Below are 72089 nucleotides of genomic sequence, written 5' to 3'. Positions count from 1 at the left end.
TTAAACAGCCCTGATGGACTTCTAGCATAAATAGGCTTTTCAACAAAAGGAAAAAAATCATGTCCAAAGCCAAGGAGGAACAGACAAGTCTAAACAAAGAAATTAGAAAGCTGGTCAAATCTGTCAACTATGAGGCAAAGATATTCTCTCAGGCGAAAGATAACCATAAAGCTTTGTCTAATTATGTTCGTAACCTCAGGGGAAATGCTCAGCAATGTGCAGAGTTAATCAAGAATGGCAACACTTACACCCAGCCTGAAACTATAGTAAGCCTGCGAGCTAACAAGTTCAGCTCAAACTTCTCCCTCCCATCACCTCCTACCACACCCAAATAAATACCAACAACCATTACAAGGGAACAGGTTCTTACTGCATTCACAAAAGCCAAAAGCACAGCCTCCATGGATCCCAACAGCATTCCAGGATGCTTCTTAAATAGCTTAAAACAGAATCTATCAGGGCCAGTAGAAACCCTCTTCAACCACAGCATCTGAATGGGCCTTGTCCCAGAGGAATAGAGGACTGCCTTCCCTCTGCATAAAGGTGGCCCATCAACTGGCCCAGAGAACTACAAAACCATAAGCTTGACCACTTTTATATGCAAGGCTATGGAGAGAATCATAGTGGATCTCATCAATAACAACATAAGAGCTCTCCATAAACTGGACCAGACCCTACTTGGCTTTGACAAATGGAGTTCTTGCCTGTTTAATCTGGTGAACTTCTTTGAGAAAGTCACCAGGGCCATCGATGAGGGAAAAATGGCACACACCACTCATCTAGACCTGACCAAAGCTTTCAACATAATCCCCAACTCAGGGATCATAGATTAACTTACTGAGTTAGGCATAAACCATAACATCATCAGATGGATAGCCAACTGGCTCATTGACAGGACACATGTCGGGAGAGGTGAATCCACTTCTGATAAGAAACCTGTTATTAGTGGTGTCTCACAGGGCTCAGTGTTGGGACCCCTCCTGTTTGCTATATACCTCTCTGAAGTGAAGGCCAATGTTGAGGGCCACTGGCTCATCAAGTTCGCTGACAACTGTAAGTTGGGAGCAATCACTGAATCCCCAAATGATGTTGACATCCTACAAACAGGCCTAAAAATGACAAGCGACTAGTCCCAAAACCATGGTCTGAAACTAAATGCTAAAAAATATATAATCATACCCTTCAGTAAATCAGATATCCCTGCAAATTATAATATTGATAGCACACACCTAAAAGTAGATCGAGTGGTGAGGAACCTAGGAACACAGATAGATTTCAACTTAAAATGTGACTGCCAGGTAGCCACAGCAGTGAGGAAATCCTTCTGTACAGTGCAACTTATAAGTAAAGACATGGCATCAAGATCAAAGGAAGTCATAGTGCCATTGTATTCAGCCCTCATCAGGCCCATATTTGAGTACAATATTCCCTTCTGGATGCACCTAACAAGGCAGTTACAGCAATTGGAGTGGCCCTAGAGGTTTCTCACTAAAAAAATACAAAGTGTAAGACACATGTCTTATGCATACCAACTAAACACTCTATCCCTTTACTCCATCTCATATCGTTTATTGAGAGGGGAATTATGCCTGACCTGCCCTGATGAAAATGTTACATATTAACAAAAAAGAAAATTATACAAGGGTAATGTGTTCCATGGACATACACTTAATTTGTGACTCTCACAGAACTTGCTGGAGAGACAGATTTGTATCACAAAGGCTACCACGTCTATTGAATAAACTTCCCATCTTCATAAAACAAAGGGTGCCACTCATTCTCTTCAAAAAGAATTTGGATAAATGGATGGGGAACTGTAAATTTACTCCTGGGGTACTGTCTATGTCCCTTCTGGAAAGAGTTAGCCTGTAAAATGACTCAGAGCTCCAACACCCAAAGACCCACTACCCTAATATTACCCCATCCCATATCTGAGAAATTATGATATAATATTGTCATATCCTAGTTATTATTGGCTAGGATTGTAAAGGCCATTAGCCTAGTAATCACCTACAAACCTGTGAACCTATAATAAACAAAAAGAAGAAGCACAACTCTCTGCAAGTAATACTAGATAAATCTCAAGTGAAGGCAAAAGTAAATGCAAAGTTATAAACAGCAATAGAAGATTCTACAAACATAAAAGTGTCATTCATGGAATACTCCCTTGCATCTATATAACCATACATTTTACTTTTAAGTAACCACAGACACAGTTTGTTAAGCAAGGCTGAACAAAACATGCATTAAAATGGCCTCAGAGTCAGTAATCAAGCATCCAGGTAACTAAACCGATTAAACTAATATACCTGTGTACCTCCATAAAACACCAGCTAAGTGAGACCAGCTATGTTATATGGGTTGGAGACAGTGGCACTGACAAAAAGGCAGGAGTCAGAGTTTGACGTGGCAGAGTTGAAGATGTTAAGATTTGCACTGGGTGTGACGAGGATGCACAGGATTAGGAATAAGTATATTAGAGGGTCAGCCCAGGTTGGAAGGTTTGGAGACAAAGCCTGACAGGCAAGATTACGTTGGTTTGGACATGTGCTGAGGAGGGATGCAGAGTATATTGGGGAAAAGATGGTAAGGATAAAGTTGCCAAGTAACAGGAAAAGAGGAAGGCCTAAGATAAGGTTTATGGATGTGGTGAGAGAGGACATGCAGGTGGTTGGTGTGACAAAGTAAGATGCAGAGGACAAGAAGAAATGGAAACAGTTGATCTGCTGTGGCGACCCCTAATGTGAGCAGCCGAAAGAAGAAGAAGACCTCCATAAAACAGGAACGAGTGTAAGGTTTACTGTAGTAGTAGGGAGACACTTATCAGCAAATGATCAGATGTGCAAACATAGAGGAGACTGTAGATTACACAACAGAAAAACTATCGCCCACTGAAATGCACTGCACATGTAAGTGACAGATGAAATCTGTTATATCTCTTCACTGAGCTTAGTAATTACATTGAAACATAAATCAGCATAGCTACCAGACACTTCAAAACTATGTCCTCAAGAGTGAAATAGATATGGAACATTTATTATTCATTTATTTATTGCTATTCCCCGTAAAACAAATGCAGAGTTATAGTTAAAAAGAAAAACATAATTTGTCATTATTTTACTTTAAAATGTGCCCATTATGGATATCAGATTTAGTATTTGCATTTTTTGTGATGCCATGGTAGCAGTGGCAGAAAATGGAAGTAATCCATGCACTTTACCTACATCATTGCATTCATTGGTTTTGGTGTGTGCCTGGAATACCCATTTTTAAATCTGTCTTGATGACTCAAATCAGCACTGACAGGTGAAATTACCAAATGAGAACATATCATACAATGCCCTTCTTCAAAAGGTAAGATGTGTATTTATTTATTTATTTTATTTATTTATTTAATTTTTTATTTTAGTGGTACTTTTTCTTCTCCGTCAACTATCAAGCCTCTTCCTACTGGATGACAATTCATTCCTAAGTGTTGCAGTGCCCCTATAATCACTGAGCAAGAGGTGTCTGGGAGGCTATCACAGAGGCAGACATTGGGGTTACTTGTGTACTAACCAGCATCTGAGCTATGAGATTGCTTTTATTATGAATGGCCAAATCCTTCCCTTGGTAGTGGCATGGATACTTGTACTACCACAAGGATCACCTATGCCCTTCTGTCCACACATACATGTTTCACTATATGTGTGTCAACAAAGGCTACTATCACCAGCATAGGCAATCACACCCACATTCTCCCTGCACCACCTCCCAGCATCCTGATCATAGCCTGCTTTAGGCACCAGAGAACCCTGCAGTCTCTGGGGATCCCCTGTTCCTTGGGGGCCCCAACTATAGCAAGTTATCTTATCTTGATATTTTGTAGCATGTATGTCAAATCACCAAAAGCTAATACAGCAATGTTGTATACTTAATAAATCAGGTGGGTAATAACTGTTATTTATATCTCCTTTAAAATTCAAAGATACCTCTGGTAATAGTAACATAACAACAGTGTTTTATCGAGAAACAGGTTTCACAACTCCACTAAATATTTTTAGCTAAACCCTGCTGATAGACATTCTCTAAACTAAAAAAGCATAGCCAGCTTTTACTACCTAGAATACCCATGGCTACAGGAGGCCCCATAAGAATCTTTGACTGTGTGGGGGCCCCACAAAAGCTGCTGCTGATTGGGGAAAAATGAGGAGAAAAAATGTATTTAATTTCCTGATTATGCTCTTTAACTTGAAAAAGGCTGTGATATGACCCTGTTAGAATAAATATGATAATGGACATGAGCAATGTAGGCAGCCCACAGTGACTGATCTCAGTGTAAACCTTGCATTTCAAGAACAGCCTAAGCTTCCGATCTACAGGCATGGTTTTCTCTTTCAGAGAGTTTTGTAAATACTGGCAGAACCCCAGATACTATAACTCTCAACTTCTTTGCTAAAGAATTAAGTGGAATGCCAAAAATAATAGCAGAATAAAGGCTCACAATCAGGAACAAATTTTAAATATGACTCTTATTCACTTACTAAGCTGGGCATAAATCCCTACATCACTCAATGGGTTGCCAACTGGCTTACTGACAGAACCCAGACTGTAAAAGTAGCCGACTCCAAATCCATCTCCACACAAGTGACAAGTGGAGTACCTCAGGGTTCAGTCCTGGGACCACTCTTGTTTGGCATTTACTTCTCTGAAGTACAGGCCAACACTAAGGGACTCTGGCTAACAAAGTTTGCAGATGACTGCAAACTGGGAGCCATTATTGAATCTCCAAATGATGTGGATACTCTACAAAAGGGCCTTACAGAAACAGATGCCTGGTGTCAGAGCCATGGGCTCAAGCTTAATACCAAGAAATGTATAGTTATCCCCTTTGGAAAAAAACATGTACCCATGAATTACCACATAGGTGGCAGGTCACTAAACATCGAAAGTGTGATGAGACACTTAGGGACACAGGTGGACAGTGGTCTCACTTTCGATAACCACATCACCACAATAGTCAGGAAATCCTTCTTTGTGGCACACCTCATCATTAAGGGCTTTTCATCCAGAAAAAAGGAGGTCATTGTCCCACTGTACTCATCCCTCATTACACCCATTATGGAGTATAATGCCCCGTTTGGTATGTACCTCTCAAGACATCTGCAATAGCTGGAAAGGCCACAGAAATACCTCACTAAAAAAATCACAGGCCTAAAGCAGATGACATATGCTGACCATCTAAAAAAACTCCAGCTATTCTTTGTGGCATATCGTCTACTCAGAGGTGATCTCTGCTTAACATACAAGGCCATGTCAAACCCTGAGCTGTTGGACATGCTCCACTTAAAGAAATCCCAATCCCTCAGAGCCACACGCTCCAGGGATCTAAACCTTGTCATCACAATGAATAAAACATGCTGGAGGGATAGGTTCCTGACCCAGAGACTCCCCATACTCTGGAATAGACTGCCCATACATGTCAAGCAGAGCACCTCACTGGCCCTCTTCAAAAGGAACCTTGATGATTGGATGGGAGATAGGAAATTCACCCCAAGGATCATGTCAGTCACCCTGCTAGACAGGGGTCCAGAGAAATAAATATTGTGGGAAGAAATATTCAGGGAATTGTTATGGCTAGGCTTGCATAGGCCCTAGGGCCGATAGCCTAGTACCAACCTATGAACCTATGAACTTAAAAAGGGTAACAGAATAACACTATTTTGCATCTATGTGCATTTTTTGGACAATAAAATGTATAAAACACTGATATCTGGATTTATTGACTGTTTGTAATCCTGAATGATTTACCAACAAATCAATTTTTTTACAAAGGACAGAGAAAAAGTATGAACAAAATCAGGGAATGTCTGTGAAATCAGGGACAGTGACAGGTATGCATTACTCCTCAATGAGGTAAGTAAACCTGACTTACCCCTGCTGCTATTGTTTGACTACAGCTACACAACAGTCACTGATTTTGTGTGGCATTACCAGTGTTACACAATGTATTGATATTTGTTGAAATAAGTACAAAACTAGTATTGCTGTGGGTTATGCGTGTGTGTGTGTGTGTGTGTGTGTGTGTGTGTGTGTGTGTGTGTGTGTGTGTGTGTGTGTGTGTGTGTGTGTGTGTGTGTGTGTGTGTGTGTGTGTGTGGGTGTGTGAGCATGTGTGTGTGTGTGTGTGGTTGTATGTGTGTGTGTGTGTGTGTGTGTGTGTGTGTGTGTGTGTGTGTGTGTGTGTGTGTGTGTGTGTGTGTGTGTGTATGTGTGTTTAAAAATATAACTGATTTTTTATCTGTGCACACACCTAATAATGCCACACATGCATTATTCTTCTATGTATCAGTAAATCAATGCATCTAGCAAGTAATTATATTTCAAAATTAAGGTATAGAATATATCAAAGAACAATGAGACATTTAGATCTTGTAAAAGTCTGGTGGTCCCCACTCCCCAGACTGCATAATTGAATACAGGGGGCTCACTTAATCATCCTTGACAGTGTGGGAGCCCCACAAAAGTTGTTGCTGGTTGGGGAAAACTGAAAAAAAAAATCTATCAATTTTTCTGATTAAGCTCTTTAACCTGATCAGGGCTGTGATATGATCCTGTTAGGATAAAGCTCATAATGGCCTCTGCTTTTAACTGTACCCATTCTAAAATCAGTCCTGCTCAGATGTGTTTGTGTACAGAAAGCTGCTGTAGGTTATGGGGGGTGCTGTGGATTGTGTGGCTATTACTTCTTTAATTTTCATCATGGTCAAACCTTAGAGTTGCGCACAGGAGGTCATTATAGCTTGTGTTTGTTCTGAGGACTGTGTGGTTATTGTTTCTTTTACTTGACTCACAGACCTCAGAGGTGTACGAAGAAGGTTACTGTAGCTTGTGTAGGGGCAGTGTACTGTCTAGGAGCAACAAAGTAGAATACATTACTGGAATCATTAGTTTCTGTCACTTTCCTCACAATCACACACCAGGCGCGTTTACAGGTGTCTGCCTTTGGGGGTTAGGGGTGAGTTGTGAGGAGAAATGTTATATATATATATATATATATATATATATATATATATATATATATATATATATATATATATATATATATATATGTCAGCAGTCACATGAAATACATGATTGTGGCAATTTGAACCTCTGCTTTCATCCCAATCTAACACCAGAGGGATTCATAGGCAGTCACTGTCTTTTTGGGGGGTGTTTGGGAGGCAAGCAGTATTCCCAGATAGGATCTGTGTCTCCTCACAACAATTGGCTTTTTAGTTTATTGTGAGTTACCGTTTTGTCAGTTTTGAACATTAAGCCTTAGGCACAACTTATGTCTTCCTTGACAGAAAAAAATAAGACAGAAAATCTTTTCTCAGTCATGATTTTGGTTAGACATCCATTGGATTAAAAGGTTGGGAAAATGCTCTAAAAATGCATCTCAGAGCATCTATAACCCCTATGGCATCTGGGGGTCCCAGCTTGTTTGAGTTATTTTGTAAATGGTTAATACTGTGCTGACTTGGCCAGGAAAGTTGTGTTGAAAGGATGCAAGGAAAACTAAAGCTGGATAGCAACAATGAATTTCTTTCCTTAATCATAATTTCTGTTCAAGCCATCACTGCATGAAAAAGTTGTGAAAAAGAAAAAAAAATGTACTTCAGAGCATATAGAAAGTTATGGCTTCTGGAAAAGCTGAACAGTAAGGCAAAATGTGAGAAAAGGAAGAAACATGTAATATGCATGGTAAGGGTAGCCCAAGATGGGGAGAACAGAGGGGAGGACTGGAGAATGTGCATGTGTTTAGGTGGGGTGAGGGGGCTGAAACAGTAGGCAGTGCCTAGGGCACCATTTCAACTAAGTCCACACCAGTACACAGAGTTGTTGTAATGTATTACTGTTGCAACTAAATAACAGTAACTTTAAATGTCACTTTGTGAGATGGGCCATTGTAGTGTGGCACATAGGTCTGTTGTAATGTAAGAGCATTTCAACTACAGTTCAGTCTGTGCATACTATTCCTAAAACTTTACAGCATGAACTAAAAGATTCTTTAGGAGGGTTGACAGTTGCAGGGTGATACTTAAACTAGAAGTGCCTAGGGGAGGCCACAGCTTGATATTTGCTGGGGGCCCCCAAAATGCTAACATCTGCCCTGATCCTGATATGCCCCTGCCCTCCTGCTGAGGCTATACTAGCACAGCAGTGGTGAGAGCTGCTCTGGACCACTGTTCTGTCTCCCCTCCTTGATGGACATGCCCATCTTCCCTACATGCACTTTTGAACTCTGCAGTCACTAATTGAACTTAGATCATCTGGGTCATAGTCAGGACTTAATATTTCTATGCCACTGACCCAGAGAAAATGTATTTTTAAATTATGTAATTATATGTTATCAATACACCATGGCAGAGTCCTATTTTTTCATAAACATATATTTAGTCAAAAAAAGGAAGGCGGCTAAAATTATAATGACATAGTCCTATACTGTAATTCAGCCGTATATGTACAGAACCTGTCATGCATAGTGCTATATTTCTAGACACCAGATACTTGGGAGACCTGGACTGCTCCATGTTAATTTGTCACTTTTATTGCCCAGAGTCAGTGTAAGTAGCACAACAGGTAGTGCACTCTCCTTTTAGTGCAGAAGGCTGTGGGTTCTATTCCCAAACCAGGTAGATTGATTGCTGATTCTGAAGAGCAGAATAAGAGGAATGCTGCACTCCTGAGTGTGCCATACTTCGGATGAGATGTTAAAACTGGGGCCCTGTCTGCTTGAGTTGGTGGTAGCTCAGGTGCTTGCAAAAGATCCCACAGCACCAATCCAAAAGAGTAGGAGAAGTTCCCAGATGCCCTAACCAAATTTCTCCTAGTAGTATTCCATTCAAGGTCCACCTGATAAGAGGCTACTAGTCTAGCTGGACTATCCCAGTCAACAAAGGATAAATAAAAAGTAAATACAATTTTTCATTTCAGTTACATGGTGTCATATAGCACAACATGTGCATCTTGCCTGGTGCATAGTCAATTCAACAATGGGTAGTCGCTTCAATACTGCCCATGCATTCATGGTAAATCTCCTTTAAGTTTTACACAGGCATGACTGCACTGATCATCACAGTGATCTGATACTAAAACATCTCCTTCCTTTGGTGGAAAGAATGGAATTCTCTTTTGCAGTAGCATATTGTACACATTTGCGCATTAAAACATTTGCATGAACATATTTTCCTTCCGAAAACGTACAACATCATTTGATGTTATTGTACAACAATTTACATTTTACACCAACACAGACCATATCTAGGCTGTTACACTCTCTAACATACTTAATTCTTGCAGTCATTTCATTATTTATCAGTTCTGGAGCCATCACAGGGCTTGGTACTACAGTGGAAACCTTGTTTCATGCCTTCGTGAACATGTGGGGCTTGCAGTTTGTGACTAGTCACTATCAGTTAATGTGTTTCTATCTGGCAATGTGTGTATTTTAAGCAATATGACATTTTTGGGTAAGTCACTTTTAAGCAATCTGTCTGGGGGTAAACATGACTAGTCCAGTTATTAGGCTCGGAAGATGCTGTCTCAAAACTGCTCACATCTTCTTATTCAGCTGGTCATAGCATTTGCTTATTCTGTTGTAAGGACTATTTATTTGGCTCAGAGATCTCAGGGATAGCATGGATGTGTCTTTCTTTTCGCTTTGCTGCACACTGATGTTTGGACTACATATAAGTTTGGATCTGAGAATTAGGCAACAGTCACATCTGTTGCCTCCCATCTTTTTCCCCACCTAGCTTGAGGCAGATTTCCTGCTGTTGGTTAAAATCACAGAATGATGCAAATGTTTTCTGTTGTAAAAGCATTTGTATACAGAGTTGGTCCCTTGATCATTTTGTTCCAGAGTTTCACATGGTATAAAGACAGTCTTAGGCAACAACTTTATCTCAAGTACTGGAATGGTGGTTCAGATCTGCCTACACAACATTAAATGTGTTGGACTCACATTGGTTGAACTATATAGTATTGCTGTGCACAATATTAGAGCTACATGTGCATCAGGCTAGTTAAGACTATCTTAGCTGTTTGTATTATTCTCTCAGAAGCTTTATTTGGTTGTAGATCATGTGGACTTAATATTGTATGAAGAAAACCCACATCCTTTTCCAAACTGTTAAAAATCAGAGGACACAAACTGAGTTCCATTGCCCCTTCTTGAAAATTTTGCATTAAACCAGGATGTAACGTGTTGACTAGTTACTAAGTGTAGGTTGACTATCGCAATGTCTCTTGAATGCCAATACACAATTACTAGGTAATGTTTCCTATTATGTCCTCATAAGACTGCTGCACATCTTTGTCATGGACCTTTCGGCAATAAAAACACAATCAGAAACTCTCTTTTGAGTAGGTCAATGTTCATTACAAAATTGACACATAAATACAAGTGTAGTAACATCAGCAGTGATACTTAGTCACAAACATTTTTGTTCTCTCAATGCACTTGGTCAACCCTTGATGCCCTTTGCGGATCTATCTCAAGACTTCTACTCTTTAAACAGTTAGCACCACAATCTGGTTTTCTATGTTCAGTGTTTGACTACACCTCAAAAGCCCACACAGGGGAAATACTTGTGTTCTTAATACAACAGATTTGTGAAAATTATTATATAGACTGAGAAACTTTCATCTGTTTGGAAAAAGAAGCATCTGAGGAAGTGCAAAAATATAAACAACAAAACCTAGAGATTTTTGAAAAATATAAAAAAGAAATATGGACATGGGAAAGAAAGAGAGATGTGATATGGTGCAATATTTATGCAAAGTTCAATGCCAAATTAATCAATACAAAAAAGAGGCAGCCCCAACGATATGTGAAGAGAAATATAGGCAAAGGTATCCAGATATGGAACATTTCACAATAAAGAAAATAATATCATAAAAAGAGAATGTAGAAAAGAAGATTAGTAAAGTAGAAGTTAAAAAAATAAGAAGTTGAAGTTATGGAATGCCTGCGAAGTGAAGGATTCAGTGTAGCAGGTCTAACAGGTTACATCATAGCATGATGGATCGAGTCCCCAAAGTAAGGAGAAACAGGAAGATCAGGAGACATCTGAAGAAGAAATATGGACAGAGGAAAGAAAAAGAGATTTAATATGGTGTAATATTTATGTAAAGGAGAAAGCAGAACTAATCAATACAAAAAGAGCAGCACCAAAGATATTTAACGAGAAATACAGGCAAAGGAATCTGGACATGGAAAACTTTACAATACAAAAAATAAGAAGACAAAGAGGAAAAGTAGAAAAGGAGATTAGTAATGGAGAAGTTAAAGAAATAGAAACTGAGGTTATGGATTACCTGCAAAGTGAGGGATTTAGTGTAGAAAATCTAATTCAGAAAGCACCACAACAGACTAGAGCAACGGATATCCAAATTAAGGGGAAACCAGTGGAACAGGAAGCAACCTGTCATTTGCCATATGAAGATATTTTGGAGCCTTCCACAGGAAACTAGCATAAATGTTCACTTGAAGCTGGACAGCAAGGGAAGGAACACGAAACTGTGGCAACTCTGGAGCAGTCAATGTTGAGGAGTGCTAGGCCAGTGAGTCCCCATATGACAGAGCAACAGATGACACAGGATGAAATTGAAAAGAATGTGTCACAGGAAGATGCTATAGAACTTTCTACGGAATGCCCACAGAAAACAAAGAATAAAAAATGTGTCTCAGTTCAGAAGAAAATGAGCTAGGTGAAGAGTTGCTTGATTTAATAGAGATAGATAAATATATTAAGATCAATGAAAGAAATAGACTGAAGGTCAATAAAACCCCAAAAGTCAGAAGTCTGATAAAACAAATGAACACAGTAATTAGGACTGTCCATAGAGATCCATGCAATATAACAGAAGTAAAACAGGATATATTACTGTGCAGCTAAATTAATAACTGATAAAATTCTACCACAAGAACACAGGATAGTAAGAGAAAGGAAGGGGAGAAATTGAATACTGTCATTATAAAGCAGTTAAGACAAGAAGTGTCACTGTTAGAAGAATATAGAAGTGGGAACAGATCAACAAAAATACTACAGAAAGACAGACATGATAAAAGCAATGTGCAACATTATAATGGATCAGGATCTATCATGCACTATCACAAATAATAAACTAAAAATATCAGTACAGGCAGAAAAACTTAGAAGATACACAGATAAATATAAAGGAAAAGTACAAAATAAGCAATTTATTGATGACCCAAAAGGTTTTATAGAGAATTGGAAAACAAAGTAAAAGGAATTGAAAGATTACCCAAAAAAGAAGATACATTTTGGAGAGGTTATTTATAAAGTTCCTGTGGAACATAAAAAAGTCGCTAAATGGATAGAAGTAAAAGAAGCTGCGAGATGTTCAAAGATACAATATATTAAATGGGATGAAGTAACAGCCAGAGAGATTGAAACAAAATTAAGAAAAGCCTATAACTGGAAAACACCAGGCCCAGGTGCAGTACCTAACTTCTGGTTAAAAGCATTAACATATTTGTACTAAGATTTGAAGACATGAACAGACACCTACCTGGCTAATTACAGGAACAAAATGCTTCTACTTAAGAGTGAACCTGCAAGCTACCATAAAAATTATAGACCAATAACTTACCTTCCACCTATGTATAAAGTATACATAGGAATTGATGCAGACAGAGTTTATAGTCATTTAGAAGAAAACTCAATCATGGCAATAAAACAAAAGGGCAATAAAAGAAGGTCATATGGAACAAAGGATCATCTGTTGCTAAATAAAGTATTAATGGAGAACTATAAAAGGTGAAGAATCTAAGTATGGCATGGATTGACTACAAAAAAGCATTTAATAGTACCCCATGTTCATGGATAGAAGAGTGCTTAAAAATGTATAAGATACATCCTACACTGATTAACTACATTACAGTGACCATGAAACAGTGGCACACCACTTTGCAATTAAGCCATTATAAAGGACAAATTATTATTCCAGCAATAGAAATCTAAAGGGGGATATTCCAGGGTGACTCCCTGTCACATCTGTTATTCTGTCTTGCCCTTAACCCATTAAGCTGTCTACTTAACAGATTAGGCCATGTCTATAATTTGGCTCCTCTAAAACAACAAAGTGTAAAGACTTCTCATCTTCTCTTTGTCGATGATTTAAAACTGTATAGCTCATCAGATGAGAAACTGAAAGTACAACTGCAAGTAGTCAAACCTTTTTCAGATGATATAAGAATGTATTTTGGTTTTAATAGGTGTGCAAAAGCAACCTTTAAAGCAGAAAAACTGCAGCACCAAGAAAACATCAGTTTGGGATAAGAATGTGCCATAAAAGAACTGAGCAAGAGCGTGTGTATAAAGATTTGGGAATTGATGAAGGATCAACAATAAAACATGAACAAATGTGAATAAAACTTAGTAAAGAATATTTTAGAAGAGTTAAATTAATCCTGAAACAGTGTTGACATCTAGGAACAAAATTTAAGCTATAAACCAATATGTTCTTCTTGTCCAGACTTACAAAGAATTTACTGAAATGTGCTGCATAGATTAGATAGGAAAACAGGAAGGATGCTTCATACATCACCAAATGATTTATAAATATCAGTGCATACCAAGATTATATATTCCCAGTTCAAAAGGAGGTACAGGCCTCCTTGAAATTAATTACATATATAGATCTGTAATTGTGAGACTGCACACATATTTGATGACCTCACAAGACCCAAATATAGTGAAAGTTTTGAAACATGAGGACAATAAATCTAAGATGACTTCCCTGCTTAGTCTAACAGAGGCATATCAATGTCAAGCAGGAATGGAAATCAAACCAGATGTAGATGAAAATCTGGTGGCAACTGAATATGCCAAAAAAGCAAACTAAAGAATATAAGGTGATGGATCAGATGAGAAGGCAAGAAATGTGGAAATGCATAAATATAGTTGCAAGTATAGAAAACTTCTGGAAGAACCTCATGTTGACCAGGATCAAATGCAGGAATGGTTAAGGAAAGGCAAATTTAAACCAAAAGACAAAAGGTTAATATTGGCGGTCCAAATAGTGGGGTACACATACATTGGTTTACAAAGTTCATTGGACATGTGGGAGAAACAGACAAATGTAGGTTTTGTAAAAAGGAATTGGAAACAGTTGCACACCTCGTTGCTGCATGTGACATACTAATGGCAGAAGGACTGTATAGTGAAAGGCATAATAATGTGTCATGACTATTGCACTGGGGATTGTGCAAACATTATGGTACTGAACTGGTTGAAAAACACTGGAAACATGAGCCACACATCATCATAGAAAAGTATGAAGTCTACATTACATGGGATCACCCATTACAAACAGTTTAAAAGATAGATGCGAGAAAACCAGATATAGTGGTCCATGAAAAGAAGACAAAAGTAGCATTGATCATTGAAATCTCTACACCCAATGACTACAGTGTCTTGCGTACAGAGAGACAAAAAGTCATAAAATATCAGGATTTGCAGGCAGAAATGACAGCAATGTAGAAGAAAGATACCTAGACAGTTCCAATAGTAGTAGGAGCAATGGGTCTTATAGAAAATAATCTACATTCATATTTAGTTATGTTACCAATACATGTAACTCTATATGAATTGCAGGAGTCATTACTGGGTACATTATGAGTGCTGTGAAGAGCACTTTTGGCTGACATCAAAGATTGAAACAATACTAATTTCATGAACTTTAATTGTACTTTGACATAGGAATGGGGTCCACTACCATCATGGTAATAGAAACCCAAAAGATTTGGAGAAATTAAAAAAGGGCAAATTAAGTGCCTGTCATAAGGTAAACAAATCTAAAAGATACATCTAAAGCCCACTTGAAATGCTCTGTACTTCATAAACCTCTGGCATACAATGGTAGGTTATTCCATATTTCAGATCTAAAATAAAAATAAGTACACAGAGGACACACGAGCATACCTCTCAACCTCTTAGAGCAACAAATCTGGAAAAGCCACAAATAATGGAGAACAAAAGTCCAAAAATAGGGTCACTTTTAAATATTGTTCTTACAAACTTAGAAAATTGATAGACTAACAGGTTTTGCATTAGCATTATTTTTGAGGGATATGAGGTCTGAAACTCAAATGTCTCCCATTATTTCATCACTTTAGTTCTCAGTGATTTGCCAGAAAACCACAGTTTTATGAGAAACAGGCCAAAAATATGAGACAAAAATAGGGACCTTCTGAGAAAAGAGGTGTCATTTAGTTCTAAGAAGCTCATGATTTCTAGTATAAGCAGAGTGATTCAAAAAGCAGCTACTCAGCGTAGTAGATAGTGAATCATTAAACAATTGTAACTCAAAATAAAGTCACCCCATATTTAAGCAATAACCGATGACGTGGTGTGGTATATTGAAGATTTACCCACGGTTGATGTGGTGTAATCATGAGGGCGAAGTCCGAGTGTGACTAAATACAGCCAACTGTGGGTAAATTTCAATAAACCACAACTGCAGAGTCGGTTATTGCTATTATACAATGACATTATTTAAGAAAAAAAATACTTACTTTTCTTAAATAATGTCTTTGTATAATGGCGCATTACTGTTCTTTCTCAGCTGGTGGTATACTGTTGTGTTGTTCTGATGTACTGCGCATGCGTATGGGACTTGCATTCCCATGCAAACCCAGTACATCAATGCTTTGAAAAAGAAGCAACAGAGAAAAGAAAGTCTCTGTTGCTCCGTTTTTGTTTTCTTTTTTTTTTTTTTTATTATTAAAAAAAAAAAGTTTGGGCTACTTTAGGGGTAGGAGAGAGACAGAATGGAGGAAAATCATGTACATGTTTTTAGTTTTAAATAACATACCTGATTTTCTTTGTATTTCCTCCATGCTGTCTCTCAGGTATGTCCGGAGTACGGACTATAGTTTTGTTTTTTTTTTTTTGTTTTTTTTGTTAAAAAAAAAAAAGTTTTGGAATATACAAACGGAAAGAAGTCCAGGTGACTGCACCTTTTTCCATTGGTATATTGTGAGATTTACAATGGGCAATTGGGTTGGGCTGGCCAATCAGCGTGCATTCAGCATGCACGTTTTTGAATACTGATGGCCAGTCATTGTATAATAACACATAACCAACAGAACAGAGTGTTGGATGTTTTAGTCTTTTCTTATAAAAGTAGTTCCCAAATCCAGTGATCGTTCTAGTAAGGGATTTCTGCATCTGATCAAGTCTCAGGACTTGAAAAGGATTATGTACACAGAAGGATTCATAGCTTTCGTTGATGGGTCTTACTGCAGATATGCATAGTGATAACAAAATTGTAACATCACGACTTAAAAAACAGCATCTAATGTCACTTAGGATACACTCTCACCTTCTTATTACACTCATTATGAGGTCATTAAAGTTTGAGTTCACCATAACACCCAAGCCCTTTACCCAGTTAGCTTCAGATAGTTTCTGAGAATTTAAAACATACAAACACCTGTAGTTGTTTTTACCAAACTGCTTAATTCAGCAGTTATTGGCATTAAACTGCATACCCTTAGAGTTGGACCATTGAATCAATAAATTTAGATGTCTTTGCAATAGTCTCTGATCTTGAACTTTGGAAATAATACCACTGACCTTAATGTCATCAATGAATTTACTCAACCAAATCATGTCTTGCTCGAGGAAAACAGGTCATAAAGATACCAAACAGAATAGGCCTAATAACCACAGACTTCTTCCCTCTCAACCAATTAACCACCCTACTGATACAACAGTTGTTTTTAAGATCATAAATTACATGCAGGATAACATTTTGAGATACAGAGTCAAAAGCTTTCACAAACTTCAAGTAAACTACAAAAAGACGAAGGCCAAGTGAGCTGAAAATGTCTTGATAACAGCTTAACAAATTAGACAACAGCATCCAGCTAAAAAACATACTGCAAAATATCAAGAACTAGTCCAGATTCCTGGATTATGGGGCAAATGGAATAATCAAAACATTTGCATAGTGTACAAGTCAGACTGATAGGCGTGTAATCATCCACCAAATATCTTGATTGAATTTTTACGGTACAGCTATGATTTCTTTCCAAATATCAGGGATATAACCATGCTTCAGAGACTCCTAATATAAAACTGATATGCTATCAACTGTATTCAGGAAAAAGCTGTTAAGGCCATCTTGTCCATGTGCTGAACTCTGCTAGATCTTAGGTCTTTCTTGATATTACCCTCTCTGATAATAGGACAAGTACTCATTGCCCCACTATTAGTCTAGGATAAAACAGTCCTTGTGCATTTCATCCTACTAAAGAAATTGCCAGCAGAACATTTGCAGTTCACCTGGATCAGAGATAAAGTATCCACTATACATTAGAGACAGCATCTTTCCTGTAATATTTAAAATGTGTAAATATTGATCTTGGTATAACAACAGACCTTCATGTACTGACAAGTGAATGACCAAGAAAAAGTATATAGATAGTGAATTGTCTGTGTCCATTTACTTTACAACCTATCACAAACATAGCTAATCTATAACCTGCAAGTTACCATCCTGCTTGGTTGCTTCCCTGAGTATGTCCATCCTATGGGAAGTCACTGGCATACCTCTCAACCTCCTAGAGCAAGAAATATAGAGAAAGCCATAAGTAATGGGGGGACAATGACCCAAAAATGGGGATAATCTTAAAATATTGGTCTTATAAACTTAGAAAGCAAATAGAATAACAGGTTTTGCAATAGCATGAATTTTCTGAAGGATATGAAGTCTGAAACTCAAACATCTGCCATTATTTTCTGAATTAAATTTTCAATTATTTGTCAATGAGTTGTTAGAATACCACAATTTTATGAAAAATGGACTATTTTATTTATTGGATTAAAAAATCTGGACATTCTGCAACAATCTGTACAGTTGAGAGGTATAGACTGGTCTGCTAGACATTTGGTTTCTACTTACGTGCTCACATCTTTTTAAGTACCTGACTGGATTCTTTCATTCATTGCATATCGGAACAGGCATCTGCCATTATCAATTGTTTCCCCTAGAACACAGACTACTTTACAGTGAATTATCTGCATCTCATCAAAAGCCATTGATATCTAGAAGATACTTTGTCCAATTCATATGAATTTATCAGTGGTGCCAACGGCTTCTATCTGTTTGCAGCTGCAGACTGTCCAAGTGCAACAGGCAGCTTGAAAAGTGCTTACATGCATGCACATCTGCTGCCCTTTTGGTCCTTGTTAATGTTCTCAATGAGAGAGCTGCAGGCTACATTTTGCTGTCAAAAAGCTGCTCCAACACTATAGCTTCTGGCATCTACACTCACAATGGTTAGTTTAATGACACTGTAGTAGGCAAGAATTGGTGTAGACAGTAACACAGACATGACCTTTTTGAAAGTCTCTTCTTCAGTATCATCCCATGTCCATGCTACATCTATCTATTTGGCAGTTCTGTTAACATATGAAGCACCATTGACAGCCCTGCCATGAACTGCCATTCCAAATATTTGTCAGAGTCCCGTGACATTATCTGGACTTGGTAAGTCAGTCACAATGTTTGATTTACTTGATTCTGGTCTGATGCAATCTCTACTAGCTCAGTGTCCAAATACTGAATTTTAGTCTTGCCAAAACAACCCTTTCCTTTTTTGAACTTGAGCCTTGACTCATTAGTACTCTGAAGTACTGCCTCTATCCTCTTATCATGTGACTTGTTATCAGGGCCGAACACTACAACTTTATAGATTACGAATGCTGTGCCCTCATGGTCTTTCAGGAATATAATCATTTTACCCTGAAAATGTTCAGATACTGAAGTAATGTGAAATGGTAACCATCTGAAACAATACATTTCCACTAGAGTAATGAATGTGCCAAACTTTATATTACTTGAGTCAAAGGGATTTGCCAAAACCCACTTGATGCATCTAACACAGAGAACATCCTTGCTCCGGTTAGCTTGGGTGTTAATCTTCCAAGGAGGGCAGGATAAACCTTTCCCTCTTAACTAAATCATTAACATTTCGGATAACACAAATTCTCACTTTGCCATTTTTCTTTTTTACTGACACCTTTGAAACGTCTATAGTTTCTATAATTCTTTCAATGACCCAGAGGGACTTTATTAGAATTAATTCAGCCATTTTGTAAGAGAGGATGTGAAACTATACTCTTTGTGGTAGAGTGAGTGCAGAAAAAACTCTACCAAGTTTTAAACAAATCTTTTTTAGCTGTCATTTAAAGAATTTTACATCCCCAAACACATCAGTGTAGACCCAATTTGCATGTAGTGCCTCTATTCAGTGTATTATTCACATAAGGACTCAACAATGCATAGATCTAAAACTCATATATGTGCCCTTTCCACTTGTCTGTGAATGCTGCAAATACTGTGACAGGTTACATTTCTCCAAATGCTTAGGTTTTTTACATATCTTGATGGAAATGGACTCCATTCCTAAATCAGGGCATACTTAAAGCTCATGCAATCAGTACTGCCTCATTCTGTGATGTTAGTCAAAAGTGTTCTTCTCAGCATCCTCAGTGTGTTCAGAGTTGCCTTCTTCTGTAGATCATTTGGGGTTGCAAGTATTGGTCGTGTCTATATCAGCATTTCAAAAATTGAATAGTTCGAATCACTAAATGTCGAACTGACATGACTGAACTATCCAATTTTCGAATGCTGATTAAAAAAAAACAAAAAAACATAAAATGAACTAACTGGTGTAGGCAGGGGGGCAAGCCGCCCTGCACCCCCCACACACCTCGCTACTTAAATATATCAACTCCGAGACCGCACTACATTGAGGTAAATGGAAATCTCCCCTTACGGAGATTTCCGTTTACCCTTTCAACGTTCTGCACTTTTAGCATTCTCAATGCGACAATATCAAATTCTATATTGTCAGCGTTCGCGATGCTGATAGGGACCCGTATTGGTCTTGTGCAAATATATTTCTTTCATCTAATTTCTTTCTTAATCTTTCTAAATATACAATCTCTGGAAATTTTGGGTCTCTTGCATAATAGTAACAATACATAATTTCTTCCTCATCCTAAAACATCCACTTCATCATCTCTGTGCCTCTTTTTTTGACTTGTCAGTTTTTGTGGTTTTGTGTACTACTTATTCCTTCTACCACAGGGGTGCCACCCTCCCACTGAACCTGGTCTAACCCTGTTGTAGGACGGTTTCCATATTCTAAGGATTCGACACAGCCTTTATTCCAGTCCTGCCATCAGTGCATACAACATGATTTGTCACTTTTTTAATTCCTTGACTTCCTTTCTCTGTGATATATAAAACACAGTTTATAGATCAGTGTATTGCTGGTGAGATTTTGTAAAAAAAGGGTCCACCACATGAAGGTACTCACCAAATATTGTGACTGAATAACCTGATCCATGTTCCCACACTTACAGACAATTTACATTCAAACAATTTCATTAGTCAGGTTCAGAACTTAATTTTTGTTATCAACACAGTCTGTATGCAGGTCAACCATTTTGTCAATGCTGACACGTTATTGCAGCAAAGCTAAACCACAAAATCAACTCACATTGAAACAGATAATCCAGAATTTTTGAACTAGATGTTTTACCTATTATACGATGGTTCGTGTCCTATATGATGTCACATCCTACAGCAAAAGTAAACAACTTATCACTATGTAGTGAAGTACAGCACAAGGAAAACAAATGTAAACATTTAATGCAACATTTATTGTAACCAGTGACATCTGATGAACAATGTCACTATCACTATGAAACACGTGTAGACGTCTACAGGAGTGAGTGTTAATGCTGTAGAGCTCAGTGTCAGGCCATACATATACATGTACACCTGAAGTGTCTCCAGTCATGCTCTCTTGGCATCACAGCCACCTCTGCTGCATTCCAGGTTACTACTGTATTGAAAACATTACAGGTGAATGGATGAATATGACTGTGTTGTGCATAGGAGAAGACACAACATTGCCTTTTATATACTATGAACAGCACTCCACTTCTGAGCTATAAAAACAGCAAAAAGTGATATCAGTATAAATCTTCCTTTCATTACAGATCAAACATACCCCTGACATCTTAACACTACACATTCAAGGAGACACATACTTTGATCCACTGATCTGATATAAATAACAGTTTCAATATGAGATATCATAAATTTTAAACTTGAAAAAATCACAATTGCATTTAATGACAGGCTCAATAAGGGATGAATAAAGTGGACCATAAATTCACTGAACCTTGGGGAAATACCACAAAAGATAAGTTGTACAAGGTAGAAGGATTGTGTAACCACCGCAGAATATAGTGGTCAAAGGAGAGTGTATTATCTACAAGAATACCCTAATGATTTTGTCAGATTTAAGTGGAATGTTATTTATATGGTAAGGATGGTGCAGTGGTGCAGGGATAGCATTGTTGCCTCACAGCAAGAGGCTCTCCAGTTTGATTCTCAGCTGGGGTGCCTTCTGTGCGGAGTTTGCATGTCCTCCCTGCATTTGTATGGGTTTCCTCCGAGTGCTCTGGTTTTCTCCCATGTTTTAAAGACATGCATCTAGGGCATTTCTCCCTGGGCCTCCGCTGAAAATTGGCTTTGTTCCAAGTCGGACTCTCTCAGTAGACAAATGTTAAATAAATAAATAAAATAAAATAAAATAAATATGGTAAGCAGAAGTAATACCAAATTTACCAAAGGAAGGTATACTGCATTTCCTGGCACTGTGTATCAGCCATGGAATGCCCTCTTCTGGACCAGTAATCAAGAAGCCTCAATCCTCACTATGGACACTGGTGATGGATGTTCACTTGGAAAAAAAGATACATAGACAAAGTATTTCCAGATGCAGCTCTCTGCACCAATCACAATTTCCCATAAGAGCACACAGGGAACAAAATCCCATCTTGAGGCTGGGTTTCCCTGTCTCTCACCAGGCCCCAAATAAGACTCACCACTTACACAGCTGTACAGTTGAGTTCTCAGCTGAGTGTTCCAAGCTAAGTCATCCACCACCCTCTCTGTGAAACCAGTTCTCTGTGTCCCTGCTCTAAGTAGCTGACAAACACACTCTTTGAGATTTGATTTTCACACATACACACACACACACACACAAACCTGGGAAAGGATGGCACAAATATACCAGCTATGCCCCCTCTGCCCAGACTGTAAAGTAGATATGCCAACAGAACACTCCAAAGCCAGCTATTCTAATTCCTTTACAAGGATATCCAGTTTATACTGATTAAATAGGTTCATAGGTTCATAGGTTAGTACTAGGCTAACTGCTGTTGTGAGCCATTTTAGGCCTAGCCAGTTATCCCCTATGAGATTCAAACCCTGTATCTTGTGTTTGTAAGGCAAACACCTTAACTATTAGGCCACCCTCCCAACCCTTTAAAACTAATACTAATACAAATGGTAGTGTTTGACCAGTGCAGAAGCAACCGCAGTGTCAACATATAAATATAGGTACTCTCAAAGGTTAAAATATTCTCTAAAAGACTAGCCACAATGAAAAGTTTAAGTATATTTAATAATAAATAATAAAAGAACATGAACATACTGCATATCTATTTACAATAAACACTAGGTGCTGCGGTAGCATTGTCACCTCACAGTAAGACGTCCTGTTCAATTCTCAGCTAGAGTGTCTTCTGTGTGGAGACATGCATGAATGGGCGTACCTTCATTGAAGGTTGTGCGTCAGGGCTGGCAACTCGGCACATAAAAATCTACTGCCAATCATTAGTGGAACGGAGTTCCGCTGTGGCGACCCCTAACCGGGAAAAGCCGAAAGACACAACAACAACAACAACAACAACAACCAGAGCTATAATCACAGGAAATATTAAAAAATAACACAGATGGATAGATTCACAAAGATACAGATAAATAGCACTTAACTAATCTCACTATATTTTCCTGACTGATCTAAAGAATTACTATTCACTGGTTACTTACTAAAGCAAAGCAAGATGAAGTGAGTAAGTGATCCTTATTTGCCAGGTTTCAAAAACAAACTGCTCTGAGTCTTATGTCTCATCTAGTATTAAAACATCATTTCAGTGCTGAATTACAGAATGACATCACATACATCTGGTCATCTGACTCTGGTTCCCACACTGCCTCCTTTACTAGAAACTAAACCAAAATCTAGCACATACAGTATATGTCATAATACATACAAATAGAGCTTTGTTAGATGTGTTATAGCATCTGGAAGTTATAAAACCATTTCAAGAACTTACACCTTTCCATGGTAGCAATTAGTTCATGCCTAAGAACAATATAATAGGATTCCTAGTCCTGGTTTTCACAAACATTTTGTCTCTGGCTGCAATCATAACTGTAAGATGCAATCTTTATGGCCTAAACCAGGTAATTTAATTTCAGACTATTTTTCAAAGTTAGCTGGACTGAGACTAACTCTTCTTTTCCAGTATCCTCTGTTAGAATATATTCATTTCAATTGCTACAATACAGTCTGACATACAGGTGTATTTCTTTTCTGTCCAGCAAGACCTACTGTTGGTACATATTTAGCACAAGCAGTTTCACAAATACATTTTCAACACAAGCACCTGTACAAATCAGTTTGATATACAAATGACATATAATTCTTTATAAAGTTCTATCTAGCTATGCTGGCATATGTTATACATCCACTGCCCTACTTCTCCTAGCATAGCTAGCAATACCTCACATCATCACAAGCCCACAATTAAATTAACAAGCTTTTGTTTGGTCTAGCTCTTTCTGGAGAATTTGAGTATCAGAATAAGGTTTAATAACTGCTCTCAGTTTGCAGACATCACCAAAATCAAACTTGTTAACCATAGGCTGTTGTTTCAGAGAGGCATTTGCCTATCCAGTGAACTGTGTATGGATAAATGTTGAGCTGGGAGAGTTTATCAATAATTCCAGCATGGGAGAAAGTATCAAGGTTCTTAGGAAGTTCCAGGTAGGCAGGGTGGACTGTATGTTTTATTGATGGCCTCAGCAACCCTTTCAAAGCGCTAAGCAAAGCTGAGCAGACATTATTTACCTTTTGCAAAGCCAAATTGATGTAACTAATGGAGAGACTCAGGCCAAAGAGTTAGTGAAGGGAGATTTGCTAAATGGGATTTAGTGCCTCTCAGCAAACATCCAGGAATATTGTCAGTACCCATGGAACTGATGTTTTTAACTTTGGAAAGTGCAAAAAGAACTTGGTTCAAAGTGATTCCGTTGGTGAGGTGTGACATAGAATGTCTGGATGATTGATGGGGTGAAGTTGGAAGAGAAAGAAGTCTGTCCTCAATAATATTAGCAATGTGCCTGGGGTCAAAGAAGGAAGTATAATTGGAGAAAATTTCAGTATAGAATTATTGGTTACTTTCAGGCTTCCTAAAATAGATGAAGAAGACCTTATGTTTGCAACTTAAGTTCATAGTTTGCCTTGCATTTCCTAATGGTAAGCTGGATCTTCTTACTTTCCTTTCTAAATCCCTTTTATAATATGAAGTGGACATCATTTAGAGATGGCCAGGAGCTTTTTCTTTTCCTTACAGAGCTAATTGATGTGGTAGTTCCACCATATGTGTTTAATTTTCAATTTGCCATTAGTACATCGGACAGGTAAAGATGCTTCAATAGCTCTATACAAGAGGGAATGCAATTCAGAGGAGACAGCAGCTTCGGGTACAATACTTGCTGGTAGAGTTAAAATCAGTAAATAGTGAGCAATTGGTTTTGGAGTAAACCCTAAATGTACAAGTGATATTAGGGTTGCAAGCAAGTTTTCAGGGAACAGTTTACAGCAAGATGTTCTCATTTGACTAAGGGGGCAACTAGTGAAAAGGTATAACAGGGAAATTTTGTGAGGAAAAGCTTGAGAAGGTTAGCACATCTGGTGGGCAGAGGGATAGTTTGATCAAGTGTTATAGCATTTAAGAAGGCAGACATCTCTGGACATATTTGTTATTGGTAATATAGATACAAAAGAATCAAGTGCTTGAGAACGCTGGATCCATGGACTCCTAAGATGCCAAAGAACCACCAACAAAAATCGAACCACTAACAATTTGGCTATACAAGTGCTACACTCTTCCTCGGTTTCGGAATCCATTCTTACTTCAGCTTTGCTTTAACGTCATGTGTGCTAACGTTTTTGTTTGTTAACAGCTCAAGAATGTTATTAGCTAGTATTCTGTGATCTCAGAATTGCTTAAATGTGCGAATGACTATAGAGGACATACGATTTGAACAATGAACTGCATACACGTATTTGAAATGAAATTTGAATGAACTGTGTGAATTATTTTATGTATGGAAATTTTGGGTGCACTTGTCACTTTAAATATATCTTGAATTGGCGCCAAATGCAGTAATTAAACTGCAAAAGTTTTGCATTGAGTTATTCTGATGAAGCCCACATCCTTGTGGGTGAAAGCGCTTAACAAGGAGTATTAAAAAGAATATTTTAAAGCCAACTTAGTGGTTGGTGTGCATTTGTATAGCCAAATTGTTAGTGGTTTGGTTTTCATTGGTGGTTCTTTGGCGTCTCGGGAGTCCGTGGATCCAGCGTTTTCAAGCACTTGTTTTTTTATTGGTAATATATGTTTGGCAGTTTATGTGTGGATAGATGAAGTTACCCATAAGAAAGGTATTTGATTCAGTAGTTAACCTTTATAACTGGTTAAGGTGCTTTGCTCTAAAGGGGTCACAGACAGGGTTCTACAAATGGCTGTAATATGATAATTAAATTTATTGAGTATAACTAGGACTTTAGCCATTTCCATTCTTTTTCCATGCAGAATCTGGCGATTGGCAATGGGGTTACAAATAAATATAGATACTCTCCCACAGTTACTGACTGCCCTGAAAGCATGACATGATGTATACTCTGGAATAGAGTGCATACTGTCACTACACTAGAACCAGGTTTCTCTAAGTACACAAATGCTGATGAATTTGAGAGTAAGGAAGGCTTCAAGTTGAGATATTTTGCTGCTTAACCTCTTGGCATTCAGCAGTGTTACCTTACCTTGACATTAGTCAGATTGGAATTTGCTTTTTTGTGATGTCTGTCAGGTAAACTCTCACTAAAAAAGGCCCTATGGGGGTAACAACCATTTTAGACAGTATGCGAAAAATAAAGGGTGAATGGTGCAAGTCTTCCTTAGCAAAGGGTTTGTTGGGGGGGGGGGTTGTTGACTACTTCAGCCTATGCAGACACACACTGGATTCTGTTTAGAATGACACCAAATTTACTAGCCAAATAGGAAGCCAGTTATTTTATATTTAAATTTAGGCAACTTTCCGGATGGAAGTAGAATGCTGCTCAAGGCCAGGACCTTGCTTTCATCAGAGACATGAGCAGACAGCCTGACAGTGGTTCTCTGATCTCTCTCAAAGTTGAATACCTAAAATCATTCAACCCCACATAGGCAACTACAAGGTCATGATCATATATGGGGTGGTTCAAGATCAAAGAGCCCTAGTGACAGCCTTAATCCTAGCACCAAAGAAGCAGCTATCATGCTATCCTTCGCCAGCTTGGTAAGTGTATTTGTATATCTTACTATGATTAGGATATTTCTGGGATGTGCTGCAAGATTATGGGATCTTAAGGGTCCACTCTTGCAGCACAGGTGATTCAGTAGCAGTAGACATGGGTGTCAATGTGGTGTTACTGTTTTTGCTACATGGCTGAGGTAAGCTTGTAGGATGTCTAGGAGGACTAGAAGGCTTAGGCAGAGATTTCATTCCTGTTTCAGTATATGTAGGAGTGATATTGTGAAGTTACAGTGGTGGTGCTGCGGTAGCATTGTCGCCTCACAGTAAGACGTTGTCCTGTTTGATTCTCATCTAGAGCGTCTTCTGTGTGGAGACATGCATGAATGGGCGTACCTTTGTTAAAGGTTGTGCTTCAGGGCCGCCAACTCAGCACATAAAAATCTACTACCAATCATTAGTGGACCGGAGTTCCGCTGTGGTGACCCCTAAATGGGAAAAGCCGAAAGACACAACAACCAGCGTAGTGCTGCGGTGCTGTTTACCTGTAGGGATGGAGACATTAGTCTTGGATTTTATTAAGTAAGTACATATCTCGCAGGTGGAACCAGAATGTATTAGAAGATGTTAAAGATGTCAGTTTTAAACAAAAATGAGGCAATTGCTGTTTTGCCTCAGAAAGTCAAGCAAGAATATGCTTGCCTTCATTTAAGCCAGCTCATTAGAACTCTTTTTTTTTCCTGTACTTACAGCCTCATATAATCTTGCCACACAACATAGAGTACTGTACATATTTGCAAAACTTTTTCAGTCATAATCCTTGAAAAAAGGAATACTGTTCTTTTCCATTTTCAAGTCCCCAGTACCTGAAAACTTACAAAAAGGAAATGATACTGAGCATTTCAGAGAAAAGCTTACTGCACAAGCTTCACTATAGTGAGCTAGGTAATGAACTGGTTAATTACTGAAAGGAATGCAGCTGTCTTACAGGCGTAGGGAGGTCATATAACTATATGACACACAGTTTGTATTATAATTGACTTTTAGTTGCTAGTTTTCCTGAATTTTGAAGGAAAGTAGTCCATTAGGATCAGCTTATTTGCTCAGTTAATAGCAGATTAAATGAAAAAAATATAACAAACTCAGTCACTGAATTATTACAGTTATGTGAGAATGGGAGGCAATGTAAAAAGGAATACCTTGTCCATATAGTTATTTGAACTGTTTTCTCTGCCCTAAGATTAGCACTGCATTCCCCATTTCTGGAGCCAGCTAAATATCTGCTCAGTCACAGTTCCTCCTACTATTTCTGGGGCAGAGGGCACATCAACCCCCCCCCCCCAGTGTCAGCTGCAGTTTTTAGATGAAGTGTAACTTGTTTGTCTGATATGTTAACTTATTTTAGAACACTGCACAAGTATGAAAACTTTGCAATAGCCTTTGACAACTTAGTTTTGGTCACTTGACTGACAAATATCCTATTTAATTCATCTGACCCAGGTTAGTTGATCAAGTGGTACATCAACATTATATGACGTTGCAGTTTGTTGTGTTAGAGAGGAGGGGTTGCAGGCACTCACATCCTTTATGGGGCTGTGGGGAGGGAGATTGTTCCCATATTGATAAAATGTGAATTATGTGTCAGGCAGTTGGCAAGTCATGGCCAAATCGACTTTGATAGAAGGAGATGTAATCAAATCAACCAGTCACAATGGTGCTGAGGAATTATACCTTCAGATAAAGAGCATCATTAGTTCAGTTTTGTAATTGTCTGACTATTATTATCATAACTTCATACTGTTATAACTTCATATTGTTGTATAATTATGCCAGGTTTTATGCACACTATCCTATACATGGCAGCATGCTTTTTGAAAAGTAGTATATGAATACATACTTGATTTATTGACTTATTTAATTATACAACCAGAATGATCACCAGTAGACTATAATGGCAGCAAAACCCGGCCAGTTTAGATGATCGCCATTTCATTTGCAATATATCTTAATAGCATAGGAAGAAACTGAAGCAGCTGGTGAAAACCCATGTGGCTAGATGCAAACAGCTTTGCAAAAAAAAGAGAAACATGTTTATATCAGAACATCAAGTGTTGTTGTCGAATGACATCTGGTACATTATACCTAGAAAGACAAGAGATTAATGTGATAAGAGATTTTTTTTTCTTGTGCAGGACTTAAAAATTATCTAGATTTATAACATGTTGAACTTTTGTGATAAGTACGACACTTGAACTCGTGGACTATAATTTTTAGTTTCTGCTTGTTTGTTTTCTACTTTTATGAACTAAAACATTCATTTTAGTTAAAAACAATAGTATATGAGTAAGTCAGGCAGGTTACGGGGGGAGCATTCCTCTTTCTGGGGAAAGCTTCAGATGATTTTAGGTTCTATATTGGTGGACATCAAGTAACACTTTATATCAATACAGCCAAGTAAGTGATACTCCCAAGCTGTACAAACGTTATCTTGGTTTATCAAGAAAAATTCAGTGAAAAGGACAAATATTTTAGGAAGCCCGCTGGACATCTGCAAGGCCACATTAAGGCATAATCTCCATTTTGGAGAAAAATATTGTGTGAGCACAGTGCACAGTACCTGCTTTGTATTGTTTACTGACAGGGTCTAATTATCAAGGATTTTATTTCTGGTTCAGTACTGCTTTGTAATGGAGAATGTATCTCTTAAGATAATGTTTAAAAGTGCAATGGTATACTGCAGAGAGGTCTTAGCTAACAAGATTTAAATTGTAGTGTCTAAAAGAGTAGGAGGCAGAAACTGGATTGGGATCTGTGTCTAAATTTCCTACAATATGTATATGTATGTATATATATATATATATATATATATATATATATATATATATATATATATATATATATAGGTTCCTAACCTTTAATCAAGATTTTTTGTCAAACTCCTAGAAAGCCAGTACAGCTGATTAAAATTCAGCTTCTTCTGAGATTGAGGAACAGCGGGGAATTTGCCCTTTCCCCATTACAGTGCGATCTTGGAGTTGGGATATAACATTAGCGGGGGATGCAGGAGGAGCTTACCCACCCAACATCCCCCATTCCCACAGAGAAGATGTATTTTTTTTATTTTGTTTTTGATAGTAGGAGGTTTGATTTGTTGAAATGTCATAAAGCCCCATATATATATAATTTGTAATTAGTTAATACTGCATGCAGTAACTCAAATAGATCCATACAAACCTTCCCATATACAGACTGAAAAAGGGCTATTTCTTTATCTTCAGTGCTCCAAACACATAACTGCAAACCACTTTTATGCTCCTAAGAATGAACTGAATATGACTAGGACAAAACTGAGTGTTAAGAAAACATTGCATACTAAAAGGTATACAGCTTAACTGGGGGACAGTGATTGAAGCAGGAGTGATATTAGACTAGATTAACATAAGGTGTGGGACTAATGGTCTTCTTCTAGTCTATAGGGCAAGAATATAACCATATGCTGTAAAGACCATGTCTTTATTGGCTGAGATGGTGGATGATTAATTACAAAGGAATATGCACATAGACCATTCCAGGGAGAGCTACACATGGGTGGCGGGATCACAGTACTGTTCCATCTTGTGTTACATTTTATTGAACAAACACCTATTATATTAAGCAAAATGAAAGATAACAATGGTATCACCAAGGCAGTATAAAATTCATAATAAACAAACAGATCTAATATTCATCAAATGAATTATCTGTTATTAACTTTTATCAAGAATAAATTGTCTAGTGGCCCCAGCTCTATGATATTGAGGGATAAAGCCCTGACTATGAATATGAACCAGATGGCCTGAATTTGATTGTTGTCTTCTTATGTGCTGAAGGAGCTGCCAACGCCTCACATCTTGGGGTGCGGTGGCTGTTACTTGCTATTAAGGTGACACCTAGTGGAACACTAAGTGTTGTGCCCTCAGAGCATGGACCATCCAAGGGCACCCTTCTTCTGTACAGGTGCACTGACAAGGAAAGTCAGAATGTACTGGCACATTTCCCACAACAAGGCAGCACTTAAAAAGAGCTCAGAACAGCTGCTGCAAGGAGGGGGAGGCCCCAACAAATAGAGAGGGACACACATTGGTCTTGAAAGCTAGCCAGCTCTCTATCACCTGATTCTCCCTTTTTAATTTCTCCAAGTCTTTTGGGTTTCTAAAACCATGATGGGAATGGACCCCCATCTCTATGTTAAAGTATGAATAGAATTCATGAAACTAGTATTGTTTCAAACTTTGATGTTAGCCAAAAGTGCTCTTTGCAGCACTGGCAATGTGCCCAGAAGTGACTCCTTCTGCAGTTCATAGGGAGTTACATATATTGGTAACATATCTAAATAAGACTGTAAATTCTTTTTTTGAGACCCATTGCTCCTACTACTATTGAAACTGTCTGGGTATCCTTCTTCCACATGGCCCTTATTTCTGCCTGCAAATTCTGGTATTTTATGACTTTGTGTCTCTCTGTACATAAGACAATGTAATCACTGGGTATAGCAATTTCAATAGTCAATGCTACTTTTGACTTCTTTTCATGAACTACTATATGTGGTTTTCTGGCATCTATTTTTTTAACTGTTTGTAATGGGGATCCCATTTGATATAAACGTCATCGTTTTCTATAATGCTTTGTGGCTCATGTTTCTAATGCATCTCAACTACTTCAATATTATAATATTTGCACAACCCTCGTGCATCAGTCTTGCCACATTATTATGCCTTTCAGTATACAGGCCTTCTGCCATTAGTGTATTACACCCAGCGAAAAGATGCACTAATGTTTCCATTTCTCTTTTACAAAACCTGCATTTCCCTGTTTCAACAACATGTTCAATGAACTTTGTAAACCAATGTGTATGCAGTCCACTATCCTGGCCTGTGAATATTAACCTTTTGTCTTCTGATTTAAATTCACCTCTCCTTAACCATTCTCGCATTAGATCCTGATCAACATGAGGTTGTTACAGAAGTTTACTGTACTTGCAATTATACTTATGTATTTTCTACATTTCTTACCTTCTCATCTGATCCTTCACCTTAAATTCTTTCTTTTTTTGGCACATTCGGTTGCTGCCTGATTTTTATCTACTTCTAGTTTGATTTCCATTCCTGCTTGACAGCAATATACTTCTGCTAAACTCAGCAGGGAAGTCATCTTAGACTTGTTCTCCTCATGTTTTAAAACTTTCACTACATTTGGATCCTGTGAGGTCAGCAGGTATGTATCCAGTCCTACAATTCCAGATCTATATATAATCAATTTCTAGGAGACCCATACCTCCTTCAGAATAGGGAAGATATAATCTTGGTATACACTGATTTTTATAAATAATTTGATAAGCATGAAGCATTTTTCTTGTTTTTCTGCCCAATTGATCCAATACCTTTTAGGTCTAGTCAACCACCCCAAAACTGTAAGTTAGAACAGAAAGGACAACTTGGTTTATATCTTGGACTTTGTTCCTACATGTCAGGGCTGTTTTCAGTACTAATTTTAGTAATATAAAATATTCTTTACTAAGTTTTATTCACATTTGTTCATGTTTTATTGTTGATCCTTCATCATTTCCCAAGTATGTATACACTTCCTCCTGCTGAAGTTATTTTATATCACATTCCTGTCCCAGACTGATATTTTCTTGGTACTGCAGCTTTCCAGCTTTAAATGCTACTTTTGCACATTTATCAAAACCAAATGACATTCTTATATCATCTGAGAAATTCTGACCATGTCCAGTTCTGCTTTCAGCGCCTCATATGATGAACTATACTGTTTTAAATCATCTACAAAAATATGAGAAGTCTTTATATTTTCCTGTTTTCTGGAAGCCATATTGTAGCCATGACCATATCTGTTAAGTAGATAGCTTAATGGGTTAAGGGCAAGACAAAAGAGCAGTGGTGACAAAGAGTCACCCTGGAATATCCCCTTTGAATTTTTATCCCTGGGTTAATAGTTTGTCCTTCATGGCTTAGCTGCAAAGTGGTTTCCCCCTGTTTCATGGTCACTCTCATGTAATCGATCAATGTAGAGTGTATCTTAAACATTTGTATGCACTCTTTTTTCCATGAACGTGGGATGCTGTCAAATGCTTTTTTATAGTCCATCAGTGCCATACTTGGATTCTTCCCCTTTTTTACAATTCTCCATTATGACTTTATTTAACATATGATACAATTCTCCATTATGACTTTATTTAACATATTATACAATTCTCCATTATGACTTTATTTAACATATGATACAATTCTCCATTATGACTTTATTTAACATATGATACAATTCTCCATTATGACTTTATTTAACATATGATACAATTCTCCATTATGACTTTATTTAACATATGATACAATTCTCCATTATGACTTTATTTAACATATGATACAATTCTCCATTATGACTTTATTTAACATATGATACAATTCTCCATTATGACTTTATTTAACATATGATACAATTCTCCATTATGACTTTATTTAACATATGATACAATTCTCCATTATGACTTTATTTAACATATGATACAATTCTCCATTATGACTTTATTTAACATATTATACAATTCTCCATTATGACTTTATTTAACATATGATACAATTCTCCATTATGACTTTATTTAACATATGATACAATTCTCCATTATGACTTTATTTAACATATGATACAATTCTCCATTATGACTTTATTTAACATATGATACAATTCTCCATTATGACTTTATTTAACATATGATACAATTCTCCATTATGACTTTATTTAACATATGATACAATTCTCCATTATGACTTTATTTAACATATGATACAATTCTCCATTATGACTTTATTTAACATATGATACAATTCTCCATTATGACTTTATTTAACATATTATACAATTCTCCATTATGACTTTATTTAACATATGATACAATTCTCCATTATGACTTTATTTAACATATGATACAATTCTCCATTATGACTTTATTTAACATATGATACAATTCTCCATTATGACTTTATTTAACATATGATACAATTCTCCATTATGACTTTATTTAACATATGATACAATTCTCCATTATGACTTTATTTAACATATGATACAATTCTCCATTATGACTTTATTTAACATATGATACAATTCTCCATTATGACTTTATTTAACATATGATACAATTCTCCATTATGACTTTATTTAACATATGATACAATTCTCCATTATGACTTTATTTAACATATGATACAATTCTCCATTATGACTTTATTTAACATATGATACAATTCTCCATGTAACTTTCTTTTCTTACCTTTTTTTCTATTGCCATGATTGAGCTTTCTTCTAAATTATTATCAGCTTATTTGGTATCCATTCCAGTGTATAGTTTATACATCATGAGAATACAAATTATTGGTCTATATTTTTTTAGGATATCTTTGCAGGTTCACTCTTAAGGAGAATTATTATTTTTCCTGTTGTTAACCTGTTGGCATCTGTTATAAATTGTTCTTATTCACAGCTAAATCTTCATGTAAAGATGTTAATACCATTAGCCAGAAGTTAGGTGCTGGATCTGGGCTTGGGATTTTCCAGTTAGGAGTTTTTCTTAGTTTTGTTTCAGTTTTTCTGGACATTTTTTCATCCCATTTCATATCCTGTACATTTGAACTTCTTATTTTTCTTTTACTTCTTCTATCCATTCAGCATCTTTGTTATGTTCCACAGGATCTTCATAGATACTTCTCCAAAATGTGTCTATTTCTTCTTTATTTGGAGTATTTCTATTCATTTTGCCTTGTTTCCCAATTCTCTATAATTGTTTTGGGGTCATCGATAAATTGCTTATTTTTTTACTTTTCTTTGATATTTATCTGTGAATCTTCTAAGTTTTTCTCCCTGTACTGATATCATTAGTTTATTGTTTGCAACAGTGTAAGATCCTGGTTTGTTCTGATACTGAGTGTTACTTTTATCATGTTTTTCTTTCTGAGTATTTTTGTTGTTCTGTAAACTTTTCTGTATTCTTCTAACAGTGACATTTCTTGTCTGAATTGCTTCATAGGTTTCTCTATTCAATAATCTATGATGGCATTTGATTTCATCCCTTCCTTTCTTGTATTGCCCTGTGCTTTTGTGTTAACACCTTATCTGTTATTAATTTAGCTACACAATAATATATCCTATTTACTTATGTTATATCACATGAATTTCTATGAGCAATCTTGATTATTATGTTTGTTTATTTAATTAGACATCTAATGTTTTGAGTCTTATTGAATTTCTATAGTCTATTTCTTTCATTGGTCTTAATATGTCTATCCATCTCTATTAAATCAAGCAACTTTTCCCTTAGATCATTTTCTTCTGACCTAAGTGCACATTCTTGTCCTCTGTTTCCTGCAGGTATTTTGCAGAAAATTTGAAAGCATCTTCCTGTGCCACGTTCTCTTCAGTTTCCTCCTGTGTCATTCATTGCTCTTTCATATGGGAACTCACTGGCCTATCACTCCACAACATTGATTACGTAAGAATTGCCACAGTTTCCTATTCCTTCCCTTGCTGTGCAACTCCAGCTGAACTTTTGTACTCGGTTGCTACTGAAGGCTCCAAAGTATCTTCATATGGCAAATGATACGATCCTTCCTGCTCCACTGGTTTCTCCTTAATTTCTCATTGTTCTATCATGCTGTAATGTTATCAGAGTTAAATTTTCTACATTAAATCCTTCACTTCACAGGTAATCCACAACTTTACTTTCTATTTCTTTAATGTCTACGTTACTAATCCTCTTTTTCTACTCCCCCCTTTGTTTTCGTAATGCAAAAAAATAATTTTCAATATCTGGATGCCTTTGCCTGGATTTCTCTTCAGATATATTTGGTGCTGCTTCTTTTGTATTGATTAGTTTTGTTTTCAACTTTTCATAAATATTGCACCGTATTAATTCTCTTTTTCTTTCCCATGTCCATATCTCGTCTTCAGATGTCTCCCATTCCTATTGTATCTCCTTACTCGGGGGACTCATTGTTCCATCATGCTGTGACATAACCTATGTTAGACTTTCTACACTAAATCCTTCAATTTGCAGGTATTCCATAAATTTGGCTTCAATTTTTTTTAACTTCTACTTTATTAATTTTCTGTTCTACATTTCCCCTTTGTGATCTTATTTTTTTTGTATTTTGAAATTTTCCATATATGGCTGCCTTTGCTTGTATTTCTCTTTGAATATCTTTGGAGCCTCCTTTTTGGTCTTGATTAATTTGGCTTTCTCCTGTGCATAAATATTGCACCATATCAGATCTCTCTTTCTTTCCCATGTCCATATTTCTTTTTTGTACGTTTCAAAAATCTCTAGATTTTGTTCTTTATATTTCTGCACTTCCTCAGTCATTTCTTTTTTCCAAGCAGCCCAAGGTTTCATCTAATGTTTTTCATGAATCTGTTGTATTAATGAACACAAATTTGCATTTGAAGGTTTTGACAGTTTTTCTAGTGCAACTATTTTTTCTTTCCTCTAATATCGCTCTTAATCTTTTTCTATATCTTCTGTCTCAAAATGCTGGACTTCATGAATACTGGTAACATAATTTCTTTCTTATCCTTAATAGTCCACTTTAACATCTTTATGGCTCTTTTTCGGCCTGTCAGTTTTTGTGGACTACTACTTTCTTCTACAACAGCGGGGCCACATCATTGGTCCTGAAAACTAGCGGGCTCACTGTCACCTGATTCTCCCCATATCAGGAACTAGCTGGCTACTTAGGCACCCCAGTCAGGAACAAAGGGTCAAGGACTTTTATCTAACCTCAGGATTCATGCCCTGATCCCTAACAGAATAAATAAGTCAGATGGATAAAGGTAGTGGAGCAAATGATCACTATGTCTAGCACAGGAAAGAATAAATAAATGTTCAAGCTAGAGTATCTGAAAACATGCAGTTTGGTGATGCACAATAAGTAATGAGCATGCTCGTGCATTAAAAGTTAAAATGCAGTTTAAGACTAATTATAAATGTATAATGTGTAAATGATAACAATTAAGAATTACAAGACTTCAGGAATAGGACTGTGGATAGCAACGGTTTTGTAAACTTGCCAAAAGATGAGGCAAAATGCAAAAAGGAATGCAAAAGCTGATTAGACAAATTAATGTAAAATGTTTATTTGTATAATATCAGATAGAGAGGCATTTTATAAAGTAAGAGATTGTTTTTATTGCAAGAAAGAATGCTTTCTTTATAACAAATCAGTATGAAGTACAAAAGAAAGAGAGTATTTCAAGAGAAATAAATACCTCTACCAGACTGCTCATGTACAGCAATTGGTTATATATTTATTTTTATTTTTATTTTTTGTAGATTGCAGGTAATCCTTTCTGTCTTAAATGTTTGCAAAAGTAATTTCTTCTGTTTCGACAGATTATCTGAAGTATGATTTTTCTATATTCTTATAAATGTTTGCCATATTGAGGACTATGCTGTAGATGTTGTGCTAAGGCAAACTGATTTTAGGGGGAACTGGAGTACTATATAATATTATTTTCTTGATTAGTATGACTCTGCCATTCCAAGTAACTTTTGTAACACAGTGGCCAGGGGATTTGGAGAGAACACCACTAGGAATAAAAGCTCCATCCAAAAAGGACAGTGTCTACAATGCAGGAAAATGTGATTCAGAGCCATGTTAGCTGCAATGAGGAAAGACCTCACTATCGGCTAATCTCCCTTAACTACCATGGTGCAAATTAGCACTTTCCTGTAATAGTCAGCACTGGTGCACCATGCATCAGTTTGGCACCAGCACCCTTCTCATTCACTCTCACACACACACACACACACACACACACACACACACACACACACACACACACACACACACACATCTACCCTATCTATCCCCTAACTAACCCCACTACAGTGATCTCCCAGAAAGACACGAGAACGCATGCGCACATCCACGCACACACACTCACTCAACTTACATCACTCATACCTTTACAAACACTCACACATGAAGCTACACTCTGACACCCCCCCTAATACTACCTGTCCACTAAACTCCCCAGCACTTACTTCTAACACAATTTGGTAAACAGACTTTTGTCCACATTCATTAACATGGCCTGCCAAGGTAAATTAAACAGATAACTGCATAAATGCCTTACTGCGGGTATTCTGGGGGAAAGCACATGGCTAATTGGCATAGGCTGTTCCTTCAGAATGTCACATTAGCATTTGCAACAGTACAAAGAAACATAAATACAGAAACTGAATTAAAAATGCAGAGCTTAAGTTAACATAGTCTCAAGTTTTATAAACAGGCAGCCCTTCTTTTCAATTCAGTGGAAACAGAGATGTTATCATTCAATCCTGGAAAATGTGTTGCTTCCAGTTTAAGTTGCCAGACCATTCCATGGTGTAACAACCTGTTTAGCCAGTCTCCAGAAAAGGTGCATGCTTGTACTTGCTCTTAAACAAAAAATGTAAATGTTCTACTACCCAAACTCCATCCCTCCTTTAAGATCATATTCCTCTTGCCTAACTGTACTGCAGAAGCATCCCAAGCCTATTCCTTTAGTCCCTTTCTTTTAATCCCATAGTCCCTTCCTCTCTCATATTCCATTCATTCAGATTTCCCCATACAACTGATAGCTTCCATCTGCCAAATCTTTCTCAAGCTTGCATTTGCCTTACTAACCTACTGCACTAGGCCTCCCTTCTCTGTTTTCAATATACTCTTGCATTTTGCTAGATTTTCTACTTCCAGTAATCAATGCTAAATTAGATTAACTCTGTTATTCCAAATGTTTTTTCCTTTCTTCACCTACATCTCCCCCACCAACAAGGGAGCCCGCAGGATTTTTTGCAGGGGGGTGCATACCCAGAGCCCCACCCACATAGCTCTCCCCGCCCCCTGCCAACACAGCCCCGCCCAAGTCCACCCACCTCAAGCCCCGCCCACACATCCATTCAAGTGTCCCATTACTTGGCTATTTCTCCCCATTTGCCATAGACACTGTTCAAATCTCTGTGTACATACTGTTTTATGCTTTAGTTCTACAATGATTACAGGCAGTTGGATTTAATTTACAACTTTTATTTCAAACATTATAGCCCAAATACTGATAGACATTTACTAAACCTAAACAAAGCAATAGTCTTACAACGAAAACAGACTTGGCATTAAAGCTTCTCTACTTTTGAAACTCATATTCAATGAAACAGCATTGAAACCCACATTCAAAGAAAATGCATCTGGCCAGTGGCAGGTTATTTACCTTTGAACTGTTTTCAAGCAATAGGCTCCTTGCACACTGTTAGGGCCATGCAAAAGTTATTAGATTTACCTGATTGTATTAATTATAATATATAATATATAACTGAATTATATCCCTTGTATTATACAGCAACACTTGTTTGAGTGTGTTTTAAATTTATAGTTTTGAACATTTTTTCCAGTAAGCAATGAAACAAAACATACAAACCATTAATAAACAGTACACCCAAATGCAGCACAGCAAGCCAACAGAGCTCGGAAACAGCGTCAGCCAAAAGTAAATAAAGTCAATCACCATAAAACGCTGTCCCCTAACGGCACTAAAACACAGTCTTAATAAACTTCAAAAGAATCATGGATAGCAATCTCCAATAATCCAATGGCGTTAATAAATACGTAGAAAAGGATTCCAATAGTATTTCTAAGCTCGTAGATAAAAAATGCTTTTATTCACAATATAACAAAAGTAAGCGCTTTCACCCGTAGGCTTCTTCAGACTTCTATAAACAGCAAAACATATTAATTGTTTAAATAGCCCTCCAATGGCTATGATTGGTAAAATACTTTTAAAATTAAAATGTAATTTAAAGTGCTACTACTCCATTAAAAATACAATAAACATTATAATAGACCCTATACAAAAATCAAAGTTTGTATAAAATCATTACATCTAACATATATCTAAAATAATTAAACCGAAGTTATAAAACTTCTTACCATGAAACAAAGTTAATACATCATTATTACATACATTATAAAATTAGGGTCATATAGAGGAGCATATAAATAATGCAAAACAAATTGTAGTTATTCAGACAGTATAATGCAGCATGTGCTAAAAAACTAAGAATTAGATCTCTACAAGCACACATCAAATATATCCATTGTTATAAATAAGCACTATACTGGTTATTTATTCATTTAGGTCTAAAAATCCTTCTACTTTTTAAAAAAGGTTTAATCTGAACCTTGTCATTCAGACCTGGTTGTTCGTCCGCCCTCAATCTAACTATCCATCTTGTTTCACATTCCAAAGTTTGATTGATTATGTCACCTCCTCTATAGTTACATTCTAAAATTTGTATAATACAAAAATTAAAAGTATGGTTAGAGCCTACTTCTTTGCAGTGTTTAGCTAAGGCGTTGAACTCTGATCCCAACCTAATGTGATAGTTGTGCTCTCTGATGCGTTCTCTTACTGTTCTATTGGTTTTCCCAATATAGAACGCAGAGCACATAACACACCTTGCCAAATAAACAACATTTTTACTATCACAGCTAGTATCTGTGTTAAAATAAAACGTACGTCCAGTGACCGGATGTATAAAAACCGTGTCATTATTAATATAGGTGCATTGGTTACATTTGCCGCAAGGCATAGTGTTCCTATCTGGTCTAATGGTTCTTTTCCTATAACTTACATTTTAAGGTCTACATAATAACCTCCTAAGATTGGGTTTGTTTTTAAGAGTTATCTTTGGTTCAGGTCCTACTATTTTGCCTATTTCGCTATCAGACAACAGAATATCCCAGTGTTTAGCCATCAGGTTTCTCATCTCCTGGGTGTCCTTAGTAAAGAACATAGACGCTCTCAACTCCATTTTATTTAATATTTTTCCATCATCTATTTGAATAGCTTGTTCCGAAAAATAAGGTCTTGCTCTAGTGTTCCTTAAACCATCTACTTCCATAATCACTTTCTCAATCATTTTATCGTTATAACCCCTCTCTATAAATCTCTTTCTCAATTCCTCTGCTTCCCTCCTATATCCATCTTCCATAGGATTAAGTCTGGACACTCTCATAAACTGTTCTTTCAGTATATTATTAAATATGTGATGGGGATGCATACTATGTCTGTGGAGTAGTGTGTTCCTATAACATGACTTCCTATGAATTGAGGTATTTAGGAGTCCATTGTCCAACTTAAATACATCAACATCCAGATATGATATTCTGTTATTTGAATAGTTGAGAGTAAATTTTAAAAACTCAGTGGAAGTGTCCATGTAGTCCACAAAACTTTTAAGTGTATTTACATCCCCTAACCAGATCAGAAAGAGGTCATCCACGAATCTTCGATATATGCCTACAAATTTGCTATACAGGTCAGACTTGTACAGGAACTTATCTTCCCAGGCTGCCATTACAAGGTTGGCGTAGCTATTTGCAAAGGATGTGCCCATAGCTACGCCATCCCTTTGGAGGTACACATCTTCCCCAAAAACAAACACATTATTAGATAGTATTGTTTGCAAATATAATGTAAGTAAATCTATCTTGTCAGCTGAGAAATTTGAATGCATGCGCAAATATTTTTGTATATAATGAATACCTGTGTCATTGGGTATTACCGTAAATAAACTGACAACATCCAAAGTAACCAGGTAGTATTGCTTTTCTTCATCCAACTGACTAATGTATGCATACAAATCTACCAAAAATTGTTTACTGTCTCTGAGTATATTACTATTCGTATCTACTAAGGGCCTTAGAAGAGTCTCCGTGTAAATTGAGAGTGGTTCTGTCACCCATCCCTGACCAGCTACAATCGGTCTCATTGCGGGCATTGTTCGAGATTTATGAATTTTTGGTAATCCCTGGATAACGGGTATTACCGGATTATTAACCTTAAAATATTCATATAACTCCTTAGTAATACAGGATGACATGATAAGGTCATCAAGCATGTAATACACCTCAAACACTTTATCTTTCACGACCTTCAAGTCTATCTTAAGATAGAATTTATCATCACTTAAAAGTTGTTTCATACTTTCATTATAATCAGGTAAATCCATGAGTACAATAGGGCCTCCTTTATCGGCTGGTCTGATGACTAACTTACTATCATTTCTCAACTCATTTAATGCTCTTCTTTGATTATAATTCAAGTTCTGTCCATGTTTTGCATTCTTTTTACTCTGAAAATAGTTGTATATTTCATTTTCTAGAACTCTACCAAAAACATCAACTACTGGGTGTAATTGTGGTGTGTAGGTACTATTTGGACGAAAACGAGGTCCCTGCATCGTTTCATTGCTCACAAACCATTAATGACAAACTGCCCAATTGAGAACATTTCAACCATAAAAAGCCACTCATTACAATCCACCAATATCAGTCAATACACACAATCTCTGCCGAAGTAAAAGTAATCTGAATAATTCCACATTAAAGATATCTGAAACTAATGAAGAGGTTGTTGCTAGAAAACAACTGTATATTTCAGTGTTTCATCTACAAATTCAGTGCCTGCTGCCGTCAAAGAATAAATTGCCTATGTTAAATTAAAAAAATGGTAAGCTGGTATATTGCAATAGAAAATGGATGGCAAGCCGAAAAACAGATTCATAGTTATTAGGCATCTCATCCAAAGGAGGACATCCTCAGGACTGCAGCATACAAATGTACATGCTGTAGGAATAAAACCTCAAGCCTCTACATTAAGATGCACATATTCTACTTGTGGTGCTACTAACTACTATAGCTTTAAAACTTTATACCACAATAGAGATACCATTTGCTAAACAAAACAGCTGCACATTGTAAATAGACTTGGCATGAGCAGCAGTAAACTTTGCTTCCCTTAAAACTCACAGTTCCTTGAAAATGCATTTGAAAATAAATTCCACCTGCTAACTCTAACTTGGGCATTTCACTGTGTGTCTCTCTCTCTCTCTCTCACACACAAACATGCCACACCCCTCAAGGCCTCAACCTTAGTGCAAGAAATCTGGACAGTCTAAAATAAATAGGGACAGATTATAAGTATGGCTGTCATAAACTTAGAAAATTGCAAGAGTAACAGGATTTGTGTTAGTATGCATTTTTCTAAATGATATGACGTCTAAAACTGAAATGTCTCATTATTTAGCAACTTCAATCCTTTTTAGGAGGAATATGGGGCAAAAATCTGGACATTCTGCAAAAACCTGGACAGCTGAGGGGTATGCTACCTCCCTCTTACACACACACACACACACACACACACACACACACACACACACACACACACACACACACACACACACACACCAAATAATTCTGGTCAGGCTTGAATTAGTTCTGGGAAGGTTGCACTGAACGGCACCATGCTTGATCTGAAGTGGGTGAAATCCTGGTAGCCAGTGATAATAACTGATCTGCAGCTCAGCAATGTGGAGCATTAATGCATTTTTTGCAGAGCATTGTTTCATCACTACCTATTGTGTTTGCACATAAGCTGTAGTTATTTCAAACATTTGTCTTTTTTGATTACTACAGAGTACATTTACCCACCAGAGCTATTGTGTTTTGACTTCAGTGTGGAGCTTACCTAGTTGTTGCAGGGCTTGGCTTTTAAGTAAGGTAGCAATGCTTATTTACCATATACCATTAAAGTCACCCAACTACAAGTGTACTAACACACAGACACTGCTATAAGGCACTGGTCTTCAATAAAATGTAATGAACTTCTGAAAATACTGTAATCCTGTCCTTTTATTACAAATACTGTCATATGCATTTCAATACCCAAGGCTTATACATTATCTAGTTATGCAAATATTCTCTGCATGGCAACAACGAAAAGGCTTTCAATGCTGGTAATTCTTTAACAGTATGCTTACTAAAGCTTACTTGCATCTTACAATCTCTGGCAAGCTTACCTGATGTTCATTAAACCATGGCTACTTAAACAGAGCAACAGGGCACAGTGACAGCATGCAGTTCCTGAATAATAAGAAGCATAAATCAACAGTATAAAAATCTGATAGAAAACCAGAGCATTCTGCAAAATCAAGGACAGATGAAAAGCCACGGTCGTATTTGTGATCTACCTTGGATGAGGGAATACTCTGGTTAGAAAGTTCAGACCTATTACACACTAAACAAGAAAGCAAAGGGCAAGGTGCCAGTAGAGATAAGCACTTTTCAAAAGATACATAACAACCACTAAACGTATAATGCAGCTGAATGCACAAAGAAAAAGGAGAATAAGCTTTGTTTTGCACAGACCATTACCTGGGACGGGTGATCTGGGAGGGTTGTTCATGTGCAAGTCAATCAACTCTTAATAAATAACACACACGAAAACAAAGAAAAAAAGAAAAACAAATCATTGTTCATTTAAAATAAACCTATAAATTACCTATCCCTTCTGGATACTTTATAAATGATTCCAGCATGAATACCTATGCCATCTAGTTCCTATGCTGAGATCTTCCTGCAATAAAATAGGGCCGTCAGCTGATGCAATCCATCCAAGTCACAGTTAAGTCAGCTAGGTCGATTGTAGACTAGGTATCTTTTGGAATATACTTTCATGGCCCCTTAATGGAACCTATTTCCTCCAGCTAGATTTCTGTATGAAAGAAAGAGAACTGTTCTACTGTGTCACCCTAGATGACTCCATATTTTATATTAGCAGGTCATATTTGTTTGAACTTGGAACTGGATTATGAAGACGACTGATTTCACTGATTCTCTGTTCTGTCCTGCATTACCCTCATTCTCATCTCATCTTATCCTTGTCTCTCTTTCGTACAGGTGATTTCACAAGAGATCAGTTTGAGTTCAGTCTTATTTTTTTTAGCTGAGGAAGCATTGAAAATGCCTGTATAACTGCTCCAGCATAAGAGTGACTGGAGCTTAGCTTTTGCTTTGTGAAAAATTGTTATATTTCCCTGGGGTGTGGAAAGTAATTTGGGTTTTGTCTTTATTAAAAAAGGTGGCTGGATACTTAAGTTGCACTTCAAAAACCAGTTTGTTGCCCATGGCATAAAAAGGGTAACAGTTCTTTGCATTTTGGGTACATTTAAATGCTATAGTCCAGAGCAACACAAATCAGGTAACCCTTAGTCATGAGATTCTTTCAAAACTCTGAGAAGTCTAAGAATTGTATTAGGTTTGTTATTTCCTTTGAACTGGAAGACAGTCTCATGACTCCACTTCATTACAAAGGGACTGCATCTGTTCAACAATATGGCAAGTATTCTTTGATGAAATGAACCAGATCCTGTTCTGTGTTTTCTGATAGTCCAATAAACTGCATATAATTGCAGCAGGTACAGGTCTCTAGGTCTTCCACTTTCAACTCCATCATTGCTTGGGAATGCAGGACCTGTACATATTGGAAATGCTTTGATGTCAGTACACACTGCTCTGATATCTCCTCACACTGCTGGTGAAGCACCTCTTGTATTGTGGAGAGCTGTGATTCATGGATTGTTGTGACAGTCTGAATTTGCTGGATGTTGCCACCTCTCCCTCAATAAGTTTGGAAAGTGCTTCAGTTGAGCCCCTCAAGGCACTCAGTTCAATTGTACTATTGGATGGTTCAGATGCCATACTGGGGAGTAAGTCTTCCCTATACAGAGATGCCATTCAGAACACAGGTTACAACAGAAGCCTAAACTAGGGACCAGCCACAAATTTAATCAGGCTGTGTAGAAGTGGGTGCTCATAGGATCAAAGCAATATAGTTGATGGACTCAGTGTTGCTGCTTAGTGCATTTCTGATGATACAAAATCCCCCTCTGCATGAGCTGATCACAATCACACTTCCTTCTCCATGCACATGCCCTCATATGTTCTGCCAAAACCTTGTGCCATCTTCAACATATAACCCGGGAATATTTTACCTCCATTTAATCCTACGTTAATAGCTGTGAGTTCCTACTAAATCCAAAAAAACAACAAAGCTACTCCTATTCCTCCCCAGAACACAAAACCTGAATAGGGCTGTTACAGTCCTAAATAACATGAAAATAAAAATGTTCTTGGACATAGAACTATTTGGGTCATTATAGACTGCAGTTTGAAATTTAACCTGCATAAATATAAGTCCATCAAAAAGTCCCACTAAAAATTCAGAATACTCAAAAACAGTCCATCACAGACAACTAAAAAAAAAAAAAAAAAAAAAAAACAGCATCTACTGTTTGCTTACGATCCCTCCTTTTTCTCTCTCCAATCTTGACAAATCTATAGACCACACATACATCTAAACTGGAACAATCCTACAATGAAGTGTTAGGTTTGCAAGAAGTCTGCCTTATAGGTCACACCACTGGATTAACCTAAAACAACTAAACTGGATTGAAAAGCCATATTACCTCACCTTCAGTAAGATAATGTCCCACTAAATACTACACAATACACAAAACTGTCTAACCTGACAGGAATCAAACAACATTATGAGCAATCAAGACGATTATGTTCACTTGCCAAACTTCGTAATGTTCACAAGCCCAATAACTCAGTAGGAGATGACCTATACTCAAATTACATCAATAAAACATGGAACTCAATCCCACTCTTATTGAGGTTAACTAATTACTCCCTCACCTTCGAAGCTGACCTTACAAACCTTTTCCTTAACCTGTCTCTTGTATTCCACATTTTTCTACCCTTAATTACTTCTCTATCTTTGACACTTAGCTCCTTCTCAGTTCATCTGTAGCACTAGCAGGAAATAACACAAATGTAATACTATCTGTTCCTCTACCATTATTTTTGTAAGTACAGCATGTAATCACAACTAAATATACTACTTCCTCTGTGCTTACTCTACTATACACTCACAAACCTACCTAACCACATGTAATACTGCCATCTAATCAATTCAACTTTCATTTTTAATCTCTCTCCACCTCAACAGTTCTTGACATATCTATCACTATGATTCTTCAACAATTATTTTTGTGTTTATTTATAAATATTCAATAGCTTGTTTCTATTTACTGTAGTTTTGTACATATATAAATTACCATAGTATTTCTGTTATATTTGTGGAATCTCTGGAGCTTTTTTCTGGGGCTCCCTGCTGAAAAGGGCTAAACAAATGTTGATAGATAACTGAATAAGTAAATAAATAAATGACTAACATTAATGCTATAAGAATTTGCTACCTTACTAAATTTCAATTGGTTAGGGATATTCTGTAGTTATGCCTTGTTACCTACCATCCTAAACTCAAAGTATGTGTGTGGATTATATTTGGAAAGGTAAATATTCCAAGGTTTCTGAAAAGATTTCTTCTGCTCCTATATATATAAAAAAACTGAGTTGTTATTTGAAAATATCTTATAGTTGAAAATTTGGGGGAAATGATAAGGTCTGAGATCTAGTAAGTGTGGAAAAACTGATGTGGCAGAAATCATTTGAAGGACCCAAGATGGGAATATGGCATAGGCTTTTGGCCTGAAATAAATACAAGCTTGCATTTTCCACAATCCTCTGGGAGAACTGATAGTAGGTTTTCCATGCTGTATGGAGTTTCTTTAATCTGGGCAGAGCTTCTTTGAATCATATGAGGAATGTACTGAACAAGCACCAGATATACAACTCCTTTTTAGGTAATATCTGCAGTTCAGGCACATTTTTCCTAAAAGTTGATTGCTAGCCCCCACCACCCCATATCATCCTAAAGCTAAGCATCAAATTGCCCATTAAGTAGGCTCTGGAGGGTAAAGCTCTTTGACTTTTTGTTCTTTTGGTCTTTTTTAAGCTAATTTTGATTAAGCTTGGATAAAATAGGATAAAATTTGTATGTTGGAACACTATGGAAATGATTCCTGCAGTTACAAAAGAATGTGAACAGACTGTTACTTCATGGTTGCCTGTCTGTTGCTTTTGTCAAAAATATTGCCCCTACACATTCTAAACTTATATATCGATTGCTTTCAGGCAAGGATCAAGGAGAAAAACTCTACATACTCAGGCAGATGATGATGATGCAATGTACCCAAACTCCATTTTTATGCATGCCATGTCGAACTGCCCATTGTGAAACATACTTATGGCAAAGGTACTGTTTGAGCAGAATGGGTAATTAAGGTTAACCTTCTCTATTTCAGAGGTTGTTTTGGGGTTACTTGCCTGGGGTGCTGTACTATGGAACAAGGACAAACAGCTACAACTGCGTTTAAAGTTATTTATTTTCTTCTTTGTTGCTGTTATATCCTGGTATTGGAAATCTGAACCACTGAATTTTAACACATATTTATAAACTTATAAAAATGGTCTTTGGACTGCTCTATAATTTTCAGTCCTACTTCAAAGGCTTTGCAGAACTTTCGAATATTTTTCTATTGTTGGATTCACACTTTTGGATATTGCTAAGTACACCTTATTTCAGGTTATTATTGTGTTCTATACCTGCTTACTCTTAAGAGATTAAAAAGAACTTCAGTTATACTAAGTTTCTTAGAGGTTATGGAGAGTTGACCTTTGCCTGATCTATGGGGCAATGTCTCTTTTCTTTCTGTTTAAAAATCTGTGCTTGGAATAAGCGCACCGGAGAAGCAAATATCTCACTGAAGAACTTAATACTAAAAATTAATATCAATAAAAAGTGGAACAGACGCTTTACACAGTGCCTTACAAAATTATGTCATAAGGTTCCTTATGCAAACAAATATCAGTAGTTAGCATACTTTAAAATAATTTTGATATGTATGTTAGAAAGAGTAAATATCAACTAGGGGTTATGGGATTAAATATTGTTGAACGCCAGTAGGTCATAAATGTTACAGTCAAATCAATGAACTCCACCATGGGTCGAGGCCTGCCCACAAAGACAAGCACCCTCACATCCAATCGAGCACAAACACCAGCCCCATTCAGCCTGAGAAACACCACCACCAACATGAGCAGGGTGAATCATGAAAAGATATGCATTCAGACCTGTCCGAGCTCTCTCAAAGCATCAACCTTTTCCCTCCAAATGTTCCCAAATCACTCCTTTGTCCCAATCGACTGGGACTGACCATGGAGCACCCTATGAGTGTGGACCTACAAAGTCATCATAGGGGGTCTTATTTTTTTTTTTTTTTTAATAAGGGTGGACCACCATCACAAACTCAGCCCCAAGCCAATACTTAGTACACCAGTGTAGCATGCAAAGGCCTGCCTATAGAACCCAATTAGTTACCAATATCTGTATACAATCAACTTGATGTCAATCCCGTTCTGAAAAACAGCCCCAAACCACTAAACTCAACCAGACATGAAGCACCTGGTCTGCCCAAACAGTGATAAATGTGCCCATGAATACAAAAACTACACACACACACACACACACACACACACACACACACACACACACACACACGCGAGCACGCACGCACACACTGTCCCATCTTCCGTCCAACTACTCACTCTGAAAATGTCCCATTTTCCGTCCATTTCAGTTTCCGCACGCTCCTAAGTATCCATCCATCGCGCTTGTGAACCCGAAACCATCCGTGTCCCGCCTCCATCTTCAGTGAAGTCCGTCTCATTTCCCACTTGCGAACCCGAAACCGTCCGTGTCAGTTCCCTCTCGCAAACTTGAAAATATGTGCACTGCACGATGAGCGATGATGTCAGCACGCCCGCGACTGGACTGACTTCTTAAAGAAGAACGCGCCCCCAAAAAAAAAAAACTTTTTTAAGCTAGTCAGCCGATTCCAGGGGAGTGCAAGTGCACCCCCTTGCACCTGCCTGTGGGCACCCTTGCCCACCAACCCTTCTCTAACGTCAGTATTAATTCTATTACTCTGAGATTCCTTTATTCTTTCCTTTATTCACACCGCTCTTACTTCATCTAGCTTTTTAATTCTAAATGATTTTAGTTAGTCTTCCCTTGTACCATATTCACTTAAACCCTTGAAATGTACCACCAATACCTGCTAGGATAATATAATTAGAAAATGTAACAGTTAAACTTATAAAATAAGAAAACTCTGTTTTCATATCCCTGTTTCCCTGTTCCCCACTCTCTGCATCTTTAAATTCTGAGATCACAATGTCATTTTAAGGTGAAACAACAAAGTGCCTATACATAGCAGTGTTTTTACAGGGCAAGAAATCTCCCTTGCACATCACTATATTCTGTGATTTTAAGTGTATTAACTTTGAGATCACACAACAATGGAGTAAAAGAAAACTTTTTACCCTACCGTTTGAGAAAGTCACAGATACCGAAGTGCACCAACCCAAAACTTAGTTGATGAAATGTGTTTTGATCCAGTGCATGGAATCCATTTTTTAACTTCTCATGAACTTTTAGTGTTTAAAGTGTATTGGTCATGTTCTGAAGCAAGATTAAGAAGCAAATCTTTGAAGTTGCATATAATTCCACTATCTTACACCTAAGCAATGTATGCAGCTTTTGATGGAAAAAGTATGTTGTTTGTACACTTTATTTTGTTAATAAGGATGGCCAACTGATTTTTTTTCTTAAACCTGAAAAGCCCTGCCATGACATCATGAAACACTGAATCCACAATGCCTCCCTACCTAAAGAAATGTATAAGCTACAGTATTTCCATGCTAAATGCATCACTAGTAGTTTCTTACTTCCTCAAAAGACACATTACCAATTAGTTCTTGCAAGTAGTTCACTTCATGTTCAAAATTAACATGATGTTGTAAAAGAGAAACCACAATTAAAATGTTGCTCCACTAAAGAAGTAAGTCTGGTTCCATACCCATAATGCATTTCACTTATAAGTAAATAATTTCCCAAATACCTCCCATGACATCATTTTGTGGGTAGGGTTACTGAGAAAAGCTGAGTGAGCTGTGAAAGTAAATACGTCATGTGACATGCCATAATCTTCACTGCTTGCAAAATCACTTGCTACTTTAATGAGCAGTGTTATGAGAAATGAAATTAACAATAAAAGAAGGATGCTTCTTAAAGTGGACAAATCACTTTAAACTACCCAACTTAGATTGTGAAGATGTAACCATTGAATTCCAGGAATGAGGGCCTACATATTCTATAAATGCCCAAACAAAAATAAATTCTGTGCAAATGTTCAAGATGAGTTGGATTCAGAAAGGTTACCCCTAGGTGTATGCCTGGTGTACAACTTGTGGTAACCATTTCCGATTCAGTGACAGCCCTACCATTGTGCTGCAACACAAAGATATCCAGCACCATGTGGCCTAATAGATAAGGTGTCTGACTTCATCTCTGGAAATTGTAGGTTAAAGTCCTGCTGTGGTTGTTCAAAAGCAAGTTAGCAGTTTTGGGGCTAACCACGTTTGCAGTTATTTGAAAATTTAGTGCCATCATAAACTCACCAGAAGGCACCAATGTCCTCCAAGAAACCCTGCCTGAACAAAGAGCTGTTGTCAACACCATGGATTAAAACTAAATGCCAAGAAGTGTCTAATCATATCCTTTGGTAAGCATGATGCCCTTTGTAACTATCACATTGAAAGCTCACCCCTGAAAATTAATTCTGTAGTAAGAGATCCGGGAACCTATGTCAAGAATGTATCTCTCAACCTGTTACAGCAAGAAATCTGGACAAAGCCATAAATAAAAGTGGGACAAAGACCACAAAATAGAAACACTTTTTAAATGTTTTACATTAGCATGAATTTTCTAAAGGGTATGGAGTCTGAAACTCAAATGTCTGTCTTTATTGTCTAACTTCAATCTTTAGTGATTTGCCACTAATTTGCAAGAAAACCACACATTTATGAAAAATGGAGCAAGGATATGAGACATATATAGGCACACACACACACACACACACACACATATATATATATATATATATATATATATATATATATATATATATACACATATATATATATATATATATATATATATATATATATGGTTCCCTATCAGAAGCCTGAAACACTATAAGCCTGAAAATCAAAATCCTGAAAACTATAGACTGAAAATTCAAAATCCTGAAAGCCCAAAATCGTGAAACTCAAAATCCTGAAAACACAAATAATGCTAATATGTCACTATAAAGACACTAATATCTACCAACTGACCCTGACCCTAACCCTAACCCTAAGGTCCATCACTATCGCACACTCACCTGACCCGCCTAACCCTAACTCACTTAAACCCCCTAACCCCAATATTTGCTATTGCATACATGCCTAACCTGCCTAACCTAACTCACTTAAACCGCTAACCCTAACATAAAACCAACACACTTACCTGAACCAACGAATGACCAAACACCACAGGGCTAACAATAGCAAAGCCACAATGACGTCAGTATGTCCATTTTGTGTTTTCAGGATTTTGAGTTTCAGGATTTTGGGCTTTCAGGATTTTGAATTTTCAGTCATTAGTTTTCAGGATTTTGATTTTCAGGCTTATAGTGTTTCAGGCTTCTGATAGGGAACCATATATATATCTTGTACACACACACACACACACACACACACACACACACACACACACACACACACACACACACACATATATATATATATATATATATATATATATATATATATATATATATATATATATATATATATATATATATATATATATATATAGATTTACTATCATTTGTGCGAACTACATTTTGTCGGCACATATGCTGCTGAAAATCAGAATGTCGTGCATAAAATGAAAAGTGTATGGGATAGTCAAAGAGACTTATGCGAATGCAGTAGTGCATTCGCATAAGTGTGTTTGACTATATGTACGGAGATCATGGTACAGTGGGGATTAGAAATTCATCCATATCACCACTGTAGTGTGATCTTGGAGTTGGAATATATTAGTAGCAGGGGATGTGCGGGGCAAAATGTGATATGTCGCATAGGAGTTTGATTTACATCAGCTCCTATATGGCTATTATGTAATGTTTTCGGTGACAATCTCGACTCAAACGTGTCAATCACTTGGGTCGACATTGTGTAGGAGTGGAGAGTTCGGTTTCGGTGTTTATTTTCGTTATTGCGAATGGCAAATGTTTTACCTTTTGCAGTAATAATAGTAAACCACACACACACACACATATATATGTATATATATATATATATATATATATATATATATATATGAGTGTGTGTGTTTGTGTGTGTGTGTGTGTGTGTGTGTGTGTGTGTGTGTGTGCGCGTGTGTTTGTACTTGCATATATCTAGTTACCATACTTTTTTCAGAGTGTCCAGTTCATTCACTACCATTCCCGGCATCAGAAGTGGTTAAATGCAAGATTTTTCAGGTGCACAAAGAGTCAAATTATGCAATAACAAATGTTAGGTAAGTGACAGTGAATAGTAATTCATAAACCTTCATATAAGTTTTGGTATTGTGGTTGAGTGTGTGTGTGTGTGTGTGTGTGTGTGTGTGTGTGTGTGTGTGTGTGTGTGTGTGTGTGTGTGTGTGTGTGTGTGTGTGTGTGTGTCTGTGTGTCTGTGTTCATGCATAAGTGTTTGTATGTTAGACAGCCATAGATGGCTCATCTAGTGACTGGTGCTGCCCCTTGATCTCATGCCACCTCACTAAAAATGGTCGCTTCTCCGATGTCTCCAATAATGCCCTCACATCAAAATGAAGAGAAAAACAAAAAAGGAAAAAAAAAAGCCATTTTCAGTATTCACCATAATGTCCTCTAACACCTTGTGCCCATGTGGACTGCCCCATTCACCCCACATGTAATATGCTTCTTTGTATGGGACACGGAAGATGGAAACTTTAGTGGTGTGCTTGTATATTGCTATGTGATTAGTGCGCCTGTGTGTATTGCTTAGTGGTACTATTAGAAAAAGGGAGTTTAGTAACTTTAGTAACCTAATATATATAACTAGGACGATTGCAGGAGTTGCGTTAAGGTTAGGGTTAGCGCACATGATTAAGGTGGTACAGAAATGTTATATGTGCTAACACTAACCTTAACTCTATTCCTACCCCAGTATCATTATCCAGAGAGAGTATATCTGCAAGTTAGTGGTCTTTTTACCTTTTTACTTTTGTTAGTTTTGTTACTGGTCTCAAAAGGATACTGTTGGTTTCCTTTTGTAACTGGTGTGGTTTCAGGCATTGGTGTTTTCAATCATTTGTGCTGTTGACATGCTTGACATACTTGCAGTAATATTTTGTGTAGCATTGTAAGTATGTTTGACTACTAGTAATAGACATACACATACACACACACACACACAGACATATATATATATATATATATATATATATATATATAGATAGATGGATATATCTATCGCTCTCTCTCTCTCTCTATATATATATATATATATATATATATATATATATGTATACATATATATATAAATATATATATATATATATATATATATATATATAAATATATATATATATATATATATATATATATATATATATATATATATATATATATATATATATATATATATATGGGATCCGTGCAGATGTTCGAAGTTTCACTTCTTCGAACCCACTTCCCCAAGTCCACTTGTTCGAAGTAGTGAAACTTTGAACATTGACTTCGGCAGTCACACTACAGGGCAGAATGGGAATATTCCCTTTTCCCCGCTGTAGTGTGATCTCAGAGTTGGTATATTTAAGTAGGGGGGTGTGAGGGGCACAGCCCCCCCTGCAAAAACATGTTTTAGTGTTTTTTTGTTTTGTTTTTTTAGGGGGTCTGCCTGAGAACTAGACTTCAGCAAAAGTGCACTTTCTTTGAAGTGAACTTTCACTGAAGTGTGGGTCTCCTGCTCTATTTCGAAGAAGTGTTCTTTCGATGAAGAGCAGTAGACCCATATATATATATATATATATATATATATATATATATACATACATATATATATATATATATATATATATATATATTATATATATATATATATATATATATATATATATATATATATAGATATATATATAAATATATATAATATGGGTCTACTTCAGTAGACTGAAATTCCCTTTACCCGAAATTCATATCACCAAGATGAAAAGGCCGACGACCACATAATACTGATGGCTTAGAACACAGACTTTCCATTCCAGGTAAGTAACTGCTTGGCCACACTGTTGAATTTTGCCACTTACCCCCACAGTAGTGTAATCTAGTTAGGGGGGTGGGGGATGCATCCCCTACATAGGGGGGTGTGGGGAGCTTGCAAAGCCCCCCACATCGATGGGTTTGCTTTCCTTCGGTTTTACTTTTTTTCAAGATGGCCAGGCAGTTACTTACCTGGAGTAGAAAGTTGGTATTCTGGGAGATCGGTGTTGTGCAGTCATAGGCCTTTTCGTCTTGGTGATATGAATTTCGGGTAACTGGAATTTCGCTCTACCGAAGTAGACCCATATATATATATATATATATATATATATATATATATATATATATATATATATATAGATAGATAGATATAGATATATATAGATAGATATCGATAGATATAACTATAGATATTATACACATACACACACATGTATATTATATACATATGCATGTATACACAATGTTTGCATATATCTGTATCTATATCTATATCTATATCTACATAGATATATAGATACATTGATAGGTTGTTGGATTTTTATAAGAAACCCCCCTGTGGACAGTTGTTCATTCTAAGACATCAAGAGAAAACATCATACATCAAGCAGGGTATAGGATTTTTTTCTGATGCTCCTAACACTCCCATTGGTTGGAAAATGATGTAGTGCAGTGCCCATTGTCCTAAAGTGTGAGCATGCATGTGCATATACTAGAAGTGCCAACTAAAGTCTGTTCACACTCATTGGCAGGCTTGCACTCCCTCTGTCCCAGTTTGCAGGAGCTGCAATGCATGGTGGTGTCATTAGTGCAGGACTCCACTAATAGCATTACTTGGAAAGGCTGAGATCTTTTCATTCATTCACTCCGTCACTCCCCAGCTGCACCCATACCTCTCAAATGTCTCTATTTTGGAAGAAAGTTCTTATTTTCAGGTTTGATTTATCCCTGCATGGAATGTCCCTCCTTTTGGAGGTATGCCCCTATTTTCTGGCTTGATTTACCCCTTTGCACAATTTTTTGAGTCCCCCTAATCACATGTGATTTTTGAAGCTGTCCAGTACACAAAAAGCATGCTATAAGGCCAACATACAAGTGCACCAATAATTTAAATAAAGAGGACACACCTCTTACAGCTCATTTATTCTGAATCAAAAATAATTTACAATACAGTTCATTAAAGTCTACAGATTTTATGCTGTTTGTGTCTTTCGGCTTTTTCCGGTTAGGGGTCACCACAGTGGAACTCCAGTCCGCTAATGATTGGCAGTAGAGTTTTACGTGCTGGCTTGCCAGGCCTAATGCACAACCTTCAATGAAGGGACTCCCGTTCATGCATGTTGCCACACAAAAGACGCTCTAACTGAGAAACGAACGGGCAACGTCTAACTGTGAGACGACAACGCTACCGCAGCACCATGCTGTCTCTTTGATAATATACTTATATTTCACATAATTTTTGTCACTCCCTGTTTTTAAACAGGTTTTTGAGTAGTAGCCCACATTCCTACAGGAATGAAAAAGAGTTATGTGCTGTTTGGTATTCAAAATTTATGCTAATTCAATGTCCAGATTTTTGGCCGAATGTTTCTGCTTTTCAAGGGTCTTTATTCCTATTTTCCTACATTCATTTAATTTTCTTTTAGACATGTTATCTGAATATGATAAGGTTTTTCTCTCTGAAATAATAATAATTAATAATAATAAAAATAATAATACCTACTGTCCTTTGTATGGTGAGTTAGATGATTTATGGTTATGTAAAATCTTAATAATGACCTAATTTTTGCAAACAGTATTTTGAAGCACATTTTGTTTCTGTTTTATTAGAAATAATTATTGTAAGGTTTGAGCAGTTAAGGATCATAAGTGAAAGCTATGTGTAATTAGTAGGTCATATCACAGCTAAGATCTGCTCTGTAAATATCATACTATACAGCAAATTGCATAATATTAAAAATGAATGTAATTATAGTGTAAAGAAATTTAATTTGTCAAAATCACAGTTACAGACTGATAGAATTTTTAATTTTTTTACAGTTTGCTTTTTAAATGTCAGTTTTAATTTCAGAGTTCAGACATTGCATGCATTATTCATAACAAATAGCTTTGCTGTTTTTCATCATATCTGAAGTTCATCCAAAAAATCTATGGAGTCATGTTAGCATGTAACACTTGCAGTGCTGAAGGCTGGCTGGGTTGTTGATCTGAAGATAAATTCATGATGTCGTAGTCTGCAGAAAGAAGAAATGAATGTTTAGGTCTATATAATTTCTTGGAAGACAAGAAACATCTGACTCATTTAACAATATCACAAATAAGAACTATGCTTGTACATCGCAGTCTGATAGCTTACCCCCAGCTAATTACATGTGATGCATACAACTACATATCAGGCCATTATCATAATTTAAAGAATGGGTGACCTGTAGATCGGCAGCTGATTGGAGAATGAACATTCTCCAGCAGAGTGTTAATCTACAGGAAATGCCCACTGAAAATGAGCCCACAGGTTCATAGCAGCATATTAAGCTGCCAGTTGCTCAGGCTGAAAGCAGCCTAACCGTCGCCAGTATTTTACATGCACTATGCAGCGCTCTTGCTGTTTAGTGAGTTTAAAATAAAAAAAATAAAAATATTTAAAAAAAACTGTGCCTGTTTATGTCTATGTGCATGTGTGCATGTGAGTGACAGCGAGCTCAATCGAGCAATTATTTTACACTTGCTAAGTAGTGCTTTTGCTGTTTAGCAAGTATAAAAACTAAAGGAAGCAGAAAAAAGTGTGTGTATATATGCGTGTGTGTGTGTGTGTGTGTGTGTGTGTGTGTGTGTGTGTGTGTGTGTGTGTGTGTGTGTGTGTGTTTATGTTTCTGTCTGTGTGTAAGCATATATGGGCATGCGTGCATGAAAGTGAGGTGTGTGTAAGTGACAGACAGTGTGAAGAGTGAAAGCGATGAAGCACTGGTAGCAGCATTTATTAAGAGGCTTGTGTACATCTCATCCTCTTAGCTCAAGATATCTGGATAAAGCCTAAAATAAAAGGGGAAAAAAAGGCTCAGAATAAGAACACGTTTTAAATATTGCTGTTAAAAAACTAATAGGATTTGTGTTAGCATGCATTTTCTGAAGTACAAGTGTGTTTGTGTGTGTGTGTGTGTGTGTGTGTGTGTGTGTGTGTGTGTGTGTGTGTGTGTGTGTGTGTGTGTGTGTGTGTGTGTGTGTGTGTGTGTGTGTGTGTGTGTGTGTGTGTATGACAGAGTGCAACTGATCGACAAGTGACAGCAGCAGCCAAGAGGTTTGCATACATCTTGACCTCTTAGCTCAAGACATTCTGGATAAAGCCTGAAATAAAGAGGGATCAACGGCTCAAAAATAGTAACAAATTTTAAATAGTGTTCTTATAAAATTATAAAGTAGCTTAAATAACCAGATTTGCATTAGTATGAATTTTCTGAAGAAATGTAGCCTGAAAGTCAAATATATGTCATTACTTAGTGACTTCAATCCCAATGACTGACAACAAACAACACATTTTAGGATTAAGGGACCAAAAAAATAAAGTAAATATCTGGATTTTTTTTAAATGTTATATTTTGGATGTAAAATGCTTCCTTCAACACCATTTACATATACTACAGCAACTTTGAAACATTAGACAGAGGAATTATTTTACATCAAAAATATATAAAAATATACAGCCCATTCTCTAAGTGCATTAATGCCCTCCAGGTGTGTGCTATTGTAGTAATAAGAAGGAAGGACAAGTCTCTCTATTCGACCTTACCAGCCATCCAGTAAAACATTTCAATGTACCTATCTAGGCATGTCCAAAGGGCAGTTTCAGGTGTGCTCTCCAGTCCAACTGGTGAATCTGAGCATTTTGACACAATGTTACAACTGCCTCATGTACACAGACAACCCTCTCCTCCTACCACCAAACACTAATACCTGGTTTAAGGCTCCAGAGAACACCCCAGCACTACCAGGCTACAACTCATACCATACATTTCAGCCACAGAACCTGAACCAAAATACAAAAGGCAGGGGCGTATCCATATTTATCATGGATACCCACACCTCCAGGTTAGTGGCACAGCATGATGCTTCAGAGATCATCCACGTGCAACTAACAACGGGCAAAACTGCAATTCAAATTGTTGCTTGCTGCAGATCACCCACCATGTCCCAGGACCCCCATTCCACATTTCTGGAAACACTGGGAAACATAAAGGTCCTACCAAACACCCTAATATTGGGTGATTTCAATTACCCAAACATTAACTGGGAGAACTACTCAAGTACTAACTCCCTTGCCCAATATTTCCTAGAATTTATAAACTCAAACGCCCTGGTTCAACTGGTCATCACTCCCACCAGAGGTGAAAACATATTGGACCTGGTCATCACCAACATGGGCGACCGGTGTTCCACACTGGAGGTCAACCCCTCGCTAGTTAGATCTGACCATAAACAAATCATTTTGGATATCCACATTCCACCCCTACCCCCGTACAAGGAAACCACTGTGAAAAACTTTTCAAAAGCAAACTTCACGTTACTTAAGACCAAGGTGGAAAGTTTCAAAGCCCCCATGCTAAAGGATAACGCTGTCCAAGCTGCAAAATCCTTTACTAATGCATTCTATGGGCACCTACAAGAATGCATGTATCATGCTATCCAAAGCAAGACCAAGACTCACTCCTCCAAGAAAAGGAAACCAGTCTGGTGGAATCTTGCCATAAACAAGCTATACATTAAAAGGAGGAAACTAGTACAGAAAAGAGTAAAATCCCAAGAAGGGAAGACATCCCTGATCAGTATCAACAAGAAATTATGATCCCTCATAAAATCATCCAAGGCGAGCTTCGAAAAAAAAATTGCCAAGGACTCCAAAGATAACCACAAGGCATTCTTTAGCTATGTCAAGAATCTAAGTGGTAATGCTCAGATCTGCTTGGAGTTAGTGCAGAATGGCACAAAATACACTGAACTGACCGATATCACCAACATCCTGGCAGACAGGTTCAGTGCAAACTTCACACCTTCTCTCCCCCAAAAGGGCCTATAACCATACCAGAAGAATGTAGAGTCCGGGAAATCACAGACACTCAGGTTAAAACAGCCCTCTCCAAAGCCAAAAACACAGCATCAATGGGACCAGATGGTGTCCCAGGCTGCATCCTACATGAGCTCAAAGACGAATTAACCCCTCATCTAAACACACTGTTCAAACTCAGCCTCTCCACAGGCTACATACCCATAGAGTGGCACACAGCAACGGTTATCCTGCTCCACAAAGGTGGAGCCACAACAGACCCCGGGAACTATTGCCCTATAAGCCTGACTAGCTTGGTCTGCAAGGCTATGGAGCACATCATCATGGAACTCCAGAGACATTGGGAACCTCCAAACATTGGACCCTACCCAGTTCGGCTTTGCTAAGGGCAGATCATGCCTCCTAAACCTGGTGGACTTCTTTGAGACAGTTACCAAGGCTATAGACAAGGGAAAGGTGGTACACTCAGCCTACCTAGACCTCACAAAGGCCTTCGACACCATTCCCCATTCTGGTATTTTAGACAAGCTCACCAGCCGGAACATAAACCCCTACATCACAAGATGGGTTGCCAACTGGCTCACGGGCAGAACCCACATGGTGAGAGTTGCAGGAGCTAGGTCAGACTCTAAACTGGTTACAAGTGGCATTCCCCAGGGATCAGTCCTAGGACCCCTCCTGTTTGGCATATACTTCTCAGAGGTACAGGCAAGCACAGGACTATGGCTGACCAAGTTCGCAGATGACTGCAAACTAGGGGCTATAATTGACTCTCCGGCTGACAGACATCCTTCAAAAGGGTCTCACTGAGACAGATACTTGATGTCAAAATCATGGCCTCAAGCTAAATGCCAAAAAGTGCATAGTCATCCCCTTTGGATAAACAAAGTACCCACAAACTACCACATAGGTGGTAGACCCCTAAATACAGAAGATGTAATAAGGGATCTGGGGACCAATGTAGATAGTAATCTCACCTTTGATAATCACATTGCCAAAGTGGTTAGAAAATCCTTCTACGTGGCCCACCTAATCACAAAAGGGTTCGCATCCAGATCAAAAGAGGTCATTGTGCCCCTCTACTCATCACTCATCAGACCCATCATAGAGTACAACACCCCAATTGGGATGCACCTTACAAGACATCTGCAACAGCTAGAAAGACTACAGAAGTACCTCACCAAGAGGATCACTGGCCTCAAACAGATGCCCTATGCAGCTCGACTGAAGAAACTTCAGCTGTACTCGGTTGCATACCGCCTACTCAGAGGTGATCTCTGCTTAACATACAAGGCCATGTCTAACCCAGAATTGATGGACATGCTCAACCTAAAGAAAACCTTATCCCCTCGATCCACATGCTCTAGGGATCTAAACCTCACCACAACAATAAATAGGACATGCTGGAGGGGATAGATTCCTGTCCCAGAGACTTCCCATGCTTTGGAACAAGATTCCAATCTACATTAGGCAGAGCTACTCACTAACACTCTTCAAAAGAAACCTTGACGAGTGGATGGGAAGCAGAAAGTTTACCCCGGGTATCACTTCAGTGGCTCTGCTGGACAGAGGCACAGGGAACTAATCTAAGGGGGCGGCGAAAGCCAGCACATTCTGGCTAGGCTTACAAATGCCTTCGGGCAGATAGCCTAGTACCTAACTATGAACCTATGAACCTATAAAGCCCTTTCAGGGGTATAGAGGCCTTCTGCCTGTGGCATCGAGCCACAGAACACCCCTGCATGGGTGTTATTTCCATAATAACACACACCCTGTTGGACACTATTGCTTGCTTAGCACTGTCAGACTTAAAACAGCACCCAAGGAGATCTGTGTACAAAAATGTCTACATGCCTACTCTTTTAAAGGCATAATGAGAGATATGTATAATTTTTTTCTTGTAAAATGAAACTGTGTTTTGTGAAATTATTATTGACAGCATACGTACTTCAAATGAGGATGGCACCTCATTTACAGGATCTGTCTTATTTATAGGACCCCATCTTATTAAATAGATGAGTGGCACAAAAGACCTGAACATGGCAAATCTTAAATTTTCTTGTTTACTAAAACTTCTAATTTATTAAATTGATAACAAGCAAAAACAATTTATACTTGATTAAATAAAAGATGGACAACTGTTACATTAGTAAAACTGTCTGTATATATCCATTGGACTTTGACCTTAATGAAATTTTAAATTTGAATTTCAAGTTTCAAAGCAGACACTTTATCACAAAATCACTGTGTAAAGATTACAACTAACTCCTACCCACAGGAAAAACAAAAATACCAGCAAAAGTATTAAATGAAGTAAAAGGGAAATAAATATTCCATTCCACAAGATGTATAAAAACAGTTAAAAGAGCAATGTTTGCATGTTCTAATCAAGAGTTATCATTGCTACCATCTTGTGGACATTTTTACTTATTTCTTTATGCATTTATTTAGTTAGTTATTCATTCTTCTTGATTCTTAAATAGGTAGAGGACTGGCACAGTTCAGTCCAAGAGCAGAATTTTAGCAAAGTAAAAATAATATTGTTATTCATCAGTTTGCCTCTCTAATGTAATATGATAGGATGCCATAAATACAGACAATTAGAGTATGAGGCATAATATGATTAAGCATATATAATGTGAATTAAAATGTACATAATGTTATTCAATGCAGTAATATCAGAAAGAGTGATGCAGAAAATTAGAAAACTGCAATTATCACAATAGAAAAGAAGCAAGTTAAACTATAGATTAAGATATTATAATAACATGGTATATCACAACAGAAGTAAGTTAAACTATAGATTAAGATATTATAATGACATGGTACATCACAACAGAAGTAAGTTAAACTATAGATTAAGATATTATAATAACATGGTACATCACAATAGAAAAGAAGCAAGTTAAACTATATATTAAGATATTATAATAACATTGTATATCACAACAGAAGTAAGTTAAACTATAGATTAAGATATTATAATAACATGGTATATCACAACAGAAGTAAGTTAAACTATAGATTAAGATATTATAATAACATGGTATATCACAACAGAAGTAAGTTAAACTATAGATTAAGATATTATAATAACATGGTACATCACAATAGAAAAGAAGCAAGTTAAACTATAGTTTAAGATATTATAATAACATGGTATATCACAACAGAAGTAAGTTAAACTATAGATTAAGATATTATAATAACATGGTATATCACAACAGAAGTAAGTTAAACTATAGATTAAGATATTATAATAACATGGTATATCACAACAGAAGTAAGTTAAACTATAGATTAAGATATTATAATAACATGGTACATCACAATAGAATAGAAGCAAGTTAAACTATAGATTAAGATATTATAATAACATGGTATATCACAATAGAATAGAAGCAAGTTAAACTATAGATTAAGATACTATAATAACATGGTATATCACAATAGAATAGAAGCAAGTTAAACTATAGATTAAGATATTATAATAACATGATAAAGATAAGGTAACAGAAAATCAGGAACTAAGCTACTTACTGTGTTCACAGAGGTGTGGGTTCTGGTGTGAGTTTAGGCTAGGGCAGTGAAGAAATTAGATTGTTTTAATAGAAGGAGTTAATGATCAAATAGAAGTGAATCTGGGAGTCTAAGTTTAGGATGGACATAACAAAAGGTAATTATGCAGCTGTGGACTGTGAGAAGCAGGATCAAGAAGACTGGCCTTTTAGGAGAGCTTTCAGTTTACTGTTCTACCAGTTTGGGTTTTTATAGTTTCTAATTTCAATAGGCAGTTCATCAGAGAGTTTGCATGAAAAAATTAAAGCACATAGTAGTGGGCAAGTGAATTTGGGAGTCTGAGGAGTGAGTACAGGGGCTAGGATTGGTTTGAAAGTATAGATTGTATGGGGAGATTCTAGGGTGCAGTTTAGCAGCTAGCTGGGGAGACATGTCTTATGTGATTATTTTGTATGTGAGAATAATAGGATCATAGGATCATAGGAAGTTACTAGGCTATTGGCCCTGAGGCCCTTATAAGCTTAGCTAAGAATTTAGCCCATGTTCCAACAAGTCAGCACCCTATGCCATAGTCCAGCAGGGACACAGGTGGAATTCCAGGGGTGTATTTTCTTTTCCACATCCAGTTATCCAGGTTGCACTTACAAAGGGTTAATGAGATACTTTGCTTGACATGGAGAGGGAGTCTATTCCACAAAAGGGGAAGTCTCTGGTACAAATCTCTCCTGCCAACAAGTCCTATTGATGCCACAGACCAGGTTGAGATTCCGCATATGGGTTACTCGAGTGGAGCTTGACTTGCGGATATGCAGCAGTCCCATCAGGGCGGGGTCTGAGATTGCTTTGTATGCCAGACAGATGTCACCTCTGAGGAGTCTGTAGGAGACTGAGTAGAGGGACAGGGCCTTTAGCCTATCTGTGTAGGGTAGATGTTTGAGGCCCTGGATTCTCCTAGTGAGGAACCTCTGTGGTCTCTCCAGCTGCTGCATGTGCTTTGTGAGGTACATGCTGAAAACGGTATTGTACTCAGTAATGGGTCTTATAAGGGAAGAATACAGGGATGTTATGACCACCTTGTCCGTGGATGGGATTCCCTTACTAATGAGGTGGGCCATGTAGAAAGCTTTCTGTACAATGGAGGCAATATGGTAGTCAAAAGTCAGTTTACTATCAACCTGGGTGCCCAAGTCCCTCACAACTGATTGTGTGCTTAGGACCTTATTATCAATGTGATAATTTGCAGGGACATCACTCTCCCCAAAGGGGGTGATGATGATGATGATGCATTTTTTGGCATTCACTTTGAGGCCATGTTTCTGGCACCAGTCAATTGTTTAGGTGAAACCCTCTTGGAGGATGCCCAAATCACTAGGGGAATTGATGACAACACCCAGCTTGCAGTCATCTGCAAGCTTGGTCAGCTATATCCCACTGGTTTAGATCTGCACCTCAGAAATGTATATCCCAAACAGCAGAGGTGCCAAGATCAATCCCTAGGGTACACCACTCATTACGGGTCTACTGCTTGAGATGGCTTCCCCTACTTTGACTAGGTGGGTTCTATCAGTGAGTCAGTTTTATACCCATCTGGTAACATATGGATTGATGCCTAGTTGAGAGAGTTTATTTATTATACCTGAGTGGGGAATAGTATCGAAGGCTTTGGTCAGGTCAAGGTAGGTGGTGTGCACCATCTTCCCCTCGTCCATGGCCTTGATAACCATCTCAAAGAAGTTGACCAAAATTAACAGGCATGACTTCCCCTTGACGAAACCAAACTGTGTGGGATTGAGTGTCTGGAGGTTGCCAATGTCCTTGCTAATGAGTTCCATGATAATCTGCTCCATGGCCTTGCAGATCAGGCTAGTTAGGCTGATGAGTCTATAATATCCTGGATCGGTGGATGCTCCACCTTTGTGCAAAGGGATGACAGTGGCTGTCCTCCATTTGGCGGGGATGAAGCTGGTACTCAGGCTTTGGTTGAATAGGGTGCCTAATGGTACTGCAAGTTCCTGCCTGAGTTCATGTAGGATGCAGCCTGGGATGTTATTGGGTCTCATGGAGGCTGTATTTTTTGCCTTTGAGAGGACAATGATGACTTGCTCCCTAGAGATAAGAGGGAGGGGGGCAAGTACTGGAGATGTCCTGTTTTACTGATGGGGGGACAGAGGGTGAAGTTTTCACTAAACCTGTCTGCCAGCAGGTTGGCTATACCTACAGCATTTGTGTATGTGGTGTGCTTGACCACCAGTTCTGAGCAGATCTAGGTGCTTCCCTTGAGATTGCAGACATATGTGAAGAAGGCCTTATGATTGTCTATAGTATATTTGGCCAGTTTGGACTTGAAGTCTTCTTTGGAGGATTTCACTAGTGCTTTTATTTGCTTGTTCAGGCTAAGAAGAGATTGCTTCCAATTAGGCACCAGCTCCTTCTTAGTCCTGGACAGAAATTTTTTTTCCTTTCATTATAGAGTTTATTTATTGCAGATGTCCACCAGACATGTTTACTCTTCCTTGAGGAGGAGGATTTCATCCTGTCGGATATTTCTGATTCCATGCAGCTATATAAATGCTCATATAGTACTTTGGTGTAGGTTTGGACATATGTGCCAGTTTCTATGGGGGGGGGGGTGCTGTGAAACTGTTTATACCTCCCCTCAGGAGGTTGTAATCAGCTTTGGAGTAGTTTTTTTGTTTTATTCTAGCTGGGGGGAGGAGGGTTGGGGAAGATGGTGACTTTGAAAGTGACCGCTTTGTGGTCATATCTTACCAGGGATGATGACACTGTAGGGATGCTGCAGGGATTACTCATGTTAGTTAATACTAAGTCCAAGATATTTTCACCTCTTGAAGAGGATGTCGACTAACTGGTCCAAGGCATTTGCATTGATGAAATCAAGGAATCTCTTGACATTTATGTTTTGGCATGAGTATTTCTTCAATTCTATGGTTGGCTAGTTAAAGTCACCCAGGATCAGGGTAAAGGGTTGAATCTTTATAGATCTGAAGAGGTCCCGATAGGTGGAGTGGGCATGTTGAGTCAAAGTTGGAGGGCTATAGCTGTTAACTGCACCTGGAGTCTTTCCTGTGTGTTATACTATTTGACCAGCCTGGAGGTGTGTATGTCTTTTACAGTATATATATTGCAACTCCACCTCCTTATGCTTTGCTGCCCAAGGTTTGGAATCTGAATGTATGATAGCATGAGTAACCAGGTATGGCTGGGGTGCTCTCTGCAGATTTGAACCAGGTATCTTGACTGCACAAATGTCAGCATCTTCCATGGTTAAGAATGCTTGCAGTGAGTGCAGTTTCATGTTTAGACTCCTAGCATTTAGCAACATGATCTTTAATTTATGTTTTGATGAAATTTTCATGTTGGTAGTATTGACCTCATGGCATTACCTAAAAAAGGCACTATGGGAGAAGCAAGAGATTTTGCTAGGAGCCTGAAGCACAAGGGAGACAGATGCAGGCCATTTCTAGCAAAGCATTGTGGTTTGTCAATCATGTCATCCCAGATTTTCAGGTACTGGATCTCCTTGGAATGACACCAGAAACTAAGCCAATTGTTAAAGTCAATCATTTTCTGTTTGTATTGAGGCATCATTCTGGGTGATGGCAGAATGCTGCTTAAGGACAGGAACATACCTGCCTGGGACACATATTCAGCAAGCTCGATCATGTCTCTCTTCATATAGTCCAGGGAGGTACATCTCAAGTCCTTCCTACCAACATGGACTATGACAGAGTCATAACAGTACCTACTGAGAGACTTGAGTCCATGGGTGATATGGCAGATTCTGACACCCGACAAACAACTAACCATGACTTTCTCCTTATCCAGCCTAGTGAGGGGCACATCTGTGTGTCTCACAATGGAGTCTCCTATTACTAATATGTTTAGGCCTTAGTGGCTGTGAGACACAGATGTGTGGACTATGTGTGGTATGTGGTGTGGTGGGCAGTGAAGTCCACGTGTGTTTTTGCCTCAGATAAAGATAAGATAAAGTATTTATTAAAATATTGAAGATAAGATAAAGTATTTATGTATCCTGTTAGCATAATACAGGGTTGTGCAGTGATGTGCAAGTGTGGGTAGCAGCAAAATATACCTATATATACCTTTGCTAAGTTTTGCAGACATTTAAGATTTTCTGCATAGGAGATGTATGACCAACAGAAGTCCATATTTAGTCAGGGCTAATAGAATGTATTTTCCAATTTGCTTATGCGCTTGTGGATAAAAAAGCAGGAGATATTTTTTAATCGGGAGAAAGAATGATTCATTTTGTTCTTAAGGAGTAGTGTAGGCGTTCTAGCACCAACTATGGGTGCCAAGCGATTCAGGTACGAGCTGATTCCACGTGCACTACCAGCATACGCCAGAGTTGCGCAGCTCTCGGCGCATGTATGCTAATCACCCCATGTGCAGTAGTGCAGCATGCAAATGAAGGTACATAGTGATTCATAAAGTAGTGCAGGTATAGCATAAGCATACAGAAATGTAAACCAAAAAAACGGTTTACATTTTTTCAAACAGAACATCGGAGCCATGAAAGTGGAACAAACTTACGTAGTACAAAGTTAACATATGCCAATGGCTAAATATACAGCAAACGGCATAAAAAAACATGCACAACACATAAAAAATAACATTTAATGTCATGGCCACACTAATGCAAAGTACAACTGCAGGGCATGTGTGTGCAAATGGGAACTCAAGGAAAATATATATAGATGTCATAAAACTGCAATGTGACACAAATAGTGATTTCGCCATAATAGTCAATGGTATGCATGCTATACCACAACCAAGGCGCAATGGTTGCTAAGGGTCTGTGACAGTGTTCGGCGCTGTAACTATGAATTAGTAGTCAATGCCATGCAAATGAGGCAAGTAATACTGAATCGCAAATGCCTTGCCGGCGTAAGGCTGTACCACACAGTGTAGCGGTATAACACCGAGGAGTGGCCTGGAGGTATACATGACATCAGGAGAGGGGTGTGCCACCGTAGCTGTAAGCACATTGGAGCATTAATAATCTGGATTACCCATTGCTAAGCAAAGCTGCAGGATAGGGGTGTGGATGTAGCCATAGCTTTTCTTAGCTGAGAGCACACAAGGTGACCGAAAGCGCATGTGTACGCAGATGACAACACGCTCAAAACCCGGTAAATGGCTGTGCACGGCGTGCACCACAGCTGAAAAAGGAAGGTTACAGGAAGACAATAAGGAAATGCCACAGCGGGGTAATTGGAGTACAACTGAGTAATTAACACCTATTAACTCACAGTGGGCCATTGACAGTAGCTAACAAGGCTGCTAACAGCAAGCTGCAGAACAGGAAAGGGGAGGTGCCGGATTGCAAAGAAAAGAGAACTGTCACAGCAGAGCAAAGCAAACCTGCAGTAGATCGGCTATAGAACACATTTCGCAACACAATCCTGGGTTGGGAAAGTACTAAACAAGAAAGCAGGCTGTTGGATGCATGCCTGACAATGGGAGGGGAATCGGTTTGAAAAATGAAGGCAAGGGCAAGAGGTGATCCAGGGCAGCCAAGTGTAATTCAACACCAAAGGCACCATAATAGCAGTACCTGCAGTAAAACACGTAAGTAAGATACCCTGCAGCTCGGATTGTACATACACACCCTATGACATCATCAGCTTCCAAAGCACAATAGTATAAAGTGTGAAGGCACCTCACACACACTCATGTAATCCCAAACACTTCACCATCGGTGTAAACAGACGGGGAACTTTTACAATGTACATGTTGGGAGCTGCTATAGCTTTGATTCATCAGCATGTGTTGGAGACTGAAGGTGGTGTGGAGGATGATGCTGACAACCACCTCAGGCACCGGAGGAGGAGAAGAGTGTTCAGACCAAGGGTAACCTACCAGGGGCTAGACGATCTGGAGATAGTAGAGCATTAGAGGGTGGACAGGGATATCATACAGCAAACTGTTGAGCTGTGCCGGCCACGCTTCAGAGCCAGAAACAACAGAGGGGAACCCATCCCAGTGGACACGAAGGTATGTATAAGCTTGTGAATACTAGCCACAGGTAACTTTCAAAGGCCAACTGGAGATATCATGAGGATCTCACAGGCATCAGCATCCAGGGTACTCCACCAGTTCCTGGATGCCATGTTACCACATGCCAATGAGCATATATACATCCCCCGAACTCAGGAGGAGTTGGCCAGCAATATGCGCCTCTTCCACCATGTGGCAGACTACCCAGTGGTACTGGTTGCAATAGACTGCACACACATACACATCAAGTCACCTCCCGGTGAGCATGGTAGGCACTACATAAACCGCAAGGGATACCACTCCATCAACTGCCAGGTTGTGTGCAATGCCCAGGGCATTATCATGGATGTGTGTGCTGGCAGCCCTGGAAGTTATCACAACTCCCACATCTGGCATGTCTCACAGCTATACCAGGTATTTGTCAGGGGGGACATCCCATATGGCCACCTTGTCAGGGATGCTGGCTATGCACTGGAGCCGTGGATGATGACTCCCATCAGAAATGCACACACACACCCATGCAAGAACGCCATAATGAGGCACATGCACAAACTAGAATCATCATAGAGAGTGTGTTTGGGATGCTGAAATCATGGTTCCATTGCTTGGATATATCTGTTGGAGCCTTGCAGTACTCTCCAGGCACGTGTGCCCACATCTTCATAGTATGTGCCATGCTACATAATATGATCCTGTGGAAACAGCTGCAGCAGGGACATAATGTTGAATGCCCTCACAGCCCACTGCAATTGCCAAGGGCACCACAGACACAGAGGGATTCAGACCATGAACACCCTGTGCCAGCCCCAGTAGGCAGATGGAGGCGTGCCCAGTATTTCCATGCCTTGGCAAAGAGGGAACGTATAGCACATATACTGACAGTGCAGGCCCCTATGCACTGACACACTTCTCCACCTGCACACACAGTAAAAGGGATGGCACACACACATGACCACCTGTAAATTGTCATGTATAGGTGGTCTACTGTGTGCATCCTACATAGGCAGCCCTCAACTATTGCACACACAACTGCTATTGGCACAAGGTTAATCAATACCTGAACAGTAAATTAAACTAACAGCATGTGTTGATACTGTATGTATAGGTTCTAACTGTCAGAGGCCATTCATAAGCCTAGCCAAAATGTGTCTGCTGTCGCCACCCCATTGATTAACTAACTGTCCCTCTGTGGAGCAGAGCCAATTGTGGGATCCCTGGGGTGTAACCACTGTTCCTCACCCACTCTGCAAGGATTCTCTGGTGTGTTAATGAGGGGCTCCATATAATGTAATCAGGGATGTAGTTCCAAAGCATGGGGAGTACCCATGACAGGTATATGTCACCCCAGCATTCTCCAGTTATGGTAGTGGCAAGGTTTAGCACATTACAATGTGTGGCTCACTGTGACATGGATTCCCATAGCTGGAACATATCCATTAAGCATCACTTGGACATACCATTAATAGGTATCATCCATATGTACACCAACTGAGTTACACATTTGTTTGTAGTATGGAGGAACAGCCATAGTACACTCTACATACTAAACACCATAACACTTGTACATATCCCAGATGCCTCAGTGGTAAAGTCACTGACTGTCTCGTGCATGGTCCCGGTTCCACGACCTGCAAGGGCTGTTATGTAACTCTGATGTCCCGAATAATGGATGTTGGATGCAGGTCATTAGAGCACGTTTAAGCACATGTTAGCGGGATTTTGTGCCGGTAAGTGCCAGTAAGCGGTGTTTAAACATGACTACACGGATACGCAACACAGGTCTAACCTTTGCTGAATATTGCGCAGATCACGGGCAAAGCTGCCCAGAACCGCTGAAATGTGCGTTATTTACCCTTGTACTAATAGTGCCTGCTCTGAGAGGTAAAATGACCACTGCCAGGAGTAGAACACGCAACCATGTACACAATCTTCACAATAACCTACCACTAAGTTACCTGAGATGTACCAACGGCAGGTGTGTATTGTGACAGGTTAAAACACAAAAGGGTGGAGTTTGAGAAATAGTATACACTGCCATGTACCCAACGAAAGGTGTATTCTCTCTCTCTCTTTATATATATATATATATATATATATATATATATATATATATATATATATATATATATAATATATAGAGAGAAAGGGTGATAGAGAGATATATGTCGATATATATGGATATACATATATATGCAAATATATAGATAGGTTAACAACATCTACACAACCATGGAGGTACATATAAATAGGATACTACCAAATACCGAATGGTTTACATACCGACACATGTAATCACGAGGCTTAAAGACCGATAGACCACAGTACTGGAACACCAGAACCACGAGTACTATTATCACGATGTTAAGGGACATTTAGTTAGTGCTTCTGGTGCTGCATGTAAGTGTGTTTCTGATTGCTGTAGTGTGTGTAAGTGTGTGTTCTGAGTGTGGTGTGTGTTTCCAGGGGACTGTAATGTGTGTGCGTGGGTTTGCTTCGTGTGTCTGTTTGTGCTATCTCAGAGGTAGATTATTAGAGTAGGTGTGGTGTGGGGATGCAGCCACCCACATGGGGGGTGTATGGGGCATGGCCACCTGGCCATACATAGTGTAGGATGGTTTGTTTGAATGCGATGGGTAGCAGTGTGTCTGTATGTGCATGTGTGTGTGTTTGTGTTAGTTCTGGAAGTTTGACTGTCGCGAGTTTGAGTGTTCGGTGTTGTGGGGTTTGGGAATCTGGGAATGGTAATGTGGTCGTTGGAAGTGTGTGTGTTCCTGAATCTGTGGGTATGCAGTATACAGAGGTTGAAGTCTTCAAATATGTGCATAACATGGACCATAGCAATCACACATTCTGCCATGACCGAACGTTATGAACAAAGGATATGTAGAGTATATATGTCTATACACTATTA

Source organism: Protopterus annectens, chromosome 1.part2 (assembly GCF_019279795.1).
Source record: "Protopterus annectens isolate FY-2018-M chromosome 1.part2, PAN1.0, whole genome shotgun sequence".
NCBI lineage: Eukaryota > Metazoa > Chordata > Ceratodontiformes > Protopteridae > Protopterus > Protopterus annectens.
Note: the sequence above shows the minus strand (reverse complement) of the source record.